Raw genomic sequence first — 72,089 nt, forward strand, 5'->3', positions numbered from 1 at the left:
AGGGTCCCCAATGGAAGAGTTAGAGAAAAGACTGAAGGAGCTGAAGGGACTTGCAACCCCAGAGGAAGAACAACAACCCAGAGTTCTCAGGGACTAAATCACCAAAGAGTACATATAGGAGAACCCATGGCTCCAGCTGCATATGTAGTAGAGGATGGCCTTGTCTGGCATCAATGGGAGGAGAAGGCTTTGGTCCTGTGAAGGCTTGATGCCCCAGGGTTGAGGAATGCTAGAGTGGGCAGCTGGGAGTGGGTGGGTAGGTGGAGGAGCACCCCTCATAGAAGCAGGGGACAGAGGATGGGATGGGGGATTGCGGAAAGGGAAACCTGGAATGGGGATAACATTTGAAAGTTAAATAAATAAAATATCCAATAAAAAGTCTCTAATTGCATTGTATTAGCCAGTCAATACATGATGTGTTTTAAGTATGCTCCTATGCTCTGACACCTCATGTAAAATACATTGTTAATTAAGTAACCCTGAGTTTATGGTCCAAAGCCTTATAACCAATGCTTGAACAAAGCTTGTCCAACAAATGTTCTCTTGATAAAGGACATCAGAGTTGCTCATGCTTGAGAATATCACATAGCACTATACCTCTGTCCTTCTGCAGCTACTGGAGAAAGTCAAATTAGTAAATAAAAGCACAGAATAAGGAAAAAAATATTCCAGAGACTGCCCCACCTGGGGATCCATCCCATATGCAGCTACCAAACCCAGTCACTATTGCTGATACTAAGAAGTACTTGCTGGCAGGGGCCTGATATAGATGTCTCCTGAGAGGTTCTGCCAGAGCCTTACTGATACAGATGAGGATGCTTGCAGGCAACCATAGAAATGAGCATGGGAACCCTAAAGAGGAGTTAAGAGAAAAAACTGAAGGAGCTGATGGGGTTTCCAACTCCAGAGGAAGAACAACAATATCAACCAACTAGACACCCCAGAGTTCCCAGGGCCTAAACCACCAACCAAAGAGTACACATGGAGGGCCCCTTAGCTCCAGACACAAATGTAGCAGAGGATGGTACTGTCTGGCATCAATAGGAGGAGAAGCCCTTGGTTCTGTGAAGGCTCAATTTCCCAGTGTAGGAGAATTCCAGGGTAGTGTGGTGAGAGTGGGTGGGTAGGAGGGGGAGCATCCTCGTAGAAGCAGTGCGAGGGGGGTGAGAGAGGGAGTAACCAGGAAAGGGGATAACATTTGAAATGTGCATACATAAAATATCCAATAAAATAAATAAAAATATGAAACTAAACGGGTCATTGAAGCAACATCTGATTATAGTTGACTAGCAAAACAGCAGGGCAGAATGTTGCTTGTTAAACCTCACTGGGAATCTGTACGTAAGGTGCTAGATTTCATTCTCACTGATATTGCTTGGTTTCATTTGCACTTGTATAACAGCTAAGCTTAATGTTTCTCCATCAGTTCCGGGTGTGTCTTTCTTACAGCCCAGCAGTGCACACTGGAGGCTGTAACTGGGGGATTTGCCATTTCACAGAAATACCTGTACTTAACACCTTTATCCACAGTAGAGAAAAACACTAAAAACAACACTTTTCCTTAGCAGGTCAAGATTAATCAACTGTCATGGATCATTATTTGGCAATAAAAGCCAGGATGAATCTCTGAAGAATTACACTAAGTGGATAAAAGTGAACTTCAGAAGTCACAGGAAATTATTCCCTTATATGCCATTTGTTCCTGGAATGACAGAATGATGGGGACACAGCAGGGTAGGGGTTGCTAAGGGTTAGTGTGGGAATGGGGACAGGAAGTGGGTGTGGCTAATAAGAGGCCAACAGGAAGGATCTGTACAGTAAAGGAAATGTTCTGCATCTTGCTTGGCTTTGTCATTGCCATGCTATTTTGCAAGATGCTACTATTTGAGGATGCTGAACATAGAGGGCACATGATCCTTCTCTATTGCCATAAATAGGAAAATATTTAGTAGAGGCCATGCTTTTCCCAATGGGATCGTGTTAAGATCATTACTTCTTTTGGTTTGTTCAAAGTTTGCACTCCTGTCGTAAAGTCAACTGATGTCTGCATTACACACTTAGCTTTAAAAAATTTGAGTATGTGGTTTACATCATGTAGAGCAATGAGTTGACTGACTTTAGGGGATTTTCCCCATGTTTGAAGCAGATAGGCTGATATCCTGTATGCATATCCAGAAATGATTATTCAAGTGCAAATTAATGTCATACCCCACACATTCAAACCTACTCTGACTTTAGTTCCTTTGCCCTCTCACCCATAAGCACATCAAAGCCACTTTGTAACGGAAGTAATGGAACTTTGGTAACCAGGGAAGGCAAGTGACTGTTCTGCAGAATACTGCCTTTTAGCTCTCCACTCTACCTCAAAAAAAAAAAAACCTAAAACCAGGTGGGTGGCTTCGAATTTAAGTATGGGGGGGAAAAACAGATTCTAAGAAATCAGAGGGTTTGGTACCCATTTGGAAAGATAGAGGCTATTTTTAGATGTAAAGAGGATGTGGTGGCTAAGTTGAGCCTAAGCCATGTGAATCCAGTCGCAGCAGTTTTCATATCAAACTGCATTGCTATATGTTACCTCACTACTGAAAAATAGGCAGTCATGGGAAACCAATCTTCATTTTTAACTTGAGAGCTACCATATAAAGCAGAGAAGGAAAAGTTAGCCCAAGGTGTCATTGATGCAAGGTATTTAAAGGACAAACTGTGAAAAGCAATTTGCTAATTGAGTTAGGCATTTATGGGTATGCACATGATATATGTCTGTGTTCCTATGTACATGTGTGCAGACCAGAAGTCAATGCTGGGTGTATTACTAGTCTTAGTCACCGTTCATCATAGTTTTGAGGCATGGCCTCTCGCTGGAACTGGAGCTCACAGATCCAGGTAGGCTGCCTGGCTAAACGAGAGCCAAGAATCTACCTCTCTGCCTCCTACCTTATTGCTGGGGTCTCAAGCATACCCCCATGGTACCTGGTGCTTCATAAGAGTACTGGGCATTGAAGTGAGGTCTTCACGCTCAAGAGAAACTCTTTACAGACAGAACCACCTTCTCAACTCCAGAGAATGATGCATGGTAGATATTGAGAATGGCTTCCTCCTACATGTCAAAGAGTAAATAGAGGATATAGAGCTAATTTGGTCTGAGTCTTCATAGTAATGACCTATTCTTTAGAGTGCCAGAGAGATGATTCAGTGCATTAGACCACTTGTTGCTGCAGAGGACGTGGATTCTATTCCCAGCATCCACATAGTAGCTCACGACTATCTGTAACTCTAGTTCTTGGGGATCCTATGACATATTCTGAACTCCATGTATACCAAGATGTATGTGTATACATACATATACATATATATACACACACACATATACATACATACATACATACATACATACATACATACACACACACAGGAGAAACATTCACATAAAATAAACAAATACAGCAATGTATACAAACTGACTATAAGCACGCATTCTCTTTCACTGATAAGCTCTGGAGTTTGAACTCAAGTCATTTTTTTGCTTTGAAGCTACACTCTGGAACTCAGAAGCCTCACAAGTTCAAGCCCCTGGTCATTTATGCCTAAGTATTGTTGTCGTGTCTTTACTCTTTCCTCGACTTCTCCCATCCAATAAACGAGCCGAGATCTCAGCCTTACTCTGCAATTGGTTTCGCCTGCTTTAAGCAGGTCTGAGCTGAATAACTAAAATTCAAGAGCTATTCTACTATCAAATGACAAATGGCACATAAATGGAATAAAAGAAGATGATGTGGTCATTTAACATTGTAAGGCAAACTCAGATTGTCAAACAGAATTACCACTTAATATTTAGCCTTCGCCTTTATTCAGCTATAGAATTCTAATACTTCAAATTATTTGGAAAATTAAAGGATATTTGAGAGTAAAATGCATAAGATGCAAACAAGAACATTGATGTGACTCATATACTCGAGTTTTATCAATAGTGGATCGTGTTACTCTGGTTTTGATTAAAGTTGTGAATTAACTCTTCATATAGCACATGCTAATAGAGAATAAACAAAACTACTATTCGCTGAGTATTCTCCACGAGCTCAACTAAGACACGAGTCATCCTTTCAGAAATTGGTTCTCAAGGCTAAGCAGTGCTTTGATCACACTTTAAAGAGAGACACCGGTTTTCCTTATAATTACTTCATTGATAAAGCTAGATGGTCAACATAGATGACGTGCTATAATGTAAAATATATTGCACAAAATGTACACTCAACAATTCTTATTTTTGTGTATACAGCTTATTATCATGAAATAAAACTCGCTTTTTACTATTTCGGCCCAACTATTTACACCAGTACCTCCTCTTTCAGACAGATCATAAAGAATTAATAAAAAAAAACCCCTTGAACTAGGAATAAACTTACACCTTTGGTCTAAAGTTTCTATGGTGAGCACCATTCTCTCTGTGTTCTGAACATGAAGAGTTGTTTACACTTTATAGAACACATCTTCTTCCTAATTATTTAAGGCTTGAAATACTGAAGCCAGAGTCCCTTACCTTTTGTAGTCGCTTACAAGTTCAAGTTCCTCTGAGGTTCCCTTTCTCTCCCCCTATTTCTCTCCTTGACTCTTTTTCTCTACGAAACCTTACGTGTATCGCATGCATGCATATACAAACTTATATTCCCTTGTTCTTGTTTTGTTTTATTGCTCATCTCAAAATGTCAAATGTTTTTGTTCATCTTTAAAAATAATTCCCAGCCACTCTGACATCCAGGATTCTTGGAAATGGGTATTGTTTTTCACACAACATCTTCCTTCACACCCTTTACGCTAAAACACAGAGCTGCATGAAACCCTGTCTAATTGTAGCCCTGTGAACCTGTGATATGTTTGCAGGACAAATGCAGGCATTGTCTTCAAAGAAGATATTTGGAGGACTTGATACTGATTTCCCAATGTATCATTTCCTTAACGATACAATTGATGTGTTATTTTACAGTAAAGTAAGTTAACTGAAGAATTTAAGAACAGACAACAAGCAAAAAAGACTGGAATGAAAATATGACCAGCAAACAAACCCCAGGATTTCTGTTAAAGAATAAATATATCTCAATTTCAATTTAACTTGGGAATTAAAGTGTAAGAGTCTGCTATGGGAAACCAGAGGAAATAGAATGATATACTTCTAGCTTTTAGATCAGAATCTGTCCCATTTCCTTTTAAGAACAGCATAGCAACTCTCAAGTGCTTCATATAGATCCTTAAACGTCAGATAAGTCTTTCTCTTTCAGTATATCTAGCAAGTTTAGAGAGTTCTATGCTCTTTGTGATAGTCTCAATATACTCATTTAACTAAATGATTCACTAAACCCTGGGAGTGTCAGGCCATTGTCTCTAAACAATCTTGTTTTCCCTGTTACTAAACTTCAAATATTGGCATTGATCTAAGTTTCTCCACATTGTATCGATTCTATGTTTAGCAGACAAAAATTGTATCACTTAGAAAGCATTGTACTCAGTTGATTACGATATGGAGACGTTTATCTAACTTCCTCACGCCGAACTGAAGGTTAACCCCCAAGCTGATGCTTTCTGACTTGACACAAATGTATGCTGTGCCGGACATTCTCCTTCAGTAATAGATAATAAATTGAATGCAAATGGATAGAAACTGAATATTGAACTCAGAAGGTATGATGTTTAGCATATCTACAGTCTTTTTAAAAAAATAAATGTTATTTTAGAGAAAATGCTTTCTCTGACCAATTAGATGTTTAGTGTCCATTGTGCGCTCTCTCTCTCTCTCTCTCTCTCTCTCTCTCTCTCTCTCTCTCTCTTTCTCTCTCTCTCTCAACACTTTGTAAGTATATCTCTTATTTGTCACTGTACCCTCTAAAGCCTGTATTTATTTACTTTGTCACTTTCAGTAAGTTAGTCTGTCGACAAAGAGACCCTGTTGTCCAACCTCTCTGTGCCTTTGTTTACCCTCCAAAAGGATTGTGCTCATTTTAAAGCACTTTGACGGTCTCCCCCAGAACATTCTTTATAAAACGCAGTGCTCTCATTTGCATTTGGTACTGTTGGTGTGAGGTGACACGGCCAGGTATTAAGTTTACAGTGGTAATATGAACTAAGTTCTTTTCTAAACTCGAGGGAGACACTCAGTCGTGAAGTGGCACGGAATGACTGGCTCCACTGGAATCAGGGTTATCAGGATACTCTGTCTGGGGCATGATAATGACTCTGTTGGTGACAGCCTGTCTACTGCCTGGTGGTATTCATAAAGAGCACTTTTTCTGGGGGCAATGGCTGTGCTGGCATTGCTTCTCTGCCATCTGCCCAAGCATATACCCTGCAAACTTGACTCACTTCACATTCCACACAGACAAAGGTGCTTTGGAAAAGAGCACCTGTGGGTTTCACGGTGCCTGCCTTTGGTTTGATTTTTGAAAGAAACCTTTAATAGTTTAAAGCAGATCCTTGTTTCTATCACCCAAAGAAAATCAACAGTTGCCTATACATATCATTTAGCTTAAAGGTAGCCAGATCTCTTCTGTCCCAGATACACTTCTCACAGTGCTAATATATATTTAAAAGGGTAATAATGTTAACACTAAGTTCATATTGGCCATGTTCAGCACAGACAACTAAGAGGTGAAGAGGTGCCTGCCTAAGAGTTAGGGTGGCAATCTCTGAAATATTCAAATGTTCCAAACTGCTTTGTTAGAAGTTATTCTGTAAAACATTTGACTAAGAAGCAGTGATCCCATTCAATCTTCTCTGATGTTCAAAACTGCTTATTTCACAGTTCGAACAATTAGCACATTTTGTAATCCGACAATGTTAGTAAGAAAAAGTCATTTACAAGGAGAATTATGAAAGACAAGTGCCACAATAAACTCCGTGTATTTGGAAGGTTATCTTATCCAAAGAAGTCTTCACTTAGGTATGGAATTCTCAAAAAAGTCTAGACTTAATTAGATCAATCAGAGTAGTTGATAGAAAATACATGAAGATGTTCTGCATTATTTTGATAACAAACAGATTAGGTGACTTCAATAAACCACCTAGAAAACATATTATTTAAGCTTTTGCACCCATAATATGAAGAGCATCCCATTGTAATTAAATTCCATCTGCTTTCTGATTTTTAAACGGATGGAAAATTGAGAAAAAAAAATTGGGAGAAAGAGAAAGTGAAGGGCAGGAGAGCAGACAGTATAGACCTGGTCATTCTGATATCAGAGGTTTATAGATTGTGGTGAGAGAGAATTCCGATTATGAATAAATCTGTGGGCAAAGCATGCTGGGAAGCAATGTCTGTCAATTTAAGCTTGGAGCACAATTCACAAGCAGCCGGCTTGGCAAGAAGCAATTCCTACTTGCCACCAGAAGGCGACATATTCTCTCACAACCAAGATAGAAGGAACACATAAAAGCACTTGGACCACAATAAGAGCCCATAGAATGGTCACCAAAACAATGACCGACAATGTCAGTTGAAAGGAGTCATGTTTCTGTATAATGTATTGACTAAACGTATTTGAACAGGGCAGGAACAGAAAGAGAGGGAGTCTAGAAACGTTTGCCCATGCCAGCATGGCTAAATACTGAGTTGCTCATTTTCGTTTCTCCCTTCCAGTGCTTGATGAAAACAGAGGCTGGGGATTGGCGTTTTGTGGGGATCATCAAGTCCAGGTTAACAAGTTAGAGAAGCACTTGAAAGGGACAACCCAAGGATTTCCATGGTGTATGTCAGAAAGATGACTTGAAGTTTGAGAAAAGTTTATGGTAGTGCCCTCACAAAAGAATGTTCCAGAAAATAGTAGTGCTTTATAAAGCTTCTCATCTGCTGAACAGACAGGACTGCTGAGTGAGTGGTATAAAGTATCCTCTGTGAACTGACTCAAAACACAAATGGACCTACAACAGATTTTGCATTTATGAGCAATGTTAATAGCAAGAACTTCAGCAAGTGAGAATAAGACTTGAGCAAATTAGGAAGTCAATTTATATATAAGCACGATACAAAAATAAATCAAAGTATTCCTTACCAAGAACCACATTGACCAAGTGGTCCTAATATGAATTTGGAAATAAAAATACAATATTGGCTCTAAGCTAGCCACCTCCAAGACATAATTTAAAATTCAACCATTCCAGGAACATGGGATGGATCTAATATAAGTTCACTTGCTTTTGTGTTTTTCTCCCAAACAACCGAGAGCTACTTGGTAGCTTGAGTGCCCACCTGCACCTACACATTACACTTTACATTAGCAGAATGCTGGACGTGTTCAAAGTTGTTTCAGGGTCAAATCAAAGAAATCTTGTCAGAAAAGTCTATGCCAGACAGTCATTGATGAAAGCAAGCAATGGGGGGCAGGGGGAGAGTAGGGAAGACAGAAATCTATCAGATGATTTTTCTAGCTAATTTACAACTTCATGAGAACTTATATCCTCAATTCATGTTGTCTGAAGCCAGAATCCATCTCTTTTTATGATATTGTATAAATTCCCTAATCCTAAAGTTTAGATCGGAAACCTATCTCCTGAAATCAGAACTTCCAATGAGACATGAAGGGCTATCCACACACACATACATATGACTGGCATTTTGTTGTCTTTGCATTGTCACTTAGTTCCAAAGGACACAAAATCACATTTAAATGCAATAGCATTACCATGTATAATGGAAATGTTTAAAACAAGACTCGAAAATTATATTTTAAAAAGTCATCATTGCTAGAATATTAAAAAATATATATAACACAGCATGATGGAACCATGATGTCTACTCCACTTCTAAGCAGTGCAGTGAGGTTCCTGCTAGATAGCTTAGCTGATTTTATTATTATCTGGGTTTTTTTTTTAATGCAAAATTCATCATGAGCATGTGTAGCAATGTTTAGAAACACTTGGTTTTTCCCTTAGTTCCACTATTCTTGACTAATAGACTATGAAACCTATGAGCCTTATTTGAAATAGCAGATGAAAGTGAAGGACTACAAGGGTGGTCAGGATTGAAACTATGACCTCCTTAAGGGATATGGGTCCTGTGCGTCCACTGTCGGTCCAACTACTTGGCTCACCCATAGGAATGAATCTATTCCTTACATTATTTCTATATTTTAATGGCGAGTATGACAAAGTCCTTCTAGGCATTAGAGAAATTTCCTAGGATGGTAATGCTGAAGATAAAATTGTATTTTTTTTTTACATTTTAAGCTCTAAGAAACATTTAGATAATTACAAAGGGACTCCAAAGCCATTTTTCCCGTGTCCAAAGCCATAACTCCACATATACCTCTCCACATACGGAGAGGAGCCTTGCAACAGGAGGCTTAGGTCATTTTCATATTGATACTGGGATAGGTAACTCAGTTAAGTTTCCTTGAAGTTTTAAGTGAAAGCACACTGACAAAAAATGATATATTAAATATGATAAGATCACAATATGCAGCAAAATCATAGGGACAAATATCTACAGCCAATTAAAATATGAGAATTTCATAGTTTCACGATGAAGAATGTGTGTATATCACCACTCAACAAGAAAAAGGAAACAGCCATTTTCCCATTTCCCCATTGATCCCCATACTCGATTTACACTTAGAGCTTCTATTTAGGGCATGTTTATCCCCTAGCAAGATGGGGATGTAGAAGTAACCATGAAGTTACTATTATTCTATTTATTAGTATTAAAATAGTCCCATATTCACGCCGAACACAGTAGCTCTAGACTGCTACGATGGTTTATACCTTTGATGATCTATGTTGCATCCAATTAATTAAAAAGGCATCCAAGTTACTGACATGTTTCCAGGTTATGCAACGCCGCGTTGCCAGATCGCTATGCCTGCGCCTTCACAAGCTTGGCTTTTCTCCTTCCCAGCCCCACCCTTTTCTCCTTTGAAGTTACTGCTTTCCTAATCAAGTGAGAATACTTATATAAGTAGGGCATGGCAGAAATGCTAGTCAGTTATTTATCATTTCTAAACTGTGCTCCGAATGACAGAAAGAGCTCTCTAATCCAGAGAGAACATCATTCTCTCATGATCCAAATCTGTCCCTGGATCCTAGGTGTCTGCATTTATTTTACGGGAGATCTGCTTGCTAAGCTGCCAGAAAGGTCATAAATACGACCCAAAATGAAACCTGGCCATGGTTCCGTGTTTTGATGGCTTATTTAAATCCTGCATTTGATCGATAGATCGTGGGCTTTGCTCATGTGGTCATCGCGTGGACAGCTGAAAGGGGGCCAAGAATCAAAGTTTCGATTCCTCTTTGAAGTTCCCAGGCTGCTTAGGCAGAAACACAGACAAGCACAGAAGCAAACTGAAGAGCCGCAGAACTGGAATCAGTTTACCAGCTGCATGACTAGGGGCGAAATCTCCGCCGTTGGTCTCACCACACCAACATTCCCTCATTCTGTTGATCAAGGTGCTCTCAGCCTCCGCTTTTCCTCGTGAGGGTTCCACTTGCTTCTGCTCTTACCACTGTCTGTGGTCCAGACTTGGCTCTGGGCTATGACATGCCACTGTGACTTAGTAAGTGCACTTTGAATTGGTAATTTCTAAGTCATTAGGAGTGCAAACTGGGGAGCTCTCTCTCTCTCTCTTAAGACATTTGGAGATGAATTCTGGTCTTTGCTGCCAACAGTCCATTCAATTTCAAAAGATTAAGACTGCTAAAATGCTTGCACCTTGCTTTCTGTAGGGAAGGAACAATTAAGAAGTCGAGTTAAAGCCTCTCTCTCAGTTGATGAAACTACCAGAACAGGATTACTCAACAGAGGGACAGCGGTGTTATACCCCCAACACAGCGGAGTCTGCGGGAGATGCTCACGGTCTTTTGTCAGTGGCTTCTACTTGAAGGTGTCTTCTCTGTCATTCAATCATACACGATCGTTAGTAAGATTAAATGCATCTGAGAAAAGCAGAGAACACCGCCACCATTTTTTTTTTTAAATCTGCTCCCGTTCTTCCTTACTTCCGAGCCGATTTGACAACTGCATTTATTTCACATGGCAATTGCTACAGGTTAATAATATTGTTTTATCGGGAAGCATTTATCTTGAGGAAGAAAGTTATCCTAATACAGCAGATAACTTATCCAAGGACGAATAGAAAAGAGCCGGTGTCTAGAGGGTAATGCTAATGCCTGGCATGCTATAAAAATAAATGAAATCTGATTAACACTACTGGGGAGAAGAATAAGTCACCGTTTCCATGAAATATCATTTTCCCGGTTGGAACCATTTTCATTTTTTTTTTGTCAGCTTAAAACACTGTACTAAAGATGAGATGACTTTAAAACAGGGACAGATATCTCAAGCCCTGCGATTATAAATGGTGTCAGAGGCTTGTAATCCTGAGGGTTTAATCTAAAGTATTTTCGCCTTAAAATTGATAGAGAAACACACTAGGAATTCAGAAGATTTTAATTAAAGTTGTTCAAAAACATTTAATGGAATTTTAAAGGCCAGCTCACTAAGTATTTCAGATAATGAGTTTAATTTATGCAAGAAATTTCTTAATAAATTTGGCAGGGCCAAAATAGCCTACCTGCGCATAATATATACTTTCAGGGAAGCATTTCTTTAATTAACCAGCTTTGGCTAATTCACACATGCTACTTCATTTTAACTCCTATTCAAAACTGGATTATTAAATCCATAGTTTAAAAATAATGGAAGTGACTGCTTTTTAAGGAAGGAAAACAATCCACAATGACTTGGGAAAGCATCGTCTTAAATATATAGATAATGTCTCTTCTCTTCTCATCTTTCCTTTCCTTTTCTTTTCTTTTCTTTTTTAGGTGCATTGGTGTGCTAAGTACAGCAGTTGGAATCGCAAGCTAAGGAAGAAGGCAGGGGCATGATTTATTTTGAACTGCAAAGCTGAAACACATCCCGTCTCAAATCACTCCCTGTTTCCCTGTAATGTTGCCCGAGGGCCTGGGCCGAGTCTCAGAAGGTTTCTCAACTCAGCCCCACCAAAGCTAAGCAATCAAGGCTGAGGATGGCGCGAAGTCAGAGGTGGGAGGTGGGCTGCTCATAGCTGCAGATGCGATTTCCATAATAAGTCAGCTCCTCGTGATAGCAGCTTCCGTTTCTCCGTGTCTCTCTCATAAAGGGCAACGCGGTTGAAATATGATAAGACTTAAGAGTATCGGGTTATTGACCCTGCTTTATTTGGGAAGGAACTTCCTATATCCTGGGCTGGTGGACAACTGTAAACTGCTAGGCCCGATATCCTTTTTTTTTATAGCTTAGCAGGTCTCGACCTGTCCCCAGGGGGGAAAAAAATGAATGACTGAGGGGTGGGGGAGTGGCAATTAATGGAAGAAATAATACAATCAGAGCAGTGTTCCCTTTGCTCTGTCCTTCCTTCTGACATTTCAACTACATTTTCTGACAAACCTACAGAAGTTCTAACAGTTTACATGCACAAACCCCAAAGGGTTAATAGTGAAAGGGAGGATCAAGGTGGGGAGTGCTGGGGTGCACTAGGTGATCTCAGCTCCTCTTCCTGCACATCAATAAGGAAGAGGTATGTCACAAAACTCACTTAGTCATCTGAGAGGCTGTGTGTGTGTGTTGAAATTGCTCCCTATGTTAGCTTACTAATTCTTGGTTTGCTTGATTGTTTCTTTGTCTGGACATAGAGGCTGTAACCCAGTCTAGTCTGGAAAGTTTGATTTTCCTGTCCTAGCTTCTCAATAGCTGGGATCCCAGGAAGACACCGCTACCACCACTGCCTGCTTTTCTTTCTTTCTTTCTTTCTTTCTTTCTTTCTTTCTTTCTTTCTTTCTTTCTTTCTTTCTTTCTTTCTTTCTTTCCTTCCTTCCTTCCTTCTTTCTTTCTTTCTTTCTCATACATCCATCCATCCATCCATCCATTTATTTCATTCATTTCTCCAGCTGACCCTGTAATTTCTCAATAAATTTTGAACAGCAAGGAGAATATCAGAAAAAATTTATAAAAGAGAAAAGGGTCCATTAACTGACTTCCTGTACTGACTTATAGAGGATTTCAACATTTTTATGATTTATTTTTATCCTATGTTCACTGATGTTTTGTCCGTGTGAGTGTCTCTGGGAGGGTGTCCGATCTATTGGAAGTAGAGTTAGAGAGACCTGTGAGCAGGCACTCAGACGCTGTGAATTGAACTCTGGTGTCTGGAAAGGTAGCCAATGCTGTTTTAATCACTGAGCCATCTCCCCAGCCCTGCTTAGGTGACTGTTAAAAGTTCTTTATTATGAGACATTAGCTATACATCGTTAATGTGTTCATTATGACCTTTTCACACCTATTTATATGTTGGTTATATTCAACGAGTAGCATTTCTTATCCCACTGATAAGAAGTGGACACTGATCTCCTAATCTCATTTCTTTCCTAATTATCCCTCAGTCAAATAAACACTGTCTTGAAGGCCAGCCATTCAATAAGAAAACACTATAATATGGTCTCTGTGCACCTGTGTGCAATCCCAGCACTCGCACTCCAGAGACTAAGGCAGGGGGGTCATGAGTTCAAATTCAGGTTGTGTTCCATGATGAGACCATGACACAAAACTAGACAATGTAAATGAGGGCAATAAGAAAAAGAAAGAGAAGACAGAAATAAGGAGAGAGAAAGCAGTGTATTGGTAGAAAACAAGTGGATTTTAAGATTAAATGTAATTACCTTGTTCTTCCCTTTTCCTTTGCCCCCTCCATCTCTTTACCTGTCTCCTTTCTCCAACCCCTTCCCACACCCCTTACTCTGTCTCCAGTTGCTGGCTTCTTTCCCCTGTCCCTGGTTAACATGTCTATTGGTGTTGTAGATGTTTGGGTTGTGTTTTGGTAGCCACTCATTGGGCTATCATGGGTGTAGCTTCCACACCATTTCTAGGGGACACAGTCTTACATCAGGTTTTTCTGGTTATTACAGTCTTCTCTCCCACTTTCCCCCAGTGTCCCCTGAGCCTGGGTACAGGAAGGGTGTTATGGATGTTCTACTGGGACTGGGAATCCCACATTCACTTGATTTTTGGAACCTTAACAAGGTTGTGGTTTTTGACAATGGCCTTTGTCTGCTGAAAAAAAAAATAGAAGCTTCTTTGATGAGAGATAAGAAGGTATACTTATCTGTGGGAATAAGTATTTAAGATAGAGTTAGGGATTCTGCTCATCTAGTCTGTTGGTATGTGTTAGTCTAGAATGTTCTCTAATGTCTATGGCTTCATTAGCCTCAGTTAGTTGGGTAGTGTTCCTATAACAAGCATCGTTTTCCTCAGTATCTGGTAGTAACCAACAGCTCTCTAACTGAACCTAAGGCTTACTTGACAAGTGCTTATAATGCTTGGGTTGATTTTTAAAGAACTGAAAAAGAGTTTTCATTTCTGAAACTTGTGTTGACACAGCAGATTATGCCTTTGCTCACGGTATGCTGCAGAGTGGAAGGGTCACCATGAAGAACCAAGATGGGCTTTTCTAAAACAGAAGAAAATAGAACAGGACAGAGTCCCACACAGGGATTTGGGTCTTTTCCTCCTCCTTATTCCCTGGATCCAAATATGAGGTAATTTTAAAAAAAAATGTATCCACTTTTATTCTATATTTTTATTCTTTTTTTTAATTTCTTTTTTTATTGGAATTTTTTATTTACATTTCAAATGTTATTCCCTTTCCTGGTTTCCCATCCATAAGCCCTCTACCCCATCCCCCTCCCCTTTCTTATAGAAATATGGGCGTTCCATCTCCCCAACCACCCTCCCTTCCTGCTTCCCCCCTGACATTCCCCTACACTGGTGGGAGGGGTCCAGCCTTGGCAGGACCAAGGGTTTCTCCTTCCCTTGGTGCCCAACAAGGCCATCCTCTGCTTTATATGTAGCTGGAGCCATGGGTGTTTTAGTCCCTGGGAGCTCTGGTTGGTTGGTATTGTTGTTCTTATGGGGTTGCAAGCTCCTTCAGCTCCTTCAATCCTTTCTCTAACTCAATGGGAACCCCATTTTCAGTTCAACGGTTTGCTGCTAGTATTCGCCTCTGTATTTGTCATGCTCTGGCTGAGCCTCTCAAGAGACAGCTATATCAGGCTCCTGTCAGCATACACTTCTTGGCTTTATCAATATTGTCTAGTTCTGGTGGCTGTGTGTGTGTGTGTGTGTCTTTTATATTCTTTGTGTGTGTATATATATATATATATATATATATATATATATATATATATATATATATATACTGGATCTCCAGTTGGGGCAGGCTCTAAATGGCCATTCCTTCAGTCTCTGCTCCAAACTTTGTCCCTATATCTCCTCCCATGAATAGTTTGTTCCCCCTTTTAAGAAAGCCTGAAGCATCTGCTCTTTGGTTATCCTTCTTCTTGAGCTTCATGTGGTCTGTGGATTGTATAGGGTAATTCGAGCTTTTGTGCTAACATCCACGTATCAGTGAGTACATACCATGTGTGTTTTTTTGTGATTGGGTTACCTCAACTCAGGATGATATATTCTAGTTCCATCCATTTGCCTATGAATTTTATGAAGCCATTGTTTTTGATAGCTGAGTATACTCCATTGTGTAGATGTACCACATTTTCTGTATCCATTCCTCTACTGAAGGGCATCACTTTTATCTTTATTATATACATATGGATGTTTAGTCTAAATACTTGTCTGTACATCAAGTCATATCTACTGAAGGCCAGAAGAGTGCACCAGATCAACCAGATCATCTCTGAATGACCAAGTTGGGAACTGGGATTAACGATATTTGTAAACTATCAATTGTAAGTGGCAATATGGGTGCTGGGAATCCAATGTGAGTCTTCTGAAAGTACAACCAGTGCTCTTAACCAACGAGCCATCTCTCCATCCAAAGATGGGAGGTCATTTTCAGATCGTTTCTTCAAATCAACTCATGAGGTTATTTTTATTCAACAAGTACTGGTTGAGTACTTAGTGCATAAGGCAGGTAGCCTTCTGGGCTTTAGACATGGCAGTCGACAGCACAGGTATTGTCTTTATTTAGTTTAGAGTTCAGAGTTTGGTGTGTGGTACACTGAAATCACAGTGCTCTAACTCACTCTGATATCTGGAATCACATTTTGGTTGCACAGCTGCTTTTGAATGGTTCATTTTAAGGTCAAAGATAGAACAGCAAGCCATCATTTTGAAGCATCCAGAGGAAAGGGGCCCAGTGACTATGTTCCTATGAAGAGAATCAGCAGAAGAGCAGTAGCCAGTGTAGGATGATGTCACAGGTGAGGCAGGTACAGGATAGAAGGAGGCCTGTCATTGGATGAGAAGGAAAAATGGGTGGGAGAGAAGTTTGAAGGAAGAGGAGGAGACTAGGAGAGAAAGGAGGAGACAGGAGGGAGAGAGGAGAGGGTGAGCCAGAGCAAATTATCAGAAGAGCAACCACCTATTATTTTTTAAGTGTCAACTTTTCAATTCTATAGGAAATATAAAATAACTTTGGCAAATGCTGTAACATCAAGCCTTGTCCATTTCTGATTCATTTCAACACAACTGCACCTTAGAGAAAAATTGTATGATATTCTAGGAAGGCTACAGTGATAACACCTTCTAAATAAAGTCTCCACAACTTGCTGACTTGGAAAATAGGTAATGCTATTATGAAACTGAAATAATCATCTGATTTTGGAAGGTATAACGGGAATCTATTTTTAATACAACAACTTTAGAGAAAAACTTAACAGAAGTTGGGAAGAATAGTGTCCTAACAATCAGGGACTAACAAAAAAATGAAATTCACTTAAGAATGTAACATTGGTACCATTAAGTTAAAAGAACAGAGGTACCTGCCACCAAGCCTAAGGAACTGACTTTGATCCCAAGGAGCCTTGTGATGGCAAGTTAAAACTCTCTTGCACATGTCTGTTGTGGCATGCACACACACACACACACACACACACACACACACACACACAGAGAGAGAGAGAGAGAGAGAGAGAGAAAGAGAGACAGAGACAGAGAAAGAGAGAGACAGAGAGAGACAGAGACAGAGACAGAGAGACAGAGAATAAGAAAATTTTTAAAAATAAAATAGAGTGAGTTAAAGGTGTGCAGTTGTTTACAGAGTGGTGGGAAAGTTGAAAATGAATAAATAAATAAATAAATAAATAAATAAATAAATAAATAAGAAGAGTGATGAGGGGACAGGTGGAGCTTATACCATTAATCAAAAAACACCACATGGAATCTCTTAACTTGCTTGGCATAAAACAGGGCACAGACAAGATGTAGATTTTTAATTCCATCCTAGAAGCAGAAAAGATGGTTATATCAAGTATATGCTCTAACTCTAAAACTCATACCCTATACCCAGGAACCCACCACATGCATCTGGATGGAAGTTCTTTAAGGAATGGAGTATGAATCAACTTGAACTGGTTAAGTGACTAGTGGACTTGAAAGTAGCAAGTAAAGGAAACAGAGAACAGGACTGTTTGGTTTTATCTTCAAAAGCATGGCTGAAACAGTCTTTGTAAATATTTTATGGGATGCAGAAAGAGAAGTGAAGATCACAGTCAACCACATGAGAACCTCCTCCTCTTTCATTAATGTTTCCATGAGCGTATGACTACCATGCATTATTATTTTTACAGCTGGTAAATATTTTTTTAATTAACTTGCAAGTTCAGAATGCAGACATTGGGAAAGGTGACTATGGCTTTAAATATTGAACACTTGTGTCTACAAAAACAAAACCAGAAAATATAACATGTTTAAAAGATTATAGTTAGAAAACAAAACTAAACTGTCCTTACAGCATCTTCGTGAATGGATGAAGTGACTCAATAGGTAAAGATGCCGTAGCCAAGACTGAAAACCTCTGTCCATACCCATGTTGGAAAGGGTAAAACGGGCTCTCACAATTCCCCTCTGACCTCTACATATACACCACAGTACTACCCAGTGCTTGCACACGCGCACACATACCAACGCAAAATTAAAATAAAACACGAGAAATTCATTTGGCTACAAAATACAGAAAGGAGCCAAGTGTGGTGGCAGGAACTTATAATCCCAGTCGCTGGAAACCGAGTCAAGAAGATGATGAGTCTGAGGTCAACATGTGCTACAGAGCAAGATTCTAGCTCAAAAGTCAACTAGTTAACTTTAAAATATAGTAATATATTATATACACATAGATAATATAAATGATAAGAAACAGTGAAACACTATCAAAACATATGTCTAGAAGGATGATAACAGAAGGTTCATAGGATGCTTCATTGATGGTAACTTTTCCTACAATGGACATGTTGTCCCTCATAACCAACACATATTAGAAATTTCAACTATGGTGCAGTTGTCTTTGCTAAAAATTCCCTTGCATTTGTGCAGACTATACAAGTAACTTTTGAGTTATCAAGAAATATAAAAATTATATAGGTCATATTTATAAATATATGAAGAAAAAGTATAACAATTAAATGGGTGTTAAAGATGCTCACCAGTAAAATAATAATAATACTTTTAAGACTAAAGAAGTATTCCAATGAGGCCAAATTAAAAAACCAAATGTACAGACCTATATGCACTCAGACCTAAAATTCAATATTTGAAAAATTTATGGTACATTTTATAATGTAAAGCATCATCCACAAATGATATTAGACCCAATAGGAGGTTGATTCTTATAATATATGAAAGAACTTACATCTTGTTGAATGAGAAAATGGAAGACACCAACTGTATTGTAAGTGCACAAATACAGGCATGAAATATGAAAGCTATTTCAAATCTGTAAATAATCTTTAATATTATTAGCAGCAACATTCCTTCATCTTTGTGCAGCTAGCCTCACATCATGGACTGTGCTATGAGTTGATGGGGTTTGGGGACATATTGGTAATAACGAGTAGTACTTACTGCATTCTTCATATATAGAAATCAACGGCATAAGTCATTTGACATTAGCTGGTTCATTTAATCCTCTCAGCAAATCTACCAGATTCATATTACCTTCATTATAGGAGCAACAAAACAAAAGCTTTGTCAGCACAGGAAGCTTGCCCAAGATCACACAGACCCTCAGTTCCCAGGACCAACTCCACAATCCCTCCTCTCAAGAGTTGGAGTACTGTCTTGCCTCAGCCAACACAAAGACAAAGATGTTGATTGAGGAATTTTAGCTCTCTGGGCATTCTATAATTGACCTTTCTTTTTCTCACCTGTGATAATTCAATAGGCTACTTAAAGTTTCTTGATCGGTGCTAATGTCTCTTCAAGCACCAAATACTTGGGATTATAAATCAGTAATTTTTTTCCCCAGTCGAGGTGAGTTTCCACAGTTGCAGACTTGTCCCTGAGCACCGGCAACAGATCGCCCTTGCTTCCAAAAAGTCGAGTTATTAGTGTGCTGCAGACTGTGAAATCAGAGACAGTCCGTTTCTGTGGGAACCAGCTTTATTTAATCTAAGAGGTCAGTGAAGAGTAATTTCCAAATGTTGCAGAGAGAAGGAAAAGTCAGCCACACATCACAGCCTTAGTTGGAGTCATTATTTCTCTCACTTCCCTGGTTCCTCTTCAGGAATTCTTTTTAATCCTGTGTGGCTGAAGGGACTGCAGCATCTTCTAACCTAATAAACTCTGTAAGAATCTTCAGAATATCGGAAACTCTGAGATGATGTCCTTGATACATTCTCTAGTGTTCCTCGTCTCCAGAAATTGAAATCACAGTACTGGAATGCACAGAGAGTATTAATTTAATATGAGGGTCTTGGGCTTTTGGGAATGAATGTGCAGAAACTATGAAAATAGGTAGTTAGAAGATTTAACACTAGTCTTCTTGTCTTTGTCTCTGAATGTTCACTTTCTCCGTTGTCTAATTCTAATTTTAAGCAAAAAATTATAGAAAGATTTGTTCAATTTTATAATTCATGTTCACTACTGGATGTTTAAAATAAAAGGACTACAATGTTTTGTTTCTAACGTAGATTTTTCTTTTTACCTAATTATAAGCAACCTTAAGGTTTTTGCACTAAACGGCAAATGCTTTCCTTCAGAAACTCATGTCTGACAAATATTTTAGAATTGCCTAAAACGAGTAATTTTTGTGCAGTTTGTACAGATATGTACCTTTGATAAATAATTAATTATTAATATTTATCTCGCATGGAGGTGTGTCCAGGCTGTGATACATGTGTGTGTGAAAGAACACTGACAGAGATCAATTTGCTTCCTCCATCAGAAGAGTCCTGGTGCTCATCAGTCTCTTGGAAGCCAGAACCCTTACGCACTGGGCCAGTTCAACAACTTACAAAAGGGTAATTTTATGTTTTCTCTTTAACAGGAGGTATAGTCACAAAAACGGAGTTAATTCCTGGGATTAAGTGAGTTTTTGAGTGCTTGCGAGTACTTTACAACCAACCAGTCATATAGGTACACCATGGCATGAAATGTGAGAAATGTCAGTTTTCAAGAAAGATACCTTTTCAACTTTCTTTTCTCTATATTTTGTTTACTTTATTTTCATTACATTGAAGAGAATAGGTGCCTTAATATTCAACATGCATGAGATTGCTGCATACATCATTTCACCCTAATCTTAGGATGAAAAGAAAACCTAGATACTCAGTAATATAATAACTAAATGTTAAAAAATAGGTCAGTATTTATCTCTTAACTATATATGAAATTTTCAATATTAAAAACTGTAGAAATTTTTTAGTACATTGAAGATTACATGTTAAGATCTCCAGCAATTTTAGGAGATTAATGAAGAGCATTATGATATAATAACGGCTGAATGGATTTCTGTCTAATACATTTTACGATTACTTAAAAGGACAACCAAGGTTCCTAAATAAGCTGTCGGAGAGTTGTATGCATGTCTCTGAGAAAGTTAGAACCCTGAAAAGTGTTCCCAAAGACACCTGACCAACCGTGAAGCACCGAGCCGTGAATGTCACCTTTTAGACTTCTTTCCCAGGGACGTAATTACTAAAGTGCCCCGAGCATGCTTGCCTTTGCACTATTTGTTTGGGAAACGAAAAGCCCAGGGTTAAATAATCATCTGTAGATGTCTCTCCATTCATTTGCTTTAGAACTTCACTTTGGGTTTCATGTTTAAGACTATTGCAAATATTTCATAAACCAAAATCCTGCCTAACGTCCTGTATAGTGACTACAGGGAATCTGGTAGAAAACAAGTCCGTAAGTGTCTACCAACACCTAAAGCATGGTCACATGTTAGGAATTTAACAGTGCTGAGTAATAAAATTCAGAGTGACTAAGAACTATAACCCAATGATTTTTGAATCCTGATATTCATGGTCACTTTTTGTACAAGAAATTGATGTTGTGTTTATTGTGTCCAATTTTATATTTTCATGTTTCCCTTTTCCTCCTATTTTTGTGTGTATGGACTTCTGCTTGTGAGCAGAGAGGTCAAAGGGTGATGTTCTATGTCTTCCTCACGGTATGATTTATTTTGAGACAGTGTTTTTGAAACTGGAGCTTTCTAGCTGGCTAGGCTAACAGGTTTTCAAATCCCCCTCCTCCAGTTTCTTCTCTCCAGCACTGGTTTTATAGTAACGGTCCACTATGGTGCCCAGCTTGCACACGGGCGCTGAGGGATTGATCCCCTGTCCAATTGCTTGAGCACCTGCACCATCACTTTTTTCAGTGATGATCTCGCATTTTCCCATCCATCTTACTGTTAGATGGTGCTTTCTGCCTACCATCATGGTTGATGAGAAAATAATCTCCAGTGAGGATGAGCTTAACCTCTGAGCCGACCTTCTTGTCTACATCACAAGATTGTCTGTGGTAAAAGAAATGTACAAAAGCTGCAAATTCTAGGGAGTTTATTTTTTATAAAAATGTAGCAGACAAAATACACTAAAGTATTAATCCTCATGTAAAACAGGCTTTCTAGTAAATCTCATAATGTAGATTAAATATTCCACTAATGCCAGACATGCAATCTTTAACTAATGGCAAGAAATAGTCAAATGGTCACATGACTCTTTCCATCCTCTTGGTTTCTCTTTTTCCTTCCCTTCCTCCCTCACTTTACGTAGACAGAGATAGAATAATCTTATCTGCTTCTCAAAAGTCAGCTGATACTAAGGTTCAAGTCTGAGCACTTCCCCCATGCTCTTGTAATAATGGCTTGAGTACCAGGTGAGAGAGCTTTAAAAAGGCTGAGAATGGAGGGCTCTAACTTCATGGATTTATTTATCCACCAACAGAGGCATAGTTTAGTGGAGTTATTAAGAAGTGACAGTGCCCTAACAGAGGTAGGGACTCACCCTTGTTACCTTCTCCATCTTTCTCTGCATCCTGGAGATCACTAGGTCAAGTTTCCTTCTCCTTATTAATCTACTGACATTTCTGCCTTGCCACAGGGATAAGGAATAAAACAATGGAAGCAGCCAATCCTGAGTCAGAAGTTGTCTCCACTCTGAGGAGAGCCACATTCTGGACATTTACCTGTCTCTGTGGAAAAGATTTGGTGAGAAAGAAATTGAGGGGGATCTCAGAAGCTGGAAATATCTCCCCATGCTCATGGATTTGGAAGATTAACATAGTGAAAATGGCCATCTTACTCATTGATAAGCGGATATTAGCCAAAAAGCTCAAATTACACAAGATGCAATCCACAGACCCCAGGAAGCTCAAGAAGAGGGATAACCAAAATGCAGATGCTCCCATTCCTTCTTAAAAGGGGGAAAAGGTATCCATAGGAGGGGATATGGAAGCAAAGATTAGAGCAGCGACTCAGGAAACAGCCATTCAGAGCCTGCCCCACATGTGGCCCATATATACACAGCCACCAAAACTAGATAAGATTGATGAAACTAAAAAATGCATGCTGAAAGGGACCAGATATAGATCTCTCGTGAGAGACACATCCAGAGCATGTCCAATACAGAGGTCAATGCTAGCAGCAAACCACCGAACTGAGAACAGGACCCTCTTGGGGGAATTAGAGGAAGGATTGAAAGAGTTGAAGGAGCTTGCAACCCCATAAAAACAACAATGCCAACCAACCAGAGCTTCCAGGGACTAAACCACTACCAAAAGACTACACATGGACTGACCCAGGGCTCCAACTGCATATGTAGCAGAGAATAGCCTTGTTGGGGCACCAGTGGAAGGGGAAGTCCTTGGTCCTGCCAAGGTTGGACCCCCAATGCAGGGGAATGTGGGGGGTGGGCAGTAAGGGGGATGTATAGAGGAAATACCCGTATGGGGGAGGGGAAGGGGAAGAGATGGGGGCCTATGGACAGGAAACCGGGAAGGGGAATAACATTTGAAATGTAAGTAAAGAAATGTATCTAATAAAAAAAAATTTTTTAAAAAGAAAATGGCCATCTCACCAAAGCAATCTACAGACAAAATGCAACTCCCATCAAAATTCCAACACGATTCTTTGCAACCTTGAAATAGAAATTCTCAACATAATGAAGAAAATGAAAACTAAGGATAACTAAAGTAATCCTGAACAATAAAAGAACTTCTGATGGTATCACCATCCCTGACCTTAGCTGCACTGTAGAGCATAGGACTAGAAACTGCACGGTACTGGTATGGGAGCAGAGAGGTCGGTCAATGGAATCAAATCTAAGACCATGAAATAAATGCAGAGTGAGGACACTTGATTTTTGATAAAGAAACCAAAATTATACCGTGAAAGAAGGGAAAACATCTTCAGTAAGTCGTGCCGGTCTAACTGCATGTCTGCCTGTAAAAGAATTAAAATAGATCCATATTCTTCATCCCACAGAAAAGTCAAATCCAAGTGGATCAAAGACCTCAATGTAAATCCTGATACACTAATCCTGTTCCAGTTGAACAGAAACTGGGGAATAGTCTTGAACTCATTGATTCAAGAAGCAACTTCCTGACCAGAACAGTAATGGTTCAGGCTCTAAGACCAAAAATTAATAAATTGTACCTCATAAAACTGAAAGGCTTCTGTAAGACAAAGGACATGGTCAATAGGACATAGGACAAAATGATAGCCTACAGATTGGGAAAGGATCTTCACTAACATCTGACGAGGGCTAATATACAATATGTACACACATGTGCACACACACACACACACACACACACACACACATTAGACACCAATAACCCAAAGAACCCAATTAAAAACTGGAATACAGAGGTAAACAGAATTCTTAGCAGAGAAATTCCAAATGGCTAAGAAGCACTTAAAGAGATGTTCAGTGTCCTTAGTTTCAGGGAAATGAAAATCAGAGTGATCCTGAGAATCCATCTTACATCCATCAGAATGGCTAAGTCCAAAAACACAAGTGACAGCACATGATAGCAAAGATGGAGAGCAAAGGGAACACTTCTATATTGCTGGTAGGAATACAAACTTATACAACCACCTTGGAAAACTGTTTGGTGGAATAGTTCTAGCTCAAGACCGAGCTATACCACTCCTGGCAATATACTAAAAAAGATGCCCCCTATAACACAGGGACACTTCCTCAACTGTGTTCCTAACACCTTTATTTGTTATAGGCAGAAGCTAGTAACAATCTAGATGTTCCTCAGCTGAAGGATGGATAAAGAAAATGTGGTACATCTACACAATGGAATAGTATTCAGCCATTAAAAACAAAGAAATGAATTTTGCAGGCAAATGGATGGAACTTGAGCATATCATCCTGAGTAAAGTAACCCAGACCCAAAATGACATGTATGGTATGTAAGCACTTAGGATATCCAAGCTACACTCTGAAGAAGCTATACAAGAAGAAAGGCCCAGGTGAAGATGCTTGACTCTCACTTAGAAGAGGGAATAAAACAGTAATAGGAGGCAGATGGAGGGAGAGAACTAGATGGGAAAGGGGACGGGGAAAGGGATGGGGGAGGTTCAGGATCAGGTGTGGGGGAGGAGAAAGGGCCAATGGGCCAATAGAATGAATAAAAATCTGCAGCTGGTGGGGTTAAGGGGGGTAGAGGGGCCTCTCAAAGACAGGCCAGAGAACTAGGATGTGGGAGACTTCCAGGAATCAATAGGGTGACCATAGCTGAGACCTTACCTGAACAGGCTACCTCCTATAGCAAGACAGGAACTCCACTGGATCAATAGGGACACCAAGACATCCACAAACCTTTCACCCAAAACTTGTCCTGTGTACATGAAATTCAGGGGCAAAGAGGAAGTAGAGACTGAGGGAATGGCCAACCAGTAACAGGTACAACTTGATACCCACCCCATGGGCAAGCACCAATCCCTGACACTACTAATGATACTCTGTTATGCTTGTAGACAGGAGCCTAACATAACTGTTCTCTGAGGGACTACACCGAACAACTGACTGAAACATATACAGAGACTCACTTCCAAACATTGCATGGAGCTCAGGGACTCTTATGGAAGAGTTGTGGGAAGAATTGCGGTCCTGATGGGGATAGGAACTCCACACGAAGACCAACAGAGACAACTAACCAGGACCATTGTAGATTCTCAAACTGAACCACCAACCAAAGACCTCCTGGCACATATATAGCAAGTGTGCCCCTTGGTCTTCACGTGAATCTCCCAACAACTGAAACAAGAGCTAAATTGTTGCCTGTGTGTGAGGGTATGTTCTACTAGTTGGGATGCCTTGTCTGGCCTTGGGAAGAGAGGAAGTGCCTAGCTTTGCAGAGACTTGAAATGCCCAGGGGGGCAGGGCGGGGTGGGGGTGCCCAAGGAGATTCCCACCTACTCAAAGGAGGAGAGGAGGGGGAAAGGGAAAGGAGGAAGGATTGTGGGAGGGTGTGATGGGGAAGGGGTCAGTGAGCAGGATGTAAAGTGACTAAGTGAAAAAAGTTAAATTTTAAAAAATCTTTCTGATTTGTGAACTTTGCCTCTCAATTATATGTCACTTTCAAACATGGCTGCTTGCTTCTATAAACTAATCTTAGAGATTAAAGGTGTGCACTAAGCATATGTCTGCATTCCAGCCAGATCATACTGTAATCTAGGGCATGTCTGTGTTCTGCAGTTCTTAATTAAACAAAAGAAGAATAACTTCCTTATCTCTAAGAAAATATTTTAGCTTATACAGGAACATGTATGAAACATGTCAGCTATAATTCAAAAACACTGGATAATAATCATATCTGAAATGAGGATCTCCTTTTAAACTTTTTAATTATTGTTGCAATACTGGAGATCATTTTTTCTGTACCCATTTTATTCTTTCTCTTTTATTAAACATGGATTTTTTTCCTAACATATAATTTGTTTATTGTTTCCCTTCTATTACTTCATCCAGTTCCTCCCCAACCCCTCCCATCTGTTTTGTAAGTTCCCTCCTGATCGAAAGGCAAGGAAGTTCTTTGAGCAAGAATGTTAACACCTCAAAATAGCTTCAGGAACTCCCTGAAGCTGACCAGATTCAGTATACCTCTAAAGAGCTGGTGAGAATCAGTCTCAGATAAGCCAAGCTGTAAAGAAGACTGAAGCCAGGCCAGCTGCCTGGAAAAAGCAAAAGAAATTCAAGCTGCCCAGAAGTTTAAAGCATTAAATCACAAAGAAATGACTCTGTTCAACCTGGTGAACTGTCTTCCATTTATGCAGTGTGCTCCAGGTACCCAACATTCGTAATAGATAGATTTTGGTGATTCAACTGTCTTTTGAGTCATTTCTGCTCATGTAAATAACTCTTTACCCATACTCCTGTAAGCAACCCTGATAAAACCCCAAGGCTAGAAGACACAATTTATACATAAACAACATGCAAGGTAGAAAAGAAAAAGGAAAAAAAGAGACAAAGATCATCCAAAGATGCTCCCAAAGTTCATTTTCTGTTGACCATCTACTGCTGGTCATGTGAGTTACCAGTCATTATAACTGGTCTATTTCCTCAGTGAGACTCTTTTGTAGAAAACTGATTTTTCAATAAAGTGGCTATCAATTGAACTTAGCTTCTGGGTTAGGCAGTGTGTTCACTTTTAGTCTCAGCTCTAGAACTGGTGCAGACCTCGTGCCTGCTCATACAGTTTCTGTTACTTTTTAAAAAGATTTATTAATTTATATATTGTTAAGGTTTTTTTAAATGTATGTGAGTAGATTGTTGCTATCTTCAGACACACCAGAAGAGGGCATCAGATCCCATTACAGATGGCTGTGAGCCACCATGTGGTTGCTGGGAATTAAACTCAGGACCTCTGGAAGAGCAGTCAGTGCTTCAGCCCAAGTTTCTGTTATTTTATAAGTAGGCCATCCCTGTTGTGTTTAGGGGGCCTTGTTTCCTTAGTATCCACTGTTCCTTTGGGATCTTACCCTTTTACTGCCTGCTCTTTTGCAGAGTTCCCTGAACACTGAGGGGAGAGATTTGATGGAGACATCCTGGTTAGGGCAGAATGTCCCAAGGTCTCTCCCTTTCTTATTACTGACTGGCTGTGGGTCTCTGTATTTGGTCCCATCTGATGCAGGAGGAAACTCTCTGATGATGGCTAAGCAAGACACTGACCTGAGTGTAGCAGAATGACATTAGGAGTAATTTTTGTCCTGATCCTTTAACAGGTCTGTAGTATTTGATTTTCCCACTATGTCCTGCATCTGTCTAGTTTCAGGTTCTCAGTTACCCAAGCAGCATTGGGTGTAGGGTTCAGCTCATGGAGTGTGCCTTAACTCAAACCAGATCTTGGTTGCATATCCCCACATCATGTTTTGTTTGTTTGTTTGTTTGGTTTGGTTTGGTTTGGTTTGGTTTGCCACTATTATACCAGTACATCTTGTGGGCAGCTCACCATTGTAGATTAAGGGTTTGTAATTGAGTGGTTGTTTTCTTTTCCTTTTCTGAAGCATTGACGGTAGCTTCCAGTAGCATGAATCCTAGTCCACAGGGATGAAGGTGTGATGGCACTAGGTAATCCATAGGGATGTGGGCTCTAGGTAGTCACCAGCTTGACTTTTCCATGTTAAATGAGTTGTATCGATACACATTTTATTTCTACAGGTCTTCTAGTGTAACAGGTCAAGCAAACATCATTCGATTTCCATGTGCTGCCATGTAGAGTCTGAGTGTTATTATCTCCCAGTTATGAAAAGTAGTAGTAAATAAGAAATCCCTGACTATCCTAAAATCTCCTCCCCCCCTCTCTCTGTCTCTCTCCCTCCCTTTCTCTCTCTCTCTCTCTCCCTTCTCTATCTCTCTCTCTCTCTCATACCTGCTATAGGTTCATCTATAATAGAAATATATTGTTGATCTTTAGGTGACTAAGAGGATTACCTATTACTCATTTCTTCTCATAAAGTTATACTTTCTGAGACTAGAGCTGTAGGGACTATAGTGAGTTTCTTCTGATAGGAAATGAAAACATAGCCCCAAAAGGGATCAAAACATCTAGCATCATCTCATAGAATATTTTTGGGAACATGAATGTTTTAGGGGACACAGAAACAGGATGTAACATGTGCACACACAGGTATAACTCTGTGTGCTCATGGGGGGTCTGAAAATTAAAACAGATAACAACTCATTAATGTGTTATTATGGTTGTCAAATGCCATTCTCTTACATTGGAAACACTTGTACAACCTGGTGTGGGTGGGACACGGGGCCAGAATGGCTGTCTTCAGGGCTAGGAGTTGACTAGAGCTTATTGACTTTATGATACACTCTCAGTACCTCGTTTACTTTATAACATTTTATAAGAAATTCCTTTTCTCTGTCTCCTTCCTTATCCTCCTTTCCTTCTCTCCAGCCCTCTTTTCTTTCTCTTCTTTCTCCTCCATCCTCATTTCGTTCTTTATTTCTTAAGCAAGATGAGATTTAGCCCTACAAGCGATGATAATTTTCTATCAGTAAGCTGCACAGCCCTTGGAGTGAGAGACTTTCAGCAAACAGTAACACTGAAAGAGGCCATGGAAGTGTGGTGATCAAGGGTGACGCACTGGATGAAGACATCCCCTTACGGCTGGAGACTCATCTTTCTTAAAACCTTACACATTCATGGGGAACTAGCGCCAAGACAAATGCACACAGAACTGTAGCCTGGAAATATTTAAACGTATTATTTGAATTCTCAGAAGTATCATTTATTTTCTTAAAGTAAACATTGGCATGCAAAGCCAATAGTCTGAGTAATCCTGTCTTGAAGTGTAACTTTATTTGTTATGGGGATTTGCTCAGGGAAGAGAAGGGGAAAGAAATAAGCCCAACCCTCTGCATCTAGTGCAGAGAGAAAAATCACTGTTTCTGCAACATCGGAGACATTATTTGAAACCATGTAAGTGACACCGCCTAAAGCTACTCCGACAATTCGCAACTAAAATTTGACTTAATTGTTTTTAGCAAAACGTTCCATTGGCACGGGCTCCACCACCATCGCTGTTTGTCTCTTTATTAGCAGAAGGATCATAAGTTCTCTAATTGGAAATGACAGAACACATCCAGATAGCTGTCCACATTCGTTCTCAACCAAAAGCAAGGTCCTCTCTATTGCTCTGTGATGCATTGTGTCTCCTGAAGCAATAGATCTGGCAAGACCATCACTGTCTAGCTGTTCCCAGCATCAGGGTCAAGGTGTGCAATTTCTGCAGATGGACTGTCATTTGCAAATGGGCCTGTTGGTGTACACGGCTTTATTATCTGGGGATGATGTTTCATAACTTTGATAAGATCTGGCAAGAGGTCTTATTTTTGACCCAATATTATTTATATAGGAAAGTCTTGGTTATACATCCTTATTTTGACTAAGTTCGTATATAGCTCATGTCTTGTGGAGCAGACTGAAGGAACAGACAGTGCTCATCACGAGCCCTGGGAACATTCCAAGCCTCTTCCCTGGTTGCTTCTCTGCTCCCATCACCAATTTGGAATTCCAATCTAAACAGAAGAGTGGGGCAATCGTGTTTCATTTTTCTACGAGAAACATCCTATTAAAAAAATTCCTGAAAACACTTTCCATTTTTTACCAGGTATGTCATTTTAACAACTCTTCAAACTTACTCTGTTTCGAAACTTCCTAGTGTGGAAAAAAAAATCACTCATCAATATGCTTTGTATGTGGCATCTGCCAAAATATAAGTCATTCATTACCAAGATCTTTTGACTTTTCTTTTCAATCATTCCCTGACTTTAAATGAGAACTATTCCAAGTCTAAGTTCATAGGTCTCTTTTCTACCTACAAGGTACATCTACATATATTTTTATAATTCAGGATTTTCATTAACTTCTGTTACATTGCTCCCTTTAATACCAATTTTTAGGCAACTTCCAGCCTAAAGTCACAGTGAAATCCTTATTGCTTATTGACTTCACTTGTCCCATGTTGCATAAGGAATTCAAACTCCCAATCTGTAGAATCTCTATTTTGCTAAGTTATTCTGGCCAAGTGTTTGGGGGTCACTAATATGAACTATCTTTCTGGGGTCACTAATGTGAACTATCTTTCATACCCAGATTCAACCCATCAGTAAATGTTATTGACTGATATTGTCAAAATACAACACGAATCGTATTTCCATCCCTTACTTGGGTGGTTACAGTTGCCCAAAAAGTGTCAGGCTTCACTCTTTCATATTTGTAGTAGAGCAACAAAAATGATGCTTTTAGATACAAATCATGTCATTTACTGTGGCTAAAGCATCTTACTGGCTTCTTTTTATCTAATGCAAAAGCCAAAGTCCTCTGTGGCTATGGGGCCCTGTGTGCCTTGGTCCTCCTTTAACAGCTCTGATTCCTCGTACTGCACCCTTCCTCACTTGCAATCTCTGTAACGTTTCATGTGTGTGCTCTTTTAGATATGCCACTCTAAAAATAGAGTCTGATGCTATCTATTACAGAAATGTAAAGGAACAACATATTTCCCTTCATTCAAAAAAAAAGAAATTTTCTATTTCCCTAAGAACCACTTCTCTAGAGCAAGCATTGCAGTTTGGAGCAAGTGTCTCCAGAATAGACTTCCAGTAGCAGAACGTCCCGTAATGGTGTCTTCCCATTAGGCACGCTATAGGTGCCATTTAGCTCCTAGACATAATCGAAGACACATCTACTAAGAGTTTTACACCACTGTATGGATGAAAGCACACGAATCAGGAATATACTCAACTCTGTGAGCTCGGCCAGAAAAACATGGCCTTAAAGAGAACGTCATCCCCATGCCTGTGTTGCCAGGAGCTGGCACTGAAATGACTGTAGACTGCCTGTAAGTGGGGCATTTGTAACAAAGACTTGAGACAAGGAGTAAAAGAAGCCTCAGTCTAGACGCTCCTAGAGTCAGATCCAGGTTTATCCCAGGTCAACTTGCTTACTGTGTGGGGCAACAGGTTCTCTGTACATTTGGAAGATTAATGTTTCCTTCTGTTTCCTGTAACAACACTACCTTATATTCTTATTTTCCTCCACCTTCTAATATCCCTCCCATCTGCTGCCCTCAGCCTCCTAGGGCCTAGCTATTGCTCCCCAATTTCCAAATATCTTAAGAAAAAAATCTGTCCCCATCTGACAGAGAATATAGAATATTTGTCTTTTGATATCTTTCTTATTTTCATTAATAGATCTTTTAGCACCATCTTTTTCTTGCAAATGGAAGTGTTTCATCATAACAAAAATAATTAAACCGTACGCATTGTACAAAAACATCACAATGTAAATGTCAGTTGAGTCATTTACATTTTCTTAAAATAAGGGCAAAGTTGTTTTAAAAATCCTATAGAAGTATTTATCCATAAAGATGTTGAAACTCTTCCAGAGTCAGGAAAATAGAACTGGAGGACACTATGTTAAATAAGCCAGACATAGAAATACACATATGTCATTTTTTGGTCGCATGTGGACAGCTTTTTTAAAATGTTCTGAAAGCAGAGAAAGTAGGATAGAGGGTGAAGGGGTCTAAACGAGAAGGATGGAAATACATGATTGATACATGGTCTATAATCTATTTCCATGTATGAAAATATCATAGTGAATCTTATTAATGTGCACAATTAATATGTGCAATAATTACAATAAAAACAAGTAAGTAGAAATGTTGCTGCCTGTTGAATTGAACTCATGAGAATTCCTGACAATGTGGTGAACCATGTTCCTGGATGCTCACATGTTATGTACTTACATACGCCATTCACAAGGAGACCCTGTATTCCTATCCCTGAAACATCAGCAGAGAAACAATATTCCAAACAGAAAAGGAAGTCAGTGGAGTCATTTAGTTCTTGGTCCATTAAAGCTTCCTGGTGAGGAGTGCACTCATTTTGTGATGTGATTACTTACACCTTTCTAAGACTCCCAAAATTTGACTTAGCAACGCAGCAGCTTTAATTCCCCCATGTTAAGGTCAGTTGTGTGTTAGGGGTGCTAATTCAACTCTTACAAGTGTTTCTCTTTGGTGCTTGTCTTTGTACAGAAGTCTATTTTGTGTCTACATTGTATCTGTGTGTGTGTGTGTGTGTGTGTGTGTGTGTGTGTTTCAAGCATGTGCATGTTCATATGTATGCAAATTATATGTAGATATGTGCAGGCCTTGTGTGGTAGTTAGAAGTCAATAACATAGGTGCCATTTATCAGTCTACTCTTCTTTTTTTTGAGATAGGGTTTCTCATTGGCCTAGAACTCACCGATTAGTCTTGCCTGAGTAGACAATGAGTTAGATGAATTTACTTGTTTCTGTATCCCTGGTTCTGTAACTATAGATACAAACCACCATATATAAGGCATTTATTTGGCATGCATTCTGGAGACCAAACTTGGGTACTCATGTTTGCAAAGCCAGCACCTTACGCAATAAGCCATCTTCTTAACTCTTGTGCAAACATCTTTTTTTTTTTTTAAAGAAAACATGCAGCGCAATTTCTGTGCAGTCCCACAGCCTCCTGTATACTTGTTTGGACTTTATTTTACTTCATGGTCTTATTCCTGATTGGGTGATTACGTCCACATTTCAAACTGCTCTTTGCCTGTCTTCAGATTCTAGTACGCAGAAGCAAATGCTTTTATCGTTTTTCTCAGCCCTCTGCAGTATCTTCTCCCACAGCCTGACAAGTTACTTTGTCCTTTGCCTCTCAGTCACATGACCATTAACTATAACCATAATGCATCAGCACCAACTACCTGTCCCAACATCTACACAGTAAACGGTTCTCATGCATGGCACATCTAGGATTCTTGTTCTCAGGCAACATAATATCACCTTCTAGTTTCTCAATTGACACATCTTCAGAAGCAGTCTTCATCCTAAGAACATGAAAACACAGCATCAATACACCATACATCCATGAGCTTTTCCATGCTGGCTTGTATCTTTGGCATTGAGATGTTTTGGGGACTTCAGAGTCAGAGGCAGCCTCAGGGCAATCTCAGAACAACATGTAGAACGCACTTCCCTGGGGTTGAAATGTCTCCCAACTGCCATTTATCACCACCTCAAAATATATTTTAAGATACTTTGAGATACTTTCCCTAGGGGAAAGTTATAAATTAAAAGACATTTTCTTCTGTAATCTTTAGAAGCAAAACAATACAGGTTTAAAGGGTTCTCTGCCCTAACGACAACAAAACACAAAGTTGAAAGCAACAGGCCTTTAATGACTGATTTCAAATTGAGCTGTTACAGGGAAGGAAAGCAATGGAACTGAAATTTTTGGGCTCCTTTGTTTTCCCAGGTGTTAGCCATCCCTCCTGGCTTAACTGGCTTGTGTTTACTCCTTCCTGGGGCTCCTTCCCAATGACAGTAAATAAAACCTACCCAAGGAAGCCAGTGCTTTTAATCTGACAGGTACTCAGCAGGCAGTCACACCTTCAGATGAAGAAAATACCCAGTGCCAGGTTTTTTTGCAGACAGTAACTAAGCTCCGTAGAAATATGATTTATTTTTATTTAATTGTTAGGGAAGATCCTTGGCAATGACAATTAGAATCCCAGCCCTTGAAGCCCGAGGCATGCTCTAGGTTAATGCCACCTGCTCTTAGTTATGCTTGCTGCTTGGTCCTGAGATGTGAACTCATTTTACCTTTGATTTCCTTAAACGCCCATTTAACACGATTCAAGCATCTTGATGGAAACAGAAAGCAGGTCGCTGGGAAATGAAGTCCTTTCAGAATCTAGGGAAAACCCTCAGTTCAGTACATAGAAATAAGCGCTTCCTTCGCACAGAATCACAGGTATCTTTTACACATAATTAATTAGTTATCTGCTTTATCCTTTTAACCAATAAATAATCATCTCTAGATTGCAGTAGCCAGGTAACCACCAATGACCATTAAGAAAGGAAACATTAATATGACCACTGAGACATCCCAAGGGTCTCTCCCTTTTCTATGACCTGTATCCTGGATTAATTTGGCCTTGCTTTTTTTCCTCACTCTACTATTTTGTTCGGAGGGTTTTTTTTCTTTCTTTCTTTTTTTTTTTTTTACTAAGGATGCATAAGGAAATTTAGGAAAGAGAACCTGGTGAGGCCCTCTCAGGTAAGAGAAACCATTTCATTCATTGGCAGAGGCAGAGAGGAGCGTGGTACCTCAAGACTAATGCTGTCTTTAGCCTTGATCAAAGAAGTTTCTCCTTGAAGCAAACTGCTGTTAATGCAGAGAGTCACGGAAGGTCAAGGTGCTTAGTCAACCTTAAACAAAGTAATCATATCACCCCCTGTCCATGATCTGGAGAACATCCTGGTAGGGGGAACAGAAGGAAAGTAAATGCCAGCTGATGAGGCAGTAGGTCATGACCCCTGTGTTAGGGCATATGTTGATGCCTTTTTTGAGTTCACAGCAGTTGTTGTTTTCTACATAGGGTCTACACAAGATTGAGATAGTAAATATCCCATCAGAGGCAAAGGTGGGGTTCATTGAGTCCCGTACTATCCAGGACAGCTATGGGCAGTTACAGACTGGGGGAAGAGAAGTCATTGACTTCATAGTGACATAGCCACTAGTGAGTTACTGAGAACTCTACACCCATGTCCATGTGGGTGGCCTTGGTTATACTCAATAAATCGCAAAGTAAAACTGAAAACAAAACATGAAGATAGGTAGAAGATGAGAGCTAGAATTGTATGTGGGGAATAGATTGGGGAAACGGAAAGATGAGAGAGTGAGTGAACCACAATATTAACCTGTTTAGAAATTTGCATAATATATATTTTTCTTGGTTTGCTTTGGAACTTTTCATGATGCTTCTGAATAGTTTGTCCTGAAATTCACACATCCCAGTTCTGACAGTCAACTTGGCTGTCAGGACATAAGTTGTTTTTAAGCACATAACAAGAATAAAAGGGGTCACAAATTTGACCCGACATCTGGGTCATGGCCTATGTCAGTGAGAATATAAATTAATACAGTCTATGAGGAATGATAGTCCTTCAAAACACTAAAATGTAAATATCACAGTTGGTTCTTTCGGTCCACGTTATACATCTCTCACATATGATCTCTGCCTATCAAAGGGATGCCAGGCCACGTCTTTTTATTGCTGCCCTCTTTAAATTAGCTAAGTAGTGACATCAGCCTAGGTTTTATGAACGGATGAAATGTGCACCATCTGACTGGATACATTTAAAGATAGAGAAAAGAATGGAGTTCTGTTATTTATGATAAGTGAGTGGAAATGGTGAGAAACAAGGCATAGACAAAGACTGAATATGCTTCCTCAGTTACACACTAAAGGAGGTGAATGAAGAAAAATATGTTCAAGTTCTGTAATATTTTCTTACCGTCGACAAAGAACAGAGTTGTGGCATTTGCGGGAACATGAGTTGTGGCATTTGCGGGAACATGGATAGAGCTTGAATTAACCGTGTTCATGAAATAAGCCAAACTCAGAAAGAAATTTTTCAAATGTTCTTTTTTTGTAGGCAGACTCTGAACTTTTAAGAAAGACATAACAACAGGAGAGGCCCTGTTTGGGTAGAAAAGAAACTAAGAGAGTCAAAGGAAGGGTTCATAATCTGTGAATGTGGGGATAGAAAAAGACTGAGGTAGTGTGTATACCTCGGGGTGTCATCATGAAATTCTTAACTCTGTACAATTAATATATACTAATAAGAGTTCATTGTCAAGTGGTGTCTACCACAGGCTGAGTAGAGTGGGATAAGAAAGGAGAAGAAGGCTACGTAGTAGCTACAGGGAGATGTTGTACCTTCCAGTTCAGAGCTATCAGATGGAGACTTTCCCCAGTAACCTGCAGGCCACTTACTAGTAACTGCCAGGGCTGAGTTGGAATTGCAAACACAGAGTAAACAGAAGGCCACTGATGTAATGACCTTCAGTGTTTGAGGAGCATGCACTGTACACACGGGTTTCAATCTTAGGCTCCAGAAGCATGCACAGTTAATTAAATTATGAATGAAATAAAAAACAGTATTATCTACCCATCTCTATTATGTCCTCTATATCGATGTCTCTATTATCTATCCCATCTTTCTATTATCTTTCATCTATAAACTGGGTGATGTCACAGAAGCCAAATGCAAAAAAGCAAAATCCATGACTTTAGCCTCGCATTTCTTCTTCATTCCATGAGTGTGAGAAAATATTCTGTTTTCTTTTTATAGTATCCTAAGTAAGGAAAACCAGGGACTATGTGCTACTTGGTTTTGTTGTTGTTGTTGTTGTTGTTGTTGTTGTTGTTGTTGCCTTAATGCTGTGGCTTTAATGTAATGCCTGTAGCCAACTCAATATTAGCATCTATATTTTTATTTTCTTTTTATAATTTTTACAAACTAGGCCATGTGTATCTCAGGCTGGCATTGAGCTCCCTGGGATTAACTAGCTGAGATTTTCCTTCAATTGCTAAACCTCTGTTTCTGAGTGCTGAGGTTACCGAATGTACCATCTTGCTTGGCTTATGTGGTCCTGGGTTCAACCTACGGGGCCTTATGCATTCTAAGCAAGAACTTTGCCAACTCAGCTGCATCCTCGCCTTTAGATCCTGGCATAAATGTGGCCCAGTTTGTGTCACCAGCCTTGTGTTGATGCACTTAGGTGGTGAGTGGGTTTTCTGCTATCAGAAACATTTTACAGATATTCACAGCTTCCAATTATAAATCGTTACTGCTACTTTCTACTAAACTTTGGTAAGGGCCACTCTAGTTGGAATAAATGTTATCTGATCGGTACTTGAACGTCCATACATCCTATTATAACAACATTGCGCCTGCAAATAAGCTTACTGAGCATTTCATTTCTTTCTCTAGAATTATCCACTTACTTTAGAGATCCCCTGCTCGCCCCCTCTTTTTATCCTTTCTACTTGTTTAACATATAATTTCCTCACCCCAGACTCCTATTTTTGTTGCTTGCTCACTATCTTATGAACAATAGTAAATTTTAAAGTTTGGAATGAAATAATGAATATATTTTTAAAAAAGAAGTTTTCTGGTGAAACGTAGCAAAGCTGTTTCTCCTTTGTCTCCTCAGACACATTATTTCATACCATGAGCTACCCACCTCACTCCCTCTCTTCCCCACTAGCCTACAACACTGCTATTGTTATACTTCTGATCTCTGAGCTCTCCTCGCTTCTCATTTTTCTCTCTCTTCTATGTTACTTTTTGAGCCTTAAAGTCACACTCATAAACACAGCAGTGTTATGACATGTTTTGTGCGTAATAGGATAATTATTTTACCTCATAAATTTCATTTCATAGTTTTTGGTTCCTTAGTCATCTGTTTAAATTTCATAATCAGTTTATCAAGGTCTGTTGATAAAGAAATCTATTAAGACTTTACTGGGCTCTCACTAAAGCTAAAAATCCAGTTGGGAAATGCAATTAATAACATTCAATATCCTTCTTTTCATACATGGTAGCTTTACAAAGGCAGAACTTTAAAACCTAACTTTTATATTTTACTCTGTCTCAGATACCAGGATATGATAATCCTACTCTATATAATATTATTAATGTTGACACAGAGCTTGATTGTGCAATTTTATGTAGCTTATTTAGGCAATCATCCTTTTTTCAGATGTTTTCATAATTACTATCTTTTCAAATTTTAACACATTTTCAATCTGTAGTGTATCAAGCTGCTTCCATAAATCTGTAGCTGTAATGTTCCTATTTTATTTTTTCCCCTTTTTATTGAATATTTTATTTATTTACATTTCAATTGTTATCCCCTTTCCCGGTTTCCCCTCTGCAACCCCCTATATTCCCCCTCCTTCCCTTTGCCCCTAACTGCCCACCCACTTTTGCCTCACCACTCTAGCATTCCCCTACCTGGGTCATCGAGCCTCTACAAAACAAAAGGCTTCCCCTCCCACTGATGCCAGATAAGGCCATCCTCTGCTTTATATGCAGCTGAGCCATAGGTCTCTTCATGTGTATTGTTTGGTTAGCGGTTTAGTCCCTGGGAGCTCTGAAGGGTCTGGTTGGTTCAATGCTCACTAGATAGGGAAGGTATCTTGTTTTTGCCTTGATTTTTCAAAATCTTGCTTAGGAAGGTGAGATTTTTTTCCAATTACTATCCATTTTCCATTCTGTCCTTTTCTTCTGTGTTTATTAACCCAAACTCTACCCTTTGTACTTGGACTCCCTATCCCCACCAAACCTTCAACTCCAAGTATTTCCCGTATTCTTTCACGCCACCTGTCTTCTTCAGATGCCTCTAATTGAAATTTTCCCCCTTAGATTGGAAGATCCTAGGATTCCATACAGCTGCTTCATATGTCCTTTTTCCGCTCAAGCCTTCTTGCAATCCCCCATTGCCTCATCTGTCACCATGCTCCCATTATCACCTCTCTCTATCTTTGTTCTTTCTATCCTTCCTTCCTATTTTAGCATCCCTCTTCCTTTAAAGCTATCTGCACCTAGTGGACTATGTCCAGTTTTTTGGCTTCACTTGTACTCTGGGTCAAACACCAAACAAAATATTTGAAGCATCAGCTGACTGCTTATGAAACAGTTCAAAAAGACCTACCTCCCAATTCTACTGTGCCGGGACAGGAGTTAAACATGTTTAGAGAATGATACTCTCTTTAATACTCTTTAATACTCTTACATCTCTGTCAATGTACATGATGGGGCCTTAATTTAGGCACTGCACTGACTGTTTAGTTTTCTTTAATATCAGCTGAGATGTTGGGAACTTGCGATAATTTGAGTCCTAATTTGAATTACTGAGCCCATTACACACCATTTTCCGGTTCCCCAGCCCTCATAAGTGAAGGCCTATCAACCAAGATGCCAGCCAGACATACATCACGGCAGCCCTGTTACTTTGAGCATGTTGCCATACTCTGTAGCTATTCTATCACTGCAGAGAAACACTGCAACCACAATTAAAGGAAAACTCTGAAAAGCCTGCTCTATGAACAACAAAACTGAGCGAGAGAAGTTTTTACCGGATGTTGAATGACCTTGTAGGAACTTTGGCCCAGGCCAGACAGGAACCAGAGGAAGTACTTCTCTGGTGGCTTCATAGAAGACCTGTGATTGGTACAAACACAGCCTTTCATTTGCATAAGGGATGTTCTCTGCTTGATGTACATACACTCACTCCGGACATGGGATTCTTGCACAACTGACAAACATCTCGTCACACTCCTTTTGTGGAAGCTGGATGTTTAGTTCATTCTTTGAAATAATTGGTACAAATTATTTCAGATCTTCTCATCTGTCTCAACTCTCTCTTAGTGATTTTCCATCTTTGTCATTAGCAGAGTGGGCAAACTGTTCTCAGCGACAGAGTGAGAACAGAAATAGAGGCAGCAGAGAGGTGGAATAGCTGCTGCCCCAGCTTTGACGGAGGTAGCAGTAGCAATGAGTAATGAAACCTGTAAAGATCAGCTAAGACACAAACAGTGAGAAGAAGGAAGGGATGGAGAGTGTAACTCGGAGGTGCTGAAAATAAGCTACTGATCCTGCTCACTGCTTACAGTAAACCAAGTTGTAAGAGCCACGGGTCTCAAACAGCATAGGCACAAGAGTACTAACACTGGTGATCCTGACATTCTGATCTGAGAGCTGTTTCACTGTCACGGTAGGACGGAGAATCCAGACATCTAAGGCCAGTGCAAGAGTTGTAATACAATTAGAAATACATGCTGTGACTTGGAGGGAATCCCTGTTGTTGTTGTTGTTGTTGTTGTTGTTGCTGCTGCTGCTGAGAATGACATCGACTTCCAAGTGCTGAGGCTACTGGTCACTAAAATATAGGACAGTAAGCCTCCAATCTCAATGCTTCGACCCATTTTTGTGACATCTAAAGTCTGGAGAAGTAAGTCCTTAACTCTCAGGGATTAGACTGACAAACCTAAGTGTGCCTGTTCTTTCCCAGATCACTTCACATAATACCTGACTATAACCATTTGCTCTGGTGCTGGGTTATAGTATGGCAAATATCCAATAAATGGTTTCTAGAGCAATGTGACTTAATCTGTGCATTGTAAGAGAATCCCTCAAAGATTAATGTTATGTGGTTGAATTTATCCTATGTACATACAACGAGGGCTCAACAAGTATTTGCTGATGTGAATAAACACATAGGTAATCTGACTTTATCTAGAGAAATGATCAGAGAGCCCGTGTTGCTCTGGCTTAGTGAATGAAGGCTGATTGCCTGCCCTCGCTAGAACACCTACTAAGAAGAGAGATCGGACTCCTGGAAACTGTCTTCTGACATCCACATATGCAGATATCCACATATACAAACACAGGCAAAATAAACCAAAATGGAATCATTGAAAAAATAAGTAATTTCTACTTCTTAATCAATTAGTCATGAACTCAGACTTTAGACTTACCCTAAAGCAACTGAATACCAGACATGAGAATTTTGGATATGTAGGCACATAACAGGAAGGCTGTAATTAAATGTCCTTGTGGACCTATTTGTGGAGGGGATGGAGAGATGCTAAGCTCCGAGGATGTAATACCACTCAAGCTAGAAGAAAGCATAGTAATCTATCCAGAATAAAACCATACTGTGCCCCACTGTTTAGGATGAGAAACTAAAGCTTAATCTATGTTCTAATAACACATGAGAGGTGCTACGGTACAATCTGGTAAGAAACGGAATCAGGTATTGACAGGGGCAGGAATGTAAGGAAGCGCCATGCATTGACGTTCACTACAGCACTAAGGCAAAAGCCTGAATTCACGAGAAGTTATATAGAGGACAAAGTCTTTAAAGTACGAAATGGTGATGTGACCAAGAAAGTGTGTTTTATATTTCTGCGTTTTGTTTTATTTATTTGTGGGTCTTGTTGAAGCAAGATGGTACAACGGATGCCAGGTTGGCTTTAAACTCACAGCCATCTTTCGCCTCAGCGTTCCAAGAGCTGGTATTACAAAGTGTGCTCCCACACCTGGTCAGTTTCTGACTTTTCAGCATGACTACTTTGTTCAGTATTCGGGGAATCAATCAACTTCCCATCCCCTCCACCAAACCAAAGAGGAAAGCACATGAATAGGTCTGAAACCGTCCGCTGGGACTCCCGAGTTGGTTAACATAAACTGTTAGAAATGATTTTGTCGCCTTAGGTCCTTTTGTCACAGTTCCCAGTAATTGAAATTTTCTATGGCTGTTAAGAATCATTAAAATAGCCATTTCTTCATCAATTAGAATCTTGCTGCCAGATTGTATGACACTTCGTGAACCAGCTTTAATTTGTTAAACATTGTTCCCAGAAGGTGAGATGAGATTACAGGGACTTGTGTGTTAGCTGAGAGATGTATTTTACACTTACCACTCATGGTCCCTTTCTAGTAATTCAAATATAACGGCCTGATCTTGATTAGTTAATCTTCCCACATCAGCATTTTTAGATGGTACTTCATAAAAGTTTCACTACAATTAAAAATGCAATTAAAATGGATTATCTAAATCAAAGTCAATCTTTAATTACTGCATACTATCTAGATCCTTGCTTCATGATGGAATAGATAAAATCCTAACAATCGCTGCGCTAATGCCTTCATTATTAAGAGCATAATAACCCCAGCCTTTTGAAACTCATCTCATTTCCTGTCAGTTCCTTTTTTAGGTTGTCATCGAGAAGCTTGCTTCCTTTAACAACCATCCCTACTTAGTCTGGAGCAGAGTTTTCTTATTATTCACCTACAAAAAAAATATTAGATGGAGTTCATCTAATTAATCCAAGTCCTTTCATGTAACAGGACCGAGCATCTCGATTCTGAACATAACTTTGTCCCTTTTTAGTATCCCCACCTTTTCCCCATTACCATCTCTTGGAAAAAAAAAAAATTCAAGAAGTTCAAAACAAAGGATGTGCTAGAAAACTCCATTCACTGCTTTGCCCAAATTGTTCGTCATTTTACCTGCAAATTTGGTTTGCTTATCTTAGCAGTGTATTAGGCTATGATGTAAGACTCTTGAACTCGTATGTCAAAAATCACATTCCAACTCACTCCGCAAGGTGGATCGTTAACACTGGAGAAGCCCCCTAAGATAAGTAAGCTTCCAAGCAATTGCCTATAATACAGGGGGCAGCAAACACCTTTGCTCATCATGGAGCTTGGAAATCGTTTCTAGATGTATAGATCCTGCTGTGCAGTAAATAATCAATGAAGAGGAGCTATTTTTATTATAAAATAATCATTTCCCTTTTACTACCCAGACACGATTATCAAGATAACATCTAAACCTAGCTATGTCTAAACATTCTACAATAAAAACTCCTAATTGGTACAGTTTGAGATTGAAGACAGAGTTTTCCAATCATCTCTAAATTTACATATATAATTGTGTTTATCTGCTATTTTAAAGCACCTAACCCATATCTGATATGAAATGCTTGTAATCGTAAAATGCCTTTATGAAATACTTAACAAGATGCTGTTGCACCAATCTTTTATAAAGGCAATTACACTAAAATAATCTTTACCTCCTGGCAGTGTACGTTCCAGCCAACATTGTTGCACAGTAACTAAAGGATCAAAACACATAGGTAACAAGTCAGTTAAATATCGTCGTTGCATTTAATAAAAGCCCAAAGAGTTCTTTCATCTAGATAAACTGCAGTGGAGTTATTTCAAGAACCCATATGTGATTATGTTGTGTAACTTTTTATGGGGAGATTTAAAAAAAAATTACTTGTCCTAGACAGCACAGGAAAGACTAAAGATGCAATCCTACTGACGTCTATAGAGCTCAGTGAGCCCAAGAATTTATGTACGTCACTTAATATGCATGCATATAAGGGTTCACAGGTTACATACAAGAACATGAGTGACTAAAAGGCAGCTACCAAGACTAAAAGCTGGACCCTAGCAAGGGTTTGGGTTCGGGTTCATAAACGCTACCTCAACGAAACTTCTTGTTCAACTCGCAACCAGTCTCCCGCTGTGAGCATTTCCTCTCCATAGCAGTTGCTACGTAAAGTAACCTTGGGGTAAATCTTATAAATTTTGTACTTCCTGAGACTTTTCATTTTATTTCTCCAACTTCCTAAAGTTTCGTTGCTTCCTGAGTCTTAATGTACCTCCCTCCAGTAGGTAGTACTTTGAGAAATAATTAAAGGAAAGGTTTGAAACTCTCACTTTCCACATCAGAAAGAAGGCTGACTGGGAGATTTGGAAATTTAGACACAACTGCCATGTATAAGGCAGAAGGAATCTAATGGTGACAAGAGAAAAAAATGGAGAGAAAACATAGAAAATACAAAAAGAATATTGAGGTCAGCGGTCTACTTAATGAGGTCTGAAATGACATGAAAGCAATCACAGGTAAAAAGATTGATTTAGCAGCCCTGTGGAAAAGGACCCAGGAAAAAATAAACATGAAGCAAGAAATAGAGACAATAAAGTCTACTTATTATAATAACACACGAATATCATGGTACATCTACAATAATCAATAACTTTGACCCAGTGTGATGCCAGAGAAGAAACTGCTACTTTACCTACCTGGAATTGACCCATTTGTTAGTTGGGAAAAAGAGTGTATGGGAAGCTTCAGTCCATGTAGGATGGTCCATGCTCTCGACAGATAGTCAGAATGAGTTTGGGTGAAGTAGTGGTAGACGACGATTTCTGTATAACAAAAAATGATTGCGAGAGATCTAAGTTTTATGAAACATTGCCTGACCATGTGGCAGAAATCAAAACGTTTACTCTCAGGTACCATATTTTCACCACTAAGCATATTTTGCTTCCCAAGCAGCTACTCAGACACCAAGGCTCATCACAACATCAGCAATCTCTCTGCTTTCAATGTTTTCCACCCAGAGATGCATAATGCATTCAGATTGCATCTGAAAGGGAAAATCTTCAGTGCCTGAGTAGTTATCATTTTGATAGCGAAAACCTTTGTTTGAAAATTTCCGTATCTTCAGGGATGGTTGCTTTTTACAGTTGTAAACTACTTACCCTGTCCATCAGACTCGATTACGGATAGTTGACGAGGATGAAGAGGAGTAGGAAGCTGTATGCCTAGACGTGTGAAGTCATGAAAAGAAACGCACTAATCCTAAACCGGGTGGATGTGCTAATCATAAGTCAAGACTTGTTCATGAGCTTGGTTTAAAAATAAAAAATAAAAAAGTGAGTCAGTTGTGGTGATGTGCACGCCAGCACTGGGGATGCAGAAGCAGGCAGATCTCTGAGTCCCAGGCCGTCGAGGTCCACATGGCAAGCTCCAAAACATGAAAGACTACATGGCAAGTACTTGTCTAAAACAGAACAAACAAAAACAAAACATAGAGCCAAAACAAAAAGCAATAAAAGAAACAAATAAACAAATGACAAAGGAAAGAAAGAAAATGGTGAGTGTTGCACAGTAGAAATACTAAAATAAATAAATAAATAAATAAATAAATAAATAAATAAATAAGATAAAAAAAACTGCTTTGCTCTGACCAGTATCTTTAAAGGATTTTTTAATTTTATTTATTTTATTGTTTTTTTATTTTTACTTTATCTTACTTAGTGGACTAAGAATAAGATAGAAGATGATGTCATTCAATTATTCTCTTGGATTCAGTTTTCAGATTTATTTCATTTAAAAGACCAAAATAGCTCTTACAGTGTGGTAAATGATAATGACCCAATTTTCGATCAAAGGGATTAATTGTACAGATGTGTCCACACGCATGCGGAGTCAGGAGGCCAGTGCAGCTGTCTTCTCTGTTGCTCTCTGCCTCATTCTTTTCAGATACTTCCTCTCACTCCATGAGCAGTGTACCACTTGGCTAGCTGATCTGGTCAACAACTGCCAGTAATCCCTCTGCCTCCAAGCCCAGCTGCCTCCAATCTTGTTAGCTCTGGAAATGCACATGCACTACCTGTTGCCTTGTTCTCATCTGGGTGCTGGGAATCCAAAGTTAGGGTATGTTTGTGGGCAAGCACTTTGTTGCCTGAGTCATTTCCCTCAGTCCTCAAAGTAGCTGATACTCTTCTAGGACCAATGACATTACACTTCAAAAAGTTGAAAAGCTTGTAAAATACCTCATTCGCATCTTCATGAACTACCCACTAAAATTGTATGTTTTCATATAGTGAATCATGTTAAATGTACAGTTATATTGATTTAGACAGGTTAGATTCGCCTGTCTCTTTTATTTAAAAAAAATTAGTAAGAATTGTTTTAGATATATATTATTTTTTTCTCTTTGGGATACCAAAAATACCTAACCATAGGGAACTTGAGGAAGGAAGGGTTTGGGTGGGCTAGGCAAATACGATCCATGTGGAAAAGAATGACTACAGGGGGTGCAGCAGCTTGCCACAGGGAGTGCATAGTCATGAAGCAGGAAGATGAATGGAGATAGCCCATTCCTGCTTCACTTTCATGAAGTCTGAGATGGGATTCTTCAGGGTGATATTACCTACCTTTCCTCGTGGGTCTCCCTGCTTCAGATAAACCCGGATGGATGCATTACCATGACACACGCAGAGATATGCTCGGTAGTGAGTCTAAATTCTATCAAGTTGGCAGTCCAGATTAGCCATCAGAGCCACAGAGATTGTTTTTAATTGGGAAAATATGCGCTTCTCCTGCTAGGGCCATAATAAAGACATGGCAGGTAACAAAAAGGAAATATAATACTGGTGCTGGGGCATAATGAACTCAATGTAAACTGAAATTCTTTACCTTACCATTCCAAAACTTGTAACACAGAAGAACTTTTTTCCCAATCAGAAATATAAGTGAATGCTCATTTGAAAATAGAGACAGAATTTAAGCAGGTAGGATTTAATTAACCACACTGGAACATAGCCAGACCTCTTCAGCTAACATCTCTGCTCATTAATAGATAACATTATTCCTGCCCTGTTAAACCCAATGTCAGGAACAGAAAACATCCTTGCTTTCCTTCCTTGTTGGTAAATATCCAAAATTAAATAGGATATTAAAATGCAAGCATTTCAAATTAACAATTCAGGTCTCTATAAAAGAGGAGTAGCCACTTTCCCTCTGAGAAACACGACTAATCTGTTAGCACTGGGAAGAATTTATGTATCAACAATATTATGCATAACATGTTAAAATATAAAATTGAGTAATTTGAGATTTACCATATGTTGCAATAGATTCCAATCAGCTCTTCCCTTGTCCTGACTCAATCTGGGCTCAATCTGCTCTTCAACTGGTCACCAGAGTCACCTCACTGTATCCTTCATCATAATGATAACAAATAAGCAAACAATGTTGGTTTTCATTAGTGTGGTCACATCACATTCAATAGCAGTGGTCTTCTACTTAAACTCTGTTAGGAAATATGTAAAACTGTCCCAGCAAAGAACTTTTAGTTCCCATTCCAGCCTCATGGAGAAGTCAATAGTGAAGGAAGAGTTAATCACAGAAATCATTTAAATACCTGGTTGTTGGGGTCCACACCTGTAATTCCAGTCTTAGAAAGCACCTATGAAAGCCTTATACCATAGTTATTTACGGTCCCAATATGCGACTCTGTGTTGGCCTAGGGCAGTTGAACAGCTCCTTAGTGTACTTGCTGTGAGATTTTTGTCTGGGTTTGGAGTCACCATATAGTTCAGGTGACTATGGGAAATATGATGACTCATGGAACTGCTGCCCCAACATAGTTAACTGGGACAACAGCAATCTTTTATACTTATTCCCTGCCCCCTCTTTCCATGTTTATACTTACTCCCCACCCCCTCTCTCCATCATCATTTGGCTACTACAAGTATACATAGAATATAGAAATCTATGTTCTAAGCGACTGAGAATATTCTGCCAACCATGGAATTTCTTCCAAAACATTCCAAGAATCCCAGGTGAAAATTGCAAGGTTTGTTATGAAGTCACTGAGATGTCCTATCTATCACAGTTCATTGTTAAAGATGTAAGTCACAGGCTACAGCTCAGAAAGGGGAAATTATAAGAACATGGATGCTTGGAAGCATGGCTCTTCAAGATCCTGTCCTTGGATATTACTTCACACAGCTCACATGGCATAATATTTTAAACATGGTTAACTTGACATTAGAAATCTTTTTTTGAGAGTTCCCCATACTGAATAAGCCCACAGTGGTTCTCAGACTTTCTAATGCTGTGACCCTTTAATACAGTTCCTTATGTTGCAGTGACTCCCAACCATAAATTTATTTTCTTTGCTATTTCATCACTATAATCACTGTAATTTGTAATTGTGCTACTATTATGAACTCTAATGTAAATATCTGTTTTCTGATGGTCTTAGGCAACCGCTGAGAAAGAATCTCTCAACCCACAAAGGGGTTATTAACAATATTATAACACTTCTATTGTTAGCTGAGACATTTGGATTGATGATGTCATATTCTGACAAGTTTGATGTCATGTATGTCCAATTGTGATGTCATAATTATACAAATATGATGTCATGTGACTGAATTGATTGTCTCATATCTTCCAATTGTGATCTCATGTGTTTACATTGATGATATCATATCCTTCAAATTATGATGTGATATTCCTCTAATTTTAGAGTCATATCCTTTCAATTATGATATCATATCCTTTCTCTTATGATGTTGTAGTCAACAAGTTGAGAAACAAGAAGAAAGCAAATATACTACCTGATAACTACCTGAGATTTAAATTAATATCCTAGGAAATGTACTTTCCACCAGGTTTAAAATGCCAGAATAGACAAAAAGGGGGAAATGTTGTGGTTTGTCCTGAAGTTATCTGTATTTTGATGCTAATTCCTCTGCCCCAAGGACAGCTGCCTAGTCACTTACTCAAAATCGGGTGACTTCACCAGAATCTTCTCCCCGTTGATTTTGTAAAGTACAGGTGAGGAGCAGGTACAGGATAGAAGGAGGCCTATCATTGGAGGAGAAGGAAGGATGGGCGGGAGAGAAGTTTGAAGGAAGAGGAGGAGACTAAAACAGAAAGGAGAGACGAAACGGAGAGAGGGGAGAAGCCATGGCAGGTGATGTTAAGATTCTGCTCTGTCTATTTACAGGTTGTTGTCAATGTTCTTAAGGGATGGATGGTACCGGGCTTTGTATGTTTAAGTGGGTAATTATATCTTACCAATTGGGTCAAATAAATAAATAAATAAAATGCCAGAATAGGTTTATTGATTGGGTTTCTAGACTGACCTTCAAATTGACAGGAAAACACATTAGCACACCAACTCACCTTTTCTACTGTGTATATATTCTTTTGACATATATCCTAACTGAACACCTGTTTGAGTTGACGGGGGCACCTAATCAGGCTGGGGAAATTTAGTTTAAAGAATAAACTAAAGGAAAATGTGACATTTTATCTTACAAATGTGATAGAAAGAATGAAAGGGGAAAAAGAAAATACAAAAGGAAAGAGAGAATAAGAGAAGAGAATCTTACAGCCAATGTCCAGCAATTATCATCATAGGATATTGGTAGATATAAGTCATACATATTTTGCTATTATCTTACTATGAGGAAAATTTGATAACAATTACTATTGTCAATGCTAACAAGGTATCAATAACCTTTAGGCATAAGAAAAATTTAATATTAAAATACCAGTTTTTAAAAAATTATCTTTTAATTAGCATGATATACACACTAGATATCTTCATAGACTTTTATAGACTCACTTGTATGCAAGGTAGTATATAGCAATTTCCTCAAAATAGAAGCAGTATCTGCTAAAGGAAAGAGGAGGCTCATAAAACCCAGCAAGAAAAGGAAACACACAAGTCTCATGGAGTCCAGACACTTACAGGATTCACCCAGCCCCTCTCCAAGGTAATGAACTCAGGAAAAAGATGGTGGGAGCAAGGAGACTCTCTAACCTGTTCAGTTGCCTCAGGACATACAGGGAGCTCTAGAAATGCAGCTTTCAAAGTCATCACCCACTATGGAGTAGGCATTTTGATGAAGTTCCTATCTTTGAGTCATGCATGCTCTTGTAAGTAAAGTCATACTCCTATAAATAACCCAATAAATTGGTTCATTAAGCTAGATGTAAATGGAATCATTTCTTTTATCTCTCCTTGAGTCTCTATTTGGGACAAAAAGATGCTTGCTCATGTTTCCCAAGAAAAAGTTATAACACAGTTTTCATGCTTGAATAATGTAAGAAAACATCATTTTCTTATCTTTTATTTTTAGTATATAAATTTGATCTCCTAGGTGGTGGCAGTTAATCAACAAAGATGAGATTCTGTCTACAGTGTGAGTAACCTTAAGATCTGCATAACTGATCTGACTTCACAGGAGACATAATGAGTGCCACAAGAAAGCATAGAAATTTTGCTTGTATCCTCCCACACACATAAAAGTATTCCAACAATCTTAAATAATCATTGCCTCTATTAATACTATAATCTTCACTATGGTGTTGAGAAACATTGACATTAATGTAATTCCTTTACTTTAGGAATGCTGCTTGGCTTGTATTGTAAGTTTTCATAAATCTAGAATATTATCATTATTACCATCAACCATCAAACATCATCATCACCATCACCACCATAATCATCATCAAAATCATGATTGTATCATCATTACCATCAATAATCATATCATCATTATCACTATTATCATCAAATCCTTTCCTTCACATCTGCTGTTGTGATCAAATACCCTGACATATAACAAGCAACTGGAGAATATAAGGGTTTATTTTTGGCTCACAATTCCAAATAGTCTATCATATCAAGGAAGTCTATTAGGGACTTAAAACATCTAACTACATGCCATCCACACTCAGGAGTAGAGGGAAATGAACACAGGTATGGTTTTGATCATACTTTACTTTTTTACTCTTTATGTAGTCCAGGATATAAACATAGGTAATTCCTCTTTTCCTCTGCCCCACAGTGGACTGATTCATTCCATATCAATTAAGATAATCAAGACACGGCCCATTCATGGTCACAGGTGGAGCTGATCTATACTACCCTTCATTGGTGCTCTCTGAGAAGATTCTAAATTGTGGCAAACTGACAAATCAAATTAACCACATAGATCCTTAAAAATGACATCTTTAGCAAGGTTTAGACATTTTCCCTCGTTAAATATCTAATTTATTAAATTTTAGGCATATAAGTATTCCATAGTATGATTTTTCTTTCTCAAATACTGTCTGTCAGGTAGCACTACCCAATTAAGGTCTAAACTAAATCCCCCAAAATGATATACCATAAGCTTCTATTTTGCAAACATGGTTTCAAGATGGTTTCAATCACAGTCATTCTTCCTTCAATCCATTGTCTCGGAATGCGCTTTGTAGCTAAAGCACACTGACTTGATACTGGCTTGACATCACAAATGCTTTTTGACGGGTCTTTATGAAATATAAGCAATTATTGATTTGAAATCCTGCTTAGCCACAACAGAACATTCTGTAATCAATTACATTTGGGGTTTTAACCTATAGATAGAAGACATAAAAAAGCTGAGTTAATGACTTTTCAACTGGCCAAATGATATCCCTGGGGGGTGAAATGTAATCCCCAGGACAGTCAGTAATTTCCTATTGTCACTGCGACACTAGCTGTTGGGAGCAAAGCTTCCTACTACTGGGCCAACAGCTACTCAAGACCATCACTTATGTTTCTGCAATAAAAGGCCCATGCCAGCCATTTTTCTCTCTCTCTTCCAAATACCACTGATCTTCCTATTTCCATGGTAACCGACTCCTGCTGGCATGATCAAGAAAAAAAATGATTTGGGATTTTAATTAATTGCTTAGAAATGGAAATGTAACAGGACTGGCGGTTCAACTAAGCACATTTTGCAAAGTGAATAAAAATAGAGTTTCTGAAATACTTGAAATTGTTTCAGTGGCTATAACACATCTTTTGCTAGACACCTTAATTTATTCCATTTTCCAAAATAAATCTGCCAGATGTACTGAGCCATTTTGTCAACACAAATCATTTTGGCAAATACTTTAATCCCTTTTCTAAACAAAATGCATTATAATTTAAAAAAAATCTAACCCATCAGTGTGAACCCACAAGGTCCTATCTTGAAATATTCCTGAGATGTTTGTATATCATGTTTAAAGGAGTTGTCATACCTTGACTGTAAAGGAGAGATACTATGTTTGATGCCTACTCAGAAAAAAAAATTCCCCCAAACTCATGGAACTTTCGCTTCAGGGCATAGTCTCCTAATCTAGGTACTAAAGGTAATTGTTAAGACCTTGGCTTGTACAAAAAGTAGAATTCAACATTGCTGTGAAGACTGCATGTGAAAAAAGAGAAACTCTACAGAGAGGCCAAACAAAAGCAAAGAATGCATTTGACAAATGCGTGGTTGTCTGTGTCTTTTATCTATATGCAAACTATTAACTAGGTTTCCTATACTATTTAGCTTTAAATGTTCACTAACGATCACACCAGGAACTAAGATTACTTTTCTTTTAAGATCCAATCTGCCACTTCTTTAGATAAATGCAAATATCTACTGTGAGATAAAATGTGATGTGGCACATTTTATATTATTTAATAAATGAGTATTAAAGATTCAGAGTTAGGTGTTATCCAGTAAAAGGAGAACAATTCAATTCCCAACCACTTTTGGAACAAGCAACACCTATCTTTGATTAAAATCTATTTTAATTATATAAAGACAATGAATTTACATAAATACAAGGAAGTAAGTCTAATGAGGAAATATTAATCCTTATTGGAAGTTCATAGGATTTGGTGAGTGAATATTGTAGTTATCCATTTTCCCTTACCGTGAAGACATACCTGAGGTTGATTAACTTCTTAGCAAAGGGGTTTATTTGGCCCACAGTTTTGGAGGCAGAAAGTCCAGCAGTATTATAGTTCTTCTGGAAGTTTCTGTCCTGACTACATCTTATCAGGATGGACAGCATCATGGTGGGGGCTTGTATGAGTGGGAACCATAGCCACGGCCAGCAAGAAGGGTCATACTCTGACTATGACAGTCCTCTCTCAAGAAATAATTGGGTCTTGCGGTATCAACACTAAACGCCCTCTCAGTCAGTATCCCCACGGATCTGCTTCCCTAAGTTCTGATCATTTAAAAGTCGTATTAACTCTGAATGTCACCACCCTAAGGACTAAGCACCCAACATTTGAAACTTTGGAAACACACAATATGCAAATTGTGCTCCGTTGAACGTAGCAAAGCTACAAAACGTACATATGTTAATATGGTTTAAAAGATCACTGCAATATGATCGATATCAAAGGTAATGTGATCCAAGTCATTCAGAAAAAAATAATAATAATTAAAGACAACTTTCCTTACTTGTTAACTAAAGAATTTGAGTACCATTTATTTTTTATAGGATCCTTGTCAGTACTAAACAATAAGAGCAAATTCATATGAAGCTGGCCCACATCGGTGATATTTAAAAGAAAGGTATTTATCTGGTCTTCCCCTTGAAAAGAAGCTGTTATGATTTGAACACCAAATTAATGTTTGTATTATGGTCAGCTGAATGAAGAGGAGAAAGTTTCTAAGCTGTGGATGTAAGTGATTGGGAAAAGGCATGATGCCAATATTGACTTCTTCATGCCAGCCATCTCTCAGAGTAATTTTTTTCATTGGAGATCATGCTCCTGACCTCAGGTATCAGATAATGCCCTTGCTAGATATCCTCAGGACATCTCGGACTTACCACTGTGGGACATTCATCACACCTGTGATTGTTAGCCCAGTTGGGCTCTCTTTTTATTAATCATCTTCAGGAGGCTAGCGACAAGATTGTCCAGTAGATATTTGCCTCAACAAAGAATCCTGAAGAAAGCAGGAAATCGAATATTTTTATGTTAGATTAAAGTTGAATGATATCCAAGTATGAATTAGTCCTAGACTTGTCTGCTGACCGTGAAATATCTTAGAGAAGATAAGCTCTGTGGAACAGCTTCTAAAACAGGGATGAGGGCATACTAGACAAAATATTCTGAGAATAAATAAATTAATGAAGAGAAAAATATATGAAATATCATCAATATTAGAAAAACTCAGACAATGGAGAAGTTATATATAAAGTTTAAATTAGATAGGTCTACTTTATTCATTCTGTTAGTGATACTATCCTTATTTATTTTTATTTGTAAGTATGTAGGTAATGATATATTTTAGAACACACATAGTCACTTGGGAATCATATTGTTCTGCCGTCTTTCTTATAAGTAATACCTCTTCTCATATACAAGAAATTCAAGCTGTTTGTACTAATGTGCACTAATTCTTGGCTCCTATGGTACCCAATCCTATTTGGATATTTTCTATGGATTTTCTATGGGTTTGTATTTCTATTTTTCAAAACTACAAATGGTTTTTAAAGTTACTGTCCCATGCTTCAGTCATTGCTCTTGCAATTCTCGCACAGTGTGTACACAAATCCTATAAGAACACACATACACACACACATACACACACAGAGAGAGAGAGAGAGAGAGAGAGAGAGAGAGAGAGAGAGAGAGAGAGAGAGAGAGAGAAATAGTATACAAGCAAAAGACTAGTAAACAAAGATTTTCCAAAAAGAAATCAATATGGGGTTTTGTTAAGTCTTCTGAAATAGCATTGAATTCATTTTTAATTGGCCATTTAGTACTTGATTTGGGGGCTACTCTTAAGTGTGGTTAAGATACTCAGTGAGACTCCATGAAAGAAAACTAATTCATTTGTAAGAGGATGTCCTCTTGGAGACATCTTCAGGTTAAGGATGAAAGTTCATACATACTTTCCCATGTCAGCATTGATATCCTATCTGACCTATGTAGGCCTTGTGCATGATGTCACAGACTCAGTGAGTTTGTGTGTGTGTGTGTGTATGTGTGTGTATGTGTGTGTGTGTGTGTGTGTGTGTGTGTGTGTGTGTGTATGTGTGTTTGTGTGCATGTGTATTTGTGTGTATGTGTGTGTTTGTGCGTGTGTGTTTCTGTGTGTGTTTGTGTGCATGTGTATTTGTGTGTATGTGTGTGTTTGTGCATGTGTGTTTCTGTGTGTGTGTTTCTGTGTGTGTTTGTGTGTATGTATGTGTTTGTGTGTGTGTTAATGTGTGTATTTGTGTGCATGTGTGTTTGTGTGTATGTGTGTGTTTGTGTGTGTGTATGTGTGTGTATGTGTGTGTATGTGTGTGTATGTGTGTGTTTGTGTGTGTATGTGTGTGTGTATGTGTGTTTGTGTGTGTGTGTGTGTGCGTGTGTCTTGTGTAGAGAAGACATACTTTCCTCAATGTCATCCATCCCCTCTAGCTCTCACACTGTTTATGCCTACTCTTCTCTACAGCTCCGAGTCCTGAAAGGAGAAATTTCATGAAGGCATCCCATTGAGGACTGAGTGTCCCAGAGTCTTTTACTCTGCATACTGTTCAGTTTCAAGTCTCTGCGTTAGGTCCCATCTACTGCAAAAGGTAACCTCTCTGATGCTGACTATAGAAGACTGTCATTATTAATCTTTTTGTTATATTCTTTAGCAGAAAATAATATTTGGTTTTCTGCTAAGACCATGGCCTCTCTACTCTTAAGTTTCTGGCGACCCAAGCAGTATCGTGGGGTGGAATTTAAATCCAGTCAGAGAGTGGTTGGTTACTCCCACAACATTTGTGCCACCGTTGTACCATTACATCATGCAGAAAGGTCACATTTATAGCTCAAGGAAAGTTTGTATTTAAGTTGATGCTTCCCTTTGTCCTCCGTTAGTACTCAGAGTGCAGCCAAAATGAGTACAGGAAAAAGGAAAATGTGGGTAAACAAACATTTTCACATCAAATTTGAATATTCCATTTTTTGTCATTTGTATCCAAGGTTGTGTAATTATTTCGTTACCTCATTATTGGTATTTCGTCTCTGTCTTAAAAACCTCTTACTTTCCTAAGCTCAAAAATAAACTTTCTTATACTTATTAACATGTCAAGGATACATGGAGTTAAACCTCACTATGAAATGGAATAAGTCAACCTATGCTGCATAAATACGAAAGTTATCTTTTATCCTCTCAGCAACCCTGGCTGGTAAACCACACAAGCCTAGTGCTTGTTTCGATCTGGGTTTGTAAGAATAACTACCAGAACCAACTGCACTGGTCCCACTGCAGGCCCTGCAAAGCACTGATGGAAACAGAAAATCTCCTTTCAGTTTGGCATTAAGGAGAGCACAAAACTCTTACAAATTGCAATAATAATAATGATGATGATGATAAATACATGATAGATAGATGATAGATAGATAGATAGATAGATAGTAAATGATAAATGTTTCAATAATAGTTTTCTAAAAATTTATTTAACCATGAAAGATATAGGTGGTATACAAGTTCTTACTTCTGTATACATTTTCAAAGTGTTTTTACTGAAATATATTTGTTATATGAGCAGCCCATGTCAAACACACACACACACACACACACACACACACACACACACACACACACACCAACACCAACACCACCATCACTATTACCAGGATTGTTTATTGAATGTTTGATCACCAAGCTCTTTTTAATCTTCTCTTAACATAACATATTTTCATCTCCTGACAACCACTGACTTGCCTTCTGTCTTTAAATATTAATAACAATTTTCTTTTTACCTATGATAATAATTTTGAGAACTGCCGAAACTATGTGATACTGTGGTTTATTCTTTTTATTACTAAGTAGTATTCAGCTGCATGGATACACCACAACCCGCTTAAATGTTCATAAAGGATTCATAAAGGATAGCAATGAAATTTGTTTTCATTTTGAGTTGCTAATAAGCTTGCATGAATATTCACATGCCATTCTTTAAAAATACTTTCATTTTCATTAGGTAAACACCCGAGGCTGAAATGGCTAGGATACAGTGTAAGTCTGTGTTTAAGAAATCGCTAAATCATTTTCCAAGGTAACTGTGCCACATTTTTTAACATCTTGACATTTGAAATTCCAAATTTATATTAAAAATGTTTTACTGGGATATCCTTTTTCTTTTGATGTTTCTCAATCTGTTAAATACCAAAAGTTTCCAGTTAAACATATTATTAATTTTCCTTAAACATTTCCCCTGAACCATTGATGAAATGCGTTCAAATTCTTGAGAAACACTGGCACCTTTTGAAGCATTTGATGATCATAATTGTCCCCTTCATTATGCATGTTTAGACACCATCCAATATTAAATTACAGAAGCATCTCATCATTGAATTTTGGCAGCAAACAAACCCACCATAGTTGAATGATTTTGTTTTGTTAATAACAATGCATTAGAATTGGTTGACTAGCTACAGTATATTGAGATAAGCTGAGTAGCAGATTTAAAGAAACAAAGTTATTCGTTCTATCTAAATGCTTCACCTATACAGCCAGTAAACTGGAGAGCATACATAGGTCAAGAAGGATTTATCATAGCAAACTCTGGAGCTTATTAGAGATGGACACAATAGCCGGTTTAAACAAAGTTGACACAGACTCTAGTCAGACAGCATCATGGTCCCCAAACTCTAGCCAGCTGTTAGAAAGTGTCAAATTGAGAAAGTCAAGGGCAACCAGCCTGCTGGAAGGGATGAATCATTTCACTTGCAAAATCCATATACTGACTGGGCAGGGGTCCAGTTCAGGTTGCTAGCCTTTGTACTGCATTTGCCTGGGGCAGAAAAGGTCTCTGGCGGGTGGTAAGGAAGATGACCCGACTGCTGCAGCCAGAAACCAATGGAGCTGCCCTTTGAAGATAACTCCCTAGGAAAGAGGAGAACAGTTTCAAACGAAAAACGACAAAGTTTGTGGATAGACTTCTATTTCCTCTGAGAGAAGATAAGCAAAGTGAACTTGAATGCCTGACACTTGAGTTAAAAGACAACAGTGCCCGGGAACAATGGCAGTGTAATTCTCAGTATCGCTTCTAAGTTGACCATTGTTGACTGAACACAGAACTCTGTTGACTGGATATATGAGCACTATATGTGGGCTCATGCTCATCTGATATTCCCCATGGCGAGAGCAGTTGCACACAAGGCTGTGACCAGGCAATTAAATTAGAAACTAACTGAGTTGAAAAACTGAACGGGATGAATGAGGATCTATGCACTAGGGAATGACTCTGAGAAGTAATACGAGTACTTCTAATCTTTGATTATAGCTACAACTGGACAAAGTAGCCTTGTGAATTTCAAATCACGGTGCAAGCACACCCAGAAATTCAAAAGTAAACTAATATGCGGACCCTGAATTTGAACTTAGGATAAACTTTTGAGTGGCCACATCAATAACCAGCAAAGAGCAACTATTAAAGAAATAAAAATCGGCCTCTATCCTGATGAATAGAAAGAACTTAGAGATGAGCGATGTCTAGACATGACAATAAAAGGCTTTTGAAGATATAAAACTATACTTCAGGGGTAACACTTGTAAAAAAAAAAAACCTGTCAAATACCTCACACAGAATTATATAGATATATAAGTGAGGTGGTTTCTCTGAATACTCTTGTATTCATAGCTATCTATACAACACATGGATGACTCCTACCTCAGCTCTATTGCGTTCCCCTTCTAATCCACAGTGAGCAGCAAACTGAATGAAAACGTTTTCTTTAGAAGGTTGAAACTACTTTATTTGGGAGGTGGGAGAAAGAGACACATTGTCAGAAGAGAACACAAAGGCAGAGAGGCAGGGGTAAGTGCTTGGGGCAAGACGATATCCACGTCCCACCCTTGGTGATGTGGTACACACAGTTCCTTAGACAGATGCCTGTAACGTCCTACTAGAGCGCGCCATGGCGGTGCGTGGCAGTAACTTCAACATGTGGAAGAGTGGAGAAACAAAGTTCACTAGCATGGCTGGCTCCAAAGTTTAAAAAGAATGTATTTGAAAATGTTAAAGAGCACAGATGTCTTCTCTTTTTAGAGCTACCCGATGGCCTGAGCATCGCCTGGAGACTGGAAAAATAGCCACTGTAAGGGCACAGAAGAAGAGCATCACGGGTCGAAATAGTCAGACGACCAAAGCTAGCCTGTTTGAGAAGAATGTCCCTTATTTATCTTCTCCTTTCTTTCTATTCCACTCGTTTCCATACTAAAAGATTTGACAGGTCAAGAGTGAGATTTCTCTCTGTACTCTGTTTAGCACATGGGGGAAGGGCTTCCTGTACGAACTCACAAACAGGGTACCAAAGGTCTCTGGGATATAGTTTGCACCTATGACAATTCTCATCTGTTTACTCTTTTTGCTTTATCTTACTAATTTTTTTTTCTTTTTGAACCTCAGGTCACTGGAAAGAGTGGCCAAGTTGTGCATGTAAGGACAAATTGCTGCAGGACGTTTGTAGAACCCCTGACATTTTTTGCAGTCTTACGAGTCTTACGTCATAATTTAGAAAACAATGGTTCGCTCCCACAGGCGTACGCGCGCGCATACACTCACACACACACACACACACACACACACACACACACACACACACACACACACACACACCTATGATGGTATGGATATCAACTTCATGGTAAAATGGGATATTCAATGACAATGCTTCTCAGTCACTGTTGTGTGACTTAATCCTTCATTCTTCGCATTGAAAACCTCAAACCTAACCAAGTAACAACGGCAAGTAGCCCTATCTGGAGCTAATAACCAAACCTGCGACATTTGGCTACAGAATAGAACTCTTTCTCGAGTCTTTGCGAAAGTTCAAGCTCATTTAAAAATTTTTCACACACTGAGTTCACAGAGATTTACCAGCTGCTTTTAAGCAGATAGAATCTCTTGCTTCTGCTTGTGTGACAAATGCCAACGAAAACATGGCGTAGCTCTAGGGCATTAATACGAACTAAGAGAAAACGACAGAAGGCAAGGGTAAACTGACCTAGCAAAAGCAAAAAGTAGCCACTGGCCTGCAGTATCTTTTACAACAAGCCACCAACTACGCAGAAATGATTGTGTCAGCGTGGCTAATGATGATTAGGCTCTTTTCTACGTATCTTAATTCCGATGGCTGTCCAGCTCTGAAGTTTCTTAGGGTGCGAACGCCATTCGCTAATTCTGTTCGGAACATTAATCCGAGTGTCTTTGTCCAGGAGTAAAGCAGATTGAAAGTCGAATGAAAGGGTAAGCAGTAAAGTTTGAAGAGTGTTCCACTGTTAACTGAAGTGGGATTAGCGCGCGGGCTCCTTAAGACTTTAAAATGCCACGGAACCCATAGCGATTCTAAAAAGAAATTGTTATCTCTACATTCACCCCCCTTCCTTGATATCATTACAAGTTAATACAGCTCATCTAGCCTTGCATATATTTTTTATAAACTCCTCTCCATCATTACAAGACCCTTTAGAAAATAACTACACATACTTAAGCAATCAATTCATTGTTTCGAACAGTTGAGAACAGTGGGTGGGCTATTTTTTTTTTCCGGGTGAGCAAAGGCAGGCTGGGAAGTGAACACCTCAGCTTGCTTCTGTTTGTTTGAGCCTTTCATCCCTAAGGCTGTGTTCTCTTGGCTGGGCATACCTGTTGATCAAGCTGCTTAACTGTAATTACTCCAGACAGCTTTTTGGCTCACAATGCTATTTCATAGGCTTCATAAATCATACAAATTATTACCGCAATTGAAAACTATAATTACCCACAAACCCTGACATGCCAAAATGTGTATTAATTAGATAAGGTAATAAATACTTTACGGCACATAGCCATAATCATTACCTCAAAAGTGACACATATACATATACTATCTTGATGGTCTGCAGCAAAGGATTCAATATAATGTTCAGTTCATGATACATTTGTTTTCCAATTCGATTAATTAGTTGATGCTTTGTGGGTTATTTTAAATATGAAAAATAATCTAAAATTGTAAATGTTTCATCTAAAGATCAAATAAAACACGCAATATAATTTCATAAAGATTGCATTTGGGAACAACTAAATGGAAGTGTAAATTTCTTTGTTTCAAACTTGGACTTGCATAGCAAATCGTAAAAATATAATAATCACATTTTAAATTCTGCTCAAGCCTAATTTAATAGTAATTTAAAAATAATATATTCACTGTTTTTAGAATGAGAAAGTCATTTATCTGGTACTGAGTGATTATCTTTCTAAAGATATATTTTCTATGTGCTTAATAAGCTAGAGCCTTCAAAATACGATGGAAAAAACCAGAATGAATTTGAAAGTATATACTAGATAAATGTGCTGTTTTATAAAGTAGTATACCATAATATATTTTCTCATATTCATACAAAAATGTGTCCTTCAGGTCTACAAAATATGTTTTATAGGACTACAACTATATTTGATTTCTTGCTACTTTTCAATTCTTTCAGCCTATAGTATTGTTTTTTTTTCTTCAGTTCATCTTTTTCCTGTATGTCCATCAAACCATTGGGAATTAAATGGGTCTTGGGTTTGTTGCTATAAATATTATATGAAGCAGTTTTTCTATTTGCAGCTCCACTTGAACACTTAGCACATTACATTCAAAGGAAAACTTCAGCGTGAAGAAAACATATCATAAGTTAGGGAGATAAAGGCCAATTTAATTATCACCTGATTAAATCTGTTCAAAAAATCATTAATGCCAGAGACTCTCACTTAAGTAGAGATATGCATAAGAGACCTTTAGCAGCAAGAAATGAAATAAAAGATATCCATATTTTTCTGTTTAGATGCTTATCTCAATGAATCATTCGAAAATGAATTCTAGCACGATTGAGTCACTCATCAGCATTTTATCAATATCGGGAAATCATAAGAGAGCATCACATGAAAGGTAAAACATATAAAAGATAATGCTACTAGCTCTTCACAGGTCCCAGAAATAATAACGCACTCTCTCGTAGATGTAGTTAGACCAGTCTTTGCAGTGACTGCCTGTGTCTCGTCTTCGTCTCGATATCGAGCTTTCTGCTAGGATGCCGATAAACTTGGTTGAATAAGTGATTGTGGTCAAATGAAATTTAACCCCAGATGTGATGCATTAATTCAACCCTAGACTTCATCCTGAAAAGGGATCATTATAACAGGAGCACTCTGAAGTTCTTCAAACAAGTCGGAGACGATGCTATTTCAACATAGAAGCGCTACTTGAATTGTAAGAAATGGAGGAAGAGCTTTAAAGTTCTTACTCCGAAGTTTTAAAACTTAGCAGTTGTCCTGAGGATTCATTTTGCTAAAAACCCTTCAGGACATTTTATAATAGTAAAGAGATTAGTAAAATTAAGATGAAATTCTCAACATTGTAGATATGTTTAGCTACATATAACTAATGAGCAAATATATACACCCAATTCAAAATTTGAAGGTAATTCAACACTTTTTAAGAGGCGAGGTCCTAAAACACTCAGTGCTAGAGCCAACAGCAAGGTAGAAGAAGTCTCCTTCAAGAAGCTTGAAGAAGCCTGTGGTGATTTTCATCTTAATAAATGCAGGATAGCGGGGTCCAGGAGAAAACTCTCAAGGGAAAAAGAAAAGATTGGTCTTTTTAACCTGGGTTTATTGGAATAGTTCATGCTCAGTTATCCATCAGCAAACAGAAAAGATCCTGGGTTAATTTTGTTTGTTTGCTTGCTTTAAAGCATCAGAGAAAAAATAAATTATCATCGTGGACATGTAATGAAGCAGCAGCTCTGTAGGATGAAGCGTTGCACGAAGAATGTGAACCCAGAAAATGTTTGGGAACTGTGGACTGTGGAGTAAGCGGGTCGGATCTCTCTCCTTTTACACAATGCTCACCTCTTGTTTAAAGAGCCTATCGAAAACTAGGTCCTAATAAATGCATCTTTGGGAAAAGTAAAATGTAAGACTAAGTACATCAATCTCCATTGATAGACAAGAAGATTTTTGTCCCTCAGAGAAACTGGAGGAATCAAAGTATGTTAATTTTCAGCGTGACTTTTTTGCCATTTGGGATGGCAGAGTGAAGATGACCAATTGAATATAGCGAATCCTTATGGCTGTAGGGTCTGACATTATTGGGAAGCGAAATCTCACAGCAAACTTCCTGAATCTCTGACTCTTGGAAGTTTTGTCCTCCCTTTCTTCCACAAGGTTCCTCGAGCCTTTGCTGTGAAGCTCTTTTACACGTGGATCTGTTGAGACCATGCTCACCAACTATGCATTTTAATCGGATATTGTTTTCATCCCTATGTAAGTGTACCAATTAGTTATCCAATACAAAATGTTCAGCCCTGAAAAGATACATACAGGCAGTATTATACAGATTGAGTTGGTCATCTTTAGGAATATATGTTTGTTCTCTTTTTATATTTTATCAATAATTTATTTAATCTATAATAAGATTTATTAACATGTATATCAGTATCGAGTTTCTTTCTTAAATTTTCTTTTTTGTTTTAATTTTTAATTGGATTTTTTAATTCAAATGTTATCCCCTTTCCCGGCTTCCCGTCCATAATAGACAAATACATACATACACATGCCTATAACACCAATTAATAGAACAATGGTTCATGAATTTGAAAGACAACAAGAAGGATGGTTTGGGAACTCTTGAAGAGGAAAACAAAAGGGTAATTGTGTAATAATTTCAAAAGAAAGAATGGTCAGATGTATCATCTTTATTATTTAATCATATACTAATAAAATAAGATTATGAGTCTAAAAGGTCTAAAAGCCAAAACACTTAATAAGATTATGAAAGTCAAACACACTGGTTACTATATATAATCCCAAGATGTATGAAATAAAATAGAGAGATATTCTCCAGCCTGAGGTATCCCAGGTTACCTCAAGAATACTACGACATCCAGGGCTACATAGTAGGACTTTTGTAGAGAAAGTGTTTTATATATTTTTTCATATATATGAAAAGGTAATGGTATGCATAATATAATATTTTAATATATATGATATTTATAACATATTATATAATTAGATGATAGATAGTAGATAGATAGATAGATAGATAGATAGATAGATAGATAGATAGATAATGGATGAATAGATAGATGATAGGTACATCATATGATTAGATTATGAGTCTGGTATAAAATGAAATCCCAGCACTTGTGGTAATGAGCCAGGAAGATTAAAAACTCATGGTCATCCAGGGCCACTAAGCAAAAAACTATGTGTAATAATTAAAAATTAATTGATAAAATAAAATTGAATTACATAATGGATTCTTTTGCTACTCCACATTGTAGTTAGCTAACTCTTGAAACTATGTATGCTTATTCCTATCTTTTGTGCCCAATGTTGTATTTGACACATTTTAAATTCTGTGGTGTTGACATATTTGGTGGATGAGTGAATGGACTAAGACAGCAAACGGGATGTCCTCTGACAACACCTCCTACTATAAACCTTTACAAACTCTTACTTTTGGTTGTAAGTCAGGCAGTAAAGAAATCTATAATTACTTAATTGCCATTGATGATAACTGATATGATAAATCTTTATTTTTCAGATATTAGTTCAAAGTGATTATCGTTTCATCATATTGTAATTGTGGAAATGATCCATGATTCTGAATAAGTCTGTTTATTTGTTTTCTTTTATGTCAGAATGAAGAAGGGGTGGGAGAGACATAAGTTGTCATTCCGTTTCATGCGAACTGAAAGGTTTATAGTGAGGAACAGTTAGATGCAATTTCAGTAAGCAAGGATTTGGTGCAGAGATTAGATCAGTTACAAATTGCTAAATCTGATGGCTTAGATAAAATTTTTACCAGAGGCTGGAAAAGAAGTAGAACATGTTTTGGAGAGAAGGAATTGCCTTCTGAAGAATGTACACGGTATATATTTTCAAAGAAAATTAAATGTGAAGAGATTGTGTAACTAGATTTTCCCAATTAGGAATAAATGGTTGGATTTTCATTTAAATGAGCAAATCATCTTTACATGTGATATGTATAAGTGCATAGACAGATATCATTAAAGACCTTAGCACCTTTCTTCCCTGCTAATTACCTACACGCTGTGATAAATCACTGACACACTGAAGATCTAGTCTGTAAAAGTTCTAGTACCTGTTTTGTTTTGTTTTTTTTTTTTTAAAGATAAAGTCTTCTATATCCCAGGATGTCTTTAAACTTGCTTTGTAGATAAAGGCGGTGTTGAGTTTCTAAGCCTGCTGTTTCTAGCCCCTGAATGGTAGGATTGCAGACACGTGACAAAACATTCTATTTTACAGTGTATTGGGGATGGCATCAGGGTTTCCCACATGCTAGGCACAATCTTTACCAAGGGAATTGGACATTTATTTGTTTGTAATTCTCTTCTTTATCTCTCCTTTTGTTTTATTAGAAATAATCTCTAAGGGGCTGGAAAGATGGCTCAGTGGTTAAGAGCACTGGCTGCTCTTCCAGAGGTCCTGAGTTCAATTCCCAGCAACCACATGGTGGCTCACAACAATCTGTAATAGGATCTGAAGCCCTCTTCTGGTGTGTCTGAAGAAATAATCTTTAAGACTATCTCTTATCTCACTCATTAAACCTATGCAAGGATAAGAAAGAGATTTCTTGAGGTTTCTTGTACACTTCCGGTAGCAACTGTATCTTTGGGTTCAGAATTTCTTATTCAAAATTGCAAATGGTCATATTTTATAAAAACAATTTGTTATGAAAATTTTTGCTTGTGTGTATACATTGTGTACTACATGTATATGTGTTTGTGTATGAATGTGTATGTACATATGTATGCAACTGTATATATGTGTGAGAGTGTATGTGCTTGCAGGCATGCTTGTTGCAAAGTTGCATGAATGTGTACATGTGTATGTTGTGCACATGTACACAAGTGTATGTATGAATGTGCATGTGTGTGAGTATGTGCGTCTGTATGAGTGTTTGTGAAATGAATAAATAAAGACATTGAAAGCCAATTGCTTTTCTTCCTAAAGAATGATACACGTTTTTGGATACAAAACCATTTAAAACAGTATGGTCAGCCTGGGAGCATTCCATAACTTAAAAAGAAATTCTGATCCCTGAAAGCAGACCATGAATGGGTCAAAGAAAGGCACCGAGGCACAGAAATTCCACAACTCATAGTAGAGGCCATGAACCCAGGGAAGATATCTAAAATGAGCCAAGTTAAGGTAACATGTGTGCAGACTGTTGCAATAGAGATGAAAAGTTGTAAAATGTATCAGAGATGACCATAGTGAGCATCAAAGTGTATGAAATTTACAACTATGTTACAAAACCTATAAGAACATTATTTGACTCAGAGAATAAGAACAGAGAGATGAGTAAAATAAAAAAAATCAATTCAATATATGCTAATAGATTTCAGCTAAAAAGCATTGAAAAAAAGATCAAACTGAAATTTTGGGGGGAACATTAAAAAGTTCAGAAGAAATCCTCCTCAATAGACTTGAATGTAGAGAAAACTGAATATCAGATTTTGAAGATTGATATTAAAAAGAAGGGAAAAAAACCCACTCAATAAAGGTCAATGTTTTCAAAAAAAATATAAGAATGGAATATAGTAAAGCTTTTGGGTGTCATGAAAAGACACAATCTTTGCATTACAATCATAGAAATAGAATACTACCAACCAGAACAAAGACTTCCAAAATATTGATAATGAAAAAGTAAGAGAATATTTCCCAACCTCCCAAAAAAGAGATGGCATCCATATGTACAAGAGGCTTACAGGGTAGTGGAGAGACCGAATCTAAATGGCAATTCCTAATAATATCTTTCAGTGAAAATAAATCATAAAGAAAGCATATTAAAGCCTACAAGAAAGAAGAGGCAAGTCACTTATAAAGGCCAGCCACAAGAATAACATGATTATTCAATGGAAACTTTAAAGCTAGCAGAGCCAGAAAAGACGCAATCCAAGATTTCAGAGACCACAGCTGCCAACACATTATTATACCCAGCAAAAGTACCTGGTATGATGAAAGGAAAAGCAAAAAGTTTCCAAACTAAAAACAAACTAAAGAAATGTGTAATCACTAACCCAGAGAGCACTGAAAGAAATATTTATGCTAGAAGGAAAGTATAAACCTAGCCACAATTCTACAAATGACTAAAAAAAAAAAAAAGAAATAACAAAATCAATCAAATAGAATTAGTATAAATGTTCAAACAATAACTCTCAATATTAATGAACTCGATTTCCCGCACAAACTGAGAGAAAGACATTACAGGCAAACATAAATAACCACCAAACATAGCCATTCTAATATTTAAAAAAAATAGAATTTAAATGAAACTAGTTAGAAATGTTAAAAGACAGTATCACCATAGTTATTTTGTGTGTCCCTTTATCCATCAAAAATGTTTTACAATTCTAAACATAAAGCCACCAAACACAGGTGTACTCGATTTTATGGAACAAACTCTACTGGATGCAAAGCCACAGATTATTCCCAATCTGTTGATAATGGGTGACTTCAATACCCTACCCATAGACACCTACACCTACACACACACACACACACACACACACACACACACACACACAATGCATGTGTGTGTGCATAGGGAATGTATATGTGTGGATATGTGCATGAGACAACAGGTTTCCTGGAAACACATAGAATATGTCAAATTCCCTAGAACCTGAGTTACGGATAGCTGTGAGCTGCCCAGCTTGGTTGCTGGAAAGTAAATTCATGTCCTGTGCAAAAGCAGGAAGTACTGTTAACCACAGAGCCATCTCTGCAGCTCAAGTAGCATTAATTTTTTAGGATGTATTTTCACTGTTGTGTGTAATCAATTGTTCACAATATTTTTTGCCAAACTGTTACCAGTTGTATATTATAAATTTTATTTGTGGCATGCAGTTTAAAAGACAATGTTTTTATTCAAGGTAAAATAAAACAAAATAAAATGTTGCTCTATTGATAGTCAGTCTTCAACTGAAGAATGCCTGAATCTTTCTAAAATTATGCATAACTTTATACTGTAAGCTTGCAGCTCAGTTCTGAGTGTTTAAGAGTCATTTACTGGTTTTAAAAGCTATTTTAGACTTTATTAAACACTTTTCTAAATTTGCGTTGATTATAAGAAACGCTTTGAAATTTTCATCTAGCAAGGATTATAGTGGGTATTCTTGTAATTATAGATGATTATTTAATATCAGAGATTTTATGCTATGATTAAAGTGAAATAGTATGCGAAATATATGTCAGAAAGAGATTGCATTTCTTCCTCAGTGAAGCAATTGTGATAATACCTAAAGATCTATTTTACCCTTTACATTTTATAGATAAAATTAAAAATAAGATAAGCTCAGTGTAAATTATGTATTTTATGCTACCAAGAATTGTATCTAATCCTATAACAAAAAAAGTGTCAAGCTGATTAGGTTGAGAATTGCTATGAAAATCTAAATGTGTCTATGTTGTGGTTTATGTATGCTTGGCCCACATTACAGCACTATTAGGAGTTGTGGCCTTGTTGGAGTAGTGTGGTCTAGTTGGAGAAAGTGTGTCACTGTGAGGATGGGCAAAGAGATCTTCCTCTTAGCTTCCTGAGGATACCAATCCTTCCTGTTTGCTTTCAGAACAAGATGTAGAACTCTTAACTCTCCAGCACCTTGTCTGCTAAGACACTGCCATGCCTCCCACCATGATGGTGAACCTTAGAACCTGTAAGCAACCCCAATTAAATCTTGTCCTTGGTCATGGTGTCTCTTCACAGTAATGAAAACCCAAATAAGACAGTCTACGAGGGCAATTCTATGGAATACTGAACCCAAATATGGGTGGTACCATTCCATTAATTAAGATTCCAGACTTAATAAAAAGAAGAGAGCTGGGCACCAGCATTCATCTGTCCATTGTTTCTGAGTATTGCTGCTAGGTCATCAACCACTTCATCTTCCTGCCACAATGACACTGCTATGATGAACCGTACCCACAAAACAAACAAAAGCCTCCTTAAGTTGCTTTAATCAAGTATTCTGTCACTGAGATGAGGAAAGTAGCTAACACTTCCTCTTAAAATGAAAAAAAAATACATTTGGAACATCTCCAATGCTCTCCAAAATATGTAAAAATGATCTTATAGTTCAAGTTCTAAGACATGAGTCTCTCTTGAGAGTCAAGGAAATCTCTCAGTTGGGACAATCTGTAAAGTAGAAAATTTAAATGGATACAGATACAAGGACATAGAGCAAACTTTACATTTCAAATGGAGGAATCTGGCCAAAGCAAGATCAAGTACAGGAGGGACAACAACGGTAATTCTATAGGTCGGTGTCTAGCATTCATTGTTCCTGGTGGTGTGGTAAGAACTCCAAAGAGCTTGAACACCTATCCTGACCACTCTTCCAAGTGCAGCCCAAATAACTGCCCCCTGGAATAGTTTCCCTCCTTATACAAAGCTTTCCTTAGGGATGCCCATCTGTGGCATGCCAAGTATTCTGGCTGGCCCTTGGAGCTTATATTTCACCTCACAGAATAAAACAGTATTAACCTTTTACAAGGGATTATAACCCTGCCAATACACTTCCTCACTTTGCAAATCTTCCTTTAAAATTTCGCTGGTAGCTTACCAAACAACATAATTCTTGTCTTCTGTGCTCCTATAAGGCCAGCTTGGTGTGACTAAACAGCCATCAGAATGAATGGTAGCTAGAATCTCTTAGGCCATAGCTTCATCTTCCTGACAATGACAGCCCTGCCATGATGAACTGTACCCTGAAACAAACAAAACCTTCCTTAAGTTCCTTTAATCAAGTACTCTAGCACCACAATGACTGGCTTCTTCTTGTCAGGGTGGTAGAGAGACAATGCTGTATACAAACTTGTGAGAGCTATAGAGGGTCTATTGTCCCAAGGGAAAGTGTTTCTAATGAGATTTCCCTTGTGCCCTTGAACTTTACAGATATGAGACGGACGTTCTCCATGCACCCTATTGTCCTGATACAAATTGATACTAATTACTTAGAAACCATGTCTTCCTTATCCTTAACTTCAAATTTTTCAAATGTTTTCTAATGAAAACGTAAGCTTTTTAATTCTCTTCTCTCTATTTTAATACCTGATCCTCACTGTAAGCCTAGCTAAACGTTTCTAGCAATAACCAATGTCACAGGCTGAAGGCTGTACCATCTCAAAGTGTCTACCAAACTTATTTAATACACCACTTAACTATAGCTTCACACAATATCTGAGGACACACATAAAATGTAGACAAGATCTTTGCCAGAATGTAATGATTGGCTATGAGTCCGGTTCCCAAAATAGCCCTTTGCTCCTATGTGAAACCCCATGGGTACAATCTATATTGATCATCTTTTATTGGCATTCTGGGCTTCTGGGCTTCTGGGCTTCTGTCAGAATAACATGTTAAGATCTGCTAGCCAACAGTGAAGATTTTCTCTAAATTTTTCTTCCATTTTTTTTCTTACAAAGACTTAAAGCTGTGTTTAGCTCAGTAGTAGAGCTCTTGCCTATTTAGCACAAGACCCTAGGTTCAGTCCTCAAAGACAAGGTGGAAAGGCTTAACAACAGCATGGCCAGACTTGGTCACATATCTCTGTCAGAATTTCTGTTAGGTTTCTTGCTGCTGTGACCAAATTTTGAAAGAAACAACTTCAGGAATATTAATTTCGTGTGTGATTTCAGAAGATCTTGCCCACCATGGTGATGAGGATATCACTTCAAAGCTCACATCATAGGAAACAGAAAGAGGGAGGAGCACATTCTGGGCCTTAGCAGGGAATAGCTCTCAGCGACATGTCTCCATTGACTTGCTGTTTCTAGCTACCTAAATTTTCCCACAATCTCACAAGAGGTCATCATAATCTGGGTACTCCACATTGAACATATGAATCTATGTGGACATTCACTCAGAATAGTAGAAGGTGAGTTGACACACAGGCTTACACTACTCACTGTGCCCCTAGATAATTAAAGGGCTGAAACAGAGAGAGTTTTGCTTTGTTTTGATTTTCAGAAGATTTTTGCTATTCTTCTTCAGTACTAAAAAGTCCAATGTCAAAACTCACATTATGCAGAAGTTCACGTTATGCATCTTAAGTTTCTGTATTTAGCTTTTCTTTGACCTTCCCAGTCTTCATGCGTGTTTCTTACTATGAGAAATAGATCTCTTCTTGCACAGTGCTTTAGCTTGGGTTTCCTTACTCACTTGTCTGCGCTGCCCCTTCCTGTAGACTGTTGCTATTAACTAAGCCAAAGAAGAAAATGTGTAGAATTAATTGTTTTTGTGTAATGATTGAAATTTCCCAGGACAAGCACTTCACATTCACCACATGACTGCATTTATAAAAGTGGCCGTATATCTAAGAGATGCCCTAAAATTTCTTTGGGGGCCAAGGCTAATGGAGTGTTTTCCATCCCTTCCATTTCCAGCTTTGTTCAACATGCAAAACTTTTACACTTATGCTAAACTAGAATGCCAATCCCAATTAAAAAAAAAAAGTCAGATTGCTATGAGAAATCTAAGAAACAAACTTCAGTTAGACTAACTATGTCTATAAAAGTGGCATCGATTAGAACTGGAAAATGGTAGAAAAATCAGGAAACCCAGTTAAATCAAGTCCACAGATAGAACCAAACCCTGTATCTCCATCATAAAAACGAGCTTCGAGATCTTAGATCATTTCTCGTTTGGCCAGGGAGTCTCCTCTGTTTTCTGCTAAGACAAGAACTGTCTTGTACATGGAATCAGATAATCCCATTGAGAGGCAAGGGACGATAAGGAGATTAATCAAATTTAAATAAGGGATGTCACCAGTATGTCCTGCTAAGAGAATGACAGCATATCATTTCTCTAGCGTACTTTTAAAAAGATGGACAGAAAAAGCAAATCTCATCGGCTCCATCTGGGAAACTGAATAACTGTTTATCCATGAGTTTTTGCAGGGTGACTACTCTTCTCCTTAAATTCAAGCTCTACTGGGTTGCACAGCTGTGCCCTGTGCATCTTCTCAGAACTGAAATTAACTTAGGAAATCTCCACGGGCTGATGAAGCTACTGGGTCCCCTTTCTGCCAGGAGCCTTCTGTAGACAGAATGACGAGGCTGAGCTGAATTAGTCTCAGTGGGGGTCACTTCAGCAGGTTGCGCTGAGCCAGTCTCCCTGCCCTTTCCAATCTAGTTGCAAATAGGAAAAGTTGGACTTTCGCAAAATCAGCAGGAGAGAGTCCCACCTAAGGGCGAGGCAAATTGAAATTAAGATTGTGAAATAGATGCCTTGAGCATCAATCAGAAATGTTTTTAAAGAGAAAGAGAGCAAGGAAGTCTTGAGGCAGAAGGACGCGTTAGATGTGCCAGCCTCCGTTGGCAAGACCTGCTACATGTTCCAAAAAGCAGGTCATGAAAGTTGGCAGTAGTGTCTAATAGAGAATGAGATTTAGGGGACGTGGTGTCCACAGAAACAGGAAGACTATTTATAGATGTAATAAGGACCAATAATTTGACCTGGGTTTTATAAATGGCATGTCATCAGAGAGCTCAACTCTGTCATAACCATAATCTCTTTTTTACTACATCCTTGTGAAGGCAGAGGTGCCCGAATATTAGCATGCCAGTTATCAAGAAAGAGAATGTCATTCCAGAATAATTTAATAATTTATTCATTTTTGCACAATAGATCAAAGCTTAACCCAGCCCAGTTTGTTCACAGTTTTGTGGTAAAACTATGGAAGGCCCTAAATGTTTGAGAAGAAAATGTAGCCCAGAGTAAAAATTATGGTCCTATCTCTAAATTCTGTTTACAGTGGTTTACCTTTGATTTGACTTTATTTTTCCCACCATACAAGTGTATCTCCTAACTAAAGTACCTCTTTAAAATTCTATTTACAATTAATCAATTATATTATAACATGATGAAGTTAGAAAATCATGCACAGACCCTAAAATCGATAGGTTCCATTTTTGAGAATAAAGGGCATTAAGGGATTGAGACATAGTCTCTCTAGACA

Source organism: Rattus rattus, chromosome 14, assembly GCF_011064425.1.
Source record: "Rattus rattus isolate New Zealand chromosome 14, Rrattus_CSIRO_v1, whole genome shotgun sequence".
Lineage (NCBI taxonomy): Eukaryota > Metazoa > Chordata > Mammalia > Rodentia > Muridae > Rattus > Rattus rattus.